Raw genomic sequence first — 71,644 nt, forward strand, 5'->3', positions numbered from 1 at the left:
TGAAGCTTACTGCAGGTTTTAAGAGGAAGATGTGAGCAGAAACATTTTTCTTTGCTGGACTGATAGAGTACCAACCAGCTGCATCTGGGATGCTGTCAAATCAGAGCAGAAAAGAGGATTTAATAATACACTCCTTACATTGTCTGAGTAAAAATTGCAGGGTGGTCACTTTATTTTGTATGTAGTTGTAATAATAAGCTTGATAGTGTATCTGTTATGGTTTGTGTATTCTGTATGCATTGTTAACAACACAACTTTTTGTCCCACTACACTCATAAGGAAAACATAAAACACAGACAAATGAAAGCAGAAGTGGCTGTGGCTATCAGGAACAATTAAGCACTACACAGCTGCTCTGCAGGAGGCCCCTCTGGAGTGGTGTAATGGAGCAGATCTCATGTTATGACAAACATTTTGATAATGCTGTCTTGCATATTCAAGTATAGCTATCTGCTTTTCTGCAGGAGCTTTTGTTACATAGCAAGAGGCTGTAGCTACTAAGACGGTGCTGCCTGTATAATATTTGCTCATTTAATTTCATTTAATTTCATTTCAAAATGGAGTTGGAGATTCATTTGTTAGAAATACAGTACTTCACAGGGAGATTAGCTGTCTACTTCGTGTGGCTAGAGGAGGAAATGGTACTGATGTAACTTTTTAGCTTGAAATCAACTTGAGATGTCCACGTAGCTCTGTTATACAATGTGCAATTCTGTTATTTCAAGCTCAACTACACTTTTCTTGTTTATGAAGATTAACCACAAACAATGAAGTCCCTAATGGCTTCCACACCCTTTAAGTGAGATGGTCTTCTAAAAGGTGATGTAGTTATTCATGCCAAGGTTTGGATTTTCCAAAGCTTATTTTCTCTTCTACACAGTCTCTGAAAGAATCTGTACTTTTATGCATAGGTTTGTAGCTCTGGTAAAAATCATTCTTGTACCCAAAGTTTTCATTGAGCTTTCCTTGAATAAGAGCCTGGAGGCAGCGTTTATGCCAAACAGCTCTTTGAGGAGTTGGTCAGCTCAGAGCCTGGGTAGTCCAGGAGGAATGAGGGCTACAGGCTGTGGTAGGAGGGAAATGAAACTAAGGAACTTAAAACTGCCACCAGTCATGCTTGACCATGTTTCTGTTGTGTGACATCTCTTCTAGGTCCTCCACACAACTTGTAAATTAGGTATGTTATTGCCTGGTATATGTTCAAGGAATAGTGGCTGAAACAGGGACCTGTGAACATCTGTCCCTTTGCTGGAATCATTCTTTTGAAAACAATGAGATCCATTAAAGAGGTAAGAATAATAATAGCACACTACATTAATATACGTGCTGTAAAACATCATTGTTTTGCTGCAACTTTTTACATTGACTTTAAAAAAACCAGCACCCTTAAAGCATAAACCCCACTGCCTGATGGTTTTGTTTTTCACCAGAAGAGAATATTGAATACACTCTGAGCCAAGTTCCTGAGGAAGGCCCTCAGGTCTGGGGAGCTTCAGTGATGTTAGGAGAACTGCAGTGCCACAGGTATCAGCTCAAGGGAAAGAGGAGCACTGCGCGGTGCAGACCCACGGCAGGGCTGGCTGAGCTGGGGCGGGAGCCATCTGAGCACAATTTTAGGGCAAAGCAGAAGCAAAGATTGGCACTTCAAAGCATTTTAATCTTCATTTCCTTGGCACTGCGCTGCACTGCTGGGAGGTGGTACAGCTGCCTCCTGGCTGCCATAGCAACGTGTTGCTCAGCCCTGCATCGCAGGGGTGAGGGTGATGGTCCTCCAAGCCAGCGGTTTGGCAGCTGCTGAGAGATAAACGGAACAACTCCTTTTTAAAGCACCATTGTATGTCACCAGTGAAAGAAAGGAGGGCAGGAAAAGGAAAGAAAAGTGCAGTTTTAATTATCACTGTGAAAAAAAATAGGTAAGCATACCCATGAGGATAAAACCACCAACATGCACTGTACCGTGACTGCGTGGTAGCACAAGTGGTGCAAGGTGTTAGCTTTGATCTGTGACTTCACTATCTACCCAGAGTGGGGGCAGAGGGCACATGTACAAGTATGTGCTTTAAATCTGCTGCTACAAAAAGGAACACAAGAAAACACGTTCAGAGCCACTTGATACCCTGCTCATGTTTTGACCTGTCTGAGGTAGGAGAAATATGCTATTTCAGGGTCTGTGCAAGAGTTGAGGAGAAGATTTGTCTTCAGTGACCTTTGCCCAAGTGCTGGTAAAGATACTTTTAATTATTTAGTCTGGTATCATGATGGTGTTTATTGTGTTGAACAGCATGTTTGCAGCCACTGTATGCATCCATCGAAGGTGTGAGCGCCTGAGGTCTTGCACAACCTCCAGCTGCTCTGCACTGGCAGCCCATGCTGCAGCATGCAGGTTGCAGCCATGTCCAGGAGATGAGATCCCTGCGCCTGGGAGGCTGCAGAAGCATGAGTCCTTCTGTGTCATCATCACAGAGCCCTTGGTCCCTCACCAAGCTCAGCCACTGGACAGCAGACTGCTCCTGAGGAGCTGTTGTCCCTGGATGGCAATGGAGCCTGTGCAGCCACCCTTTCCAAAAAAACCTCTTCTGGGAGAGCTGTTCTGGAGAGAGTGACAAACTGTTCCTCAGCCAGTGCATGAGCTGCAGCAGTGGAAAGACACCCTCACTATGCCCACGAGAGCCAGACGCGCACACAGCCAACACGATGACACTAGCTGCTGAGTCCCTCCCAGCATCCATTGCCTGCGGCACGATGCCTGTGTCAGCCGGGCATCTCAGGCCTTCACAGGGTTTTGTGTTTCTCTGGCTGCCCACCATTTCCTTTTATGTGAGTTGATTCTTTTCTCCCATAAGAAAAGAAAAAAAAAGATGTTTAACTACAGCCTTGGAAAAAACAAAGTGTCTGGCAAGTTGGCTAGGGAGTTAGGCTTTGGTACTCTGTCTGTGTCTCTGTGTGTGTGAATAAGGGCAGTAAGTAAAGTCGCCTGTTAAAATATGAACTTGGAGAGCAAATATAAAATTGTGGAACTTGTTCACTGAAACCAGCAAATATTCACTTAAGTGTCAGTGCTCTTGTTTTTATTATTATTCCCCAGTTTTACGTATTATGCCTTTAAGTATTGAATGTTACTGATTTGACCAAAAAGTAAGTTTTCTGGACTGTGAGGCTTGCAGGAGCAGAATCAGGATCAAGGAGACTAATGTATCAGGAAGTGAGGTGATTAAAAAACATTACTTGTTTAAAGCACAATTTTGTTTTGAATAAAATATAGCTATTCCAAGTTCCCAGTGTCACAAGCAAGTGCATCTTGAATGGCAACAGGTTTGTCCTTTAGAGTACAGAAGCTAATTTAACTCTAGTATTTTTCAATTTCATGTTTAATGTTTCGACTCATCGAAGTGACAGGAAACTGAAGGATTTTGCTCTGGCCTAAAGCAAGAGCTCTGTCTGAACTCCGACCGTCTGTGATTGCTCAGGGTAATGGTGACACTGAAGATGAAGTCTTATTTCTGAAGCCTTTGTACTTTGCTTCATTAGACATTGCCTTGCGAAAAATCATCCTCACCCCACTTAGCAGAGATGAGCCGCTGAAGAATACCACAGGGAAAACCACTTTTAAACTATAATCCTAGAAATGCTTATGTCCTAGCAAAAACCATGTCTGACTCACAAAGTTATACAAGAGCATTTCCTTCTGTAAAAGACCTGGAGATTTTCCTGAACATCCACTGCAGGTCTCAACAGGCGCTCAAGAGAATTGCAAATGTCCAGGTAACAGAGTGAATAATAAAGGCTCTGTGTATGCTTACGTTTAAATGCAATGGTCATTTCATTAAATGAGAAATAATATTTTTATTAGACAAAAACGCAATCTTACCTACAGGATGAGTGCTCTGCTTGCCTTGCCTTGGAGCCTGTCTCTTTCTTTGTCGTGAGAGATGGCAAGGAACCTGCCTGCAGAGCTTCCCACCTACTTCACCAGAGCTTCTGCTATTCACTTACAAATGTTCAATTTTGAATTTTTTAGAGCTTCATCGTAGGGTCTGTCTTAGCTGGACAGATCATTTATCTCCTGCTGCCAGGAGATACATAATCATTAATTATGTGGGGCCAAATTTCCAGAAAAGGTAATGCAGTTGCTGCCCTGGTTAACTTCAGCAAGCTCTTCAGGTACGCCCTGCTTTTAAAGTTAATGCCGGTCAGTGTTCTTACAGCCCAGAAAACCAGAAGTGTATGCTACCGCCTTATTCTACAGTAAAATAACAGAACCCAGAAGAGTTGTCTGTAGAAGTAAAAATAAGTTTCAGTTTCAAATTGGTATGACTTTATCAACTACCACAAACAAACAGTCTGTTGTCCAGAAATAATTTATTCATCAACAGTAAAACACTGAATAGAAAAAGCCTTGTAAATAAAACTATATATATAATGCTTTATTTTTTATTCAATACTCCACAAAAAACACTACAGACAGTAACAAAATAATCCAATTAATCTTAAAAATTTCAAATTATAATTGTCACTCTTCATTTATCATGTTTTATTAACAATGCAAAGGTTGGTTGTTTACATATTATAGTTTTACTTGATTTCATTAAATTGTTTCTTAAAACACTTGAAGCAAGTTGTTGTTTGCCCCATAATTTATAACATATATATCAATAAACAATATAACAGCTCTGAGAAAGTTATGCAGACTGTTCAATGGTAAGAAGTCTACCATAGGTTGTTTAGTGGGAGAGCAGGAATAAATCACAACTGAATTGGGACAGAAGTCAAGACATTGAGGAGAAATAATATTTGGGGAACAATTACATATTTTCCATTGCCCGTTTAGTAATGTGGTCTCTTTCAAGCTCTGATTTCTCCTGTTTTAGATACTCTAGCACCTTTGCTAGCATATCTTCATCCAGATACTGCCTGTTCTGCGTGTCATCGGTTTCCTCAGCCATGGAAAGCCTCTTGCTGAGTGAAGCCAACTTCGCAGCCTCCTGCGGTGCCAGCTGACTTAGGTGCTCTCTGATGGCCTGCCCCAGCTGGCCATCTTCCTGCAGGTCGCTTTCAGAAGCTGGAACTGGGATTCCTTTCATCTGGTTCATATTGATAACTTCAGGATATTTTGCCAACACCTTTGCCAAGTAATTGGCCAGCTCTTCATCCTTCTCGTTCAGTTTCTCATACTCCATTTGTCGTCTTTCCAAATCATTCATCCAGGCAGCTTTAGGAAATGGGTGTCCTTTCAATCTTCTAGGAATGTAAGACAGTCTTGGCAAATCATTTTCTTGATTAAGACGATTTAGTAAGTAAGAGGGATTCTGATTAGCTAAATTGTCAGTTCCCAGAAGACTGACAATATCTTCAATATTGAGGTCTTCAGGTAGATTTTCTGGAATAACATTAAGAGGCTGCTTCATGTATCCATTTTTAGAATTTACATTATTTTTAAATATATCGCTTCGTCCTAGATTTGTTTCAGTGATCTCATCGAGGTCTTCTGGGAATTCTACTTCCTGCTCAGCTTCCAACCTTTCGCTCTGAAGCTGCTTTTTTTCTCCAGCTTTCAACATATCTATTAAATCCTCAGGAGGAATTTGTAAATTCCTTGAGATTTCTATCAGCTGAGCTACAGACTGAGGATCGAGTTGCTTATCCAAAAAAGTGGGTGTTCTTTTTTCCTCAAGTTCTCCTCCAGTCCTTAATTTCCTATTCCCAGCACCACCCATCAGCCTCTTCAGGTAATAATTCATTAGCTTTGAAACATCCTCTGACATTTGATCTTTATTGTCTCTTCTTATTTCATCCTCAAGAAAGCTGAGTTTCCCTGACCTTTTCATTTCGTCATCGATCTCCTCTTCGTGTTTATCAATTTCCTCTTTGCTATCTTTTATCTCTTCCTGGGTTTGACTTTCCACTTTTTCCTCTATAGGATTCCAATCTTCTCCTCCAACCACATCTTCATAGGCAATGTTATTCACTTTATATACATCATCTTCATCATCTGTATATAATTTCTGGTCCTCATCCAGCCTTTCTTTCTTGTGATTACTGGATCCTGCCATCTTCCCCAACTCCTGAAACATGGACTCTAGTGTAGCAAGGCTTTGGGGCGTGTATTGCTCTTCCACTATTTCATTAGTACGCTTGAAAGGACTGTCTCTTGAACTGTCTTCATAGTGCCCAAGTGGCATTTTGAGATATTTTTGCCACCTCTCAGGCCACTTGTAAGCCTCGTAATCATCAGTTACTCCAGCTGGAAAGCTGTTATCTGAACTCAGACCATAAGGTTTATTCTCCTTTGGGCCAGCTTTTGACTCTTTCTCAGCTTGCCGCAAGGCTTCCAACATTACCTTAACCCACTGGGACTCATCTTCAGTCAAAGAATCCCTTACATTATCTGGTAGGCGAACCTGATCTTTGCTTTCTTTCTGTTGCAGGAGATATGGGACACTTTGATAAGAATTGTAATCAGGGCTGCTTTCTCCCTTGTTAGTTTGCTTGCGAAGATCTTCTATGTATTCCAAAGCTTTGATCATATCAGGATTTGGGAACCTTTGTAAGGTTTTCATTACATAGTCTGGATCTTTCTGAAGCAGCTGGTGCTGCTGGAAGGAAGCTGCATCAACCCAACAGATTAGGACAAAGAAAAAGGTAAGAGCGCAGGCTGATCCAAGCTGGAACGTTTTAATTTCTGCCATGTTTAAAATATTTCCTTGAAATAAAGAAGAAAAAGAAAAAAGGAGCAGTTAACATATGGAGACAGATGTAGAAAACTGAGAAGCAAAATAGAGATTGTTTTTTTAAACTGGAATTCATCATTCAGAATACTACCAGCACTACACAAGTTTTTATTAATTATGGAAACCTAATATAACTCATACATGGAAGCCATATGTTTTGGTGGAAATCTGAGGTTTTCTGAATCTTTCCTATGATTCCTCAGTTTACTGAAAACTATTGGTTTCCTATGCTAGAAATTTCTTATCTCTATGCTCAGTGTACTTTATGAACATCGGTTTTCCAATGGCAGCACCAAAGTATAGAATACAAATGCTACATAGCTCGTGAAATGCCCATACAGGAATCTAGATGTCATTTTGGTTATGAAAATGAAGGCTTCAAATAGTAAAATCAGTATATCCATATATTTAAGTGACACTCAAAATATTAATATTAAAACTGAATTACTTTGTGAGATTGTTCCATAGGGTACCTAATTTCATGTCAGGGCAATACCACTGAACGGTGTTAGACTGCAATAAAATTAATGTAATGAGGTGGAGAACATGGCATACAAAATGACTTGCAAGTTTATTTCTGTCATTACTGTTAGTGTTATTACTTCCTTTTTTTGCTATTTCATTTTAAAAAAATATTGTTTGTATTACAGGTGAGTTTTAGTTAAGAGGCTCTATGAGTGAACCATTTTCCTATGGGCAAAGATCCCCTATATGAAGGAAAAACTGTAATTTATCCTAAAGGTACGATATAATTTTACTGAATCCTTTAAAGCCCATTTCAGAAATGAGCTCAAGTAGGGAGGGTCTGAGTGGTGATTTCATTCATTCATTCACTTCAGCAGAAATTGAATCAGGTCCCAGGACAGGCAGAAATGTGATCATTGGCAAAAGTGAGCTAAATTCAGTTTGAACAGATCAGTAGCAGCCCATGTCTAGTCAGTCTGCCCAGTTTATGCCAGCCAACAATAAACTCTGAAACAGAAGTGGGAAAAATATGCCTTTGACCGAATTAAGATGATTACAGCACTGCCACCTCTGAGGATACAGCTGCACAAGCCCATTCTTGTGGGGAGCTGAGCACCCTCCACCCAGTGAAGGGAAAAATTGCCGTCACTCATTTCCTAGGAGATGCTCAGGCACTGAGACGCTGGGGCTGTGAGACAGATTAGACTCTTTCCTGATCCAGTTACATTAACAAATGCAGTACAATAATGAGAAAGAAACGATAAAGATATAAACTGCTTTGATTACTTGACCTATTTTGGTTCCTTTGGTTTTTGGCTTGGTAAAAATATCCTGTTGAGACGCTGGTGACTCATAACAGACTGAAGGAGCTATGTATACCCCTATTTACCCACTGCTGTATGTAGAAAGCGAGCGTGAATATGCTTAATTCAGCTCACTTGTAGATTTTTTTCTTTCTGTTTTTGTTCCTAACATAATGTGACTTAACTAAATAATTAAAGCAGTATCAGCTGAGAGAGCAGCTTTTTTCCCCTCAGTATGCCTGGGCAAGCTAACAGCCATAATAGCAATTTCCCCAAATGTTTCTGACTGCTCAAGCCCGGATACGTTTGAAAATTGATTTCACAAAGGATTAGTTCAGAACAGCTGATTAGAACGTCCCACCCTCCAGATCTGAGTTTGCCCTGAAACAAAGCCAAGACATCGCTTCATTCTCTGTCACAGAAAAGGCACTAGTCCTATATCTAAGTAAGTGTATATCCCCAGGAGGAAAAAAAAAAAAAAAAAAAAAAAGGCACATAAATGAAATTAATGAAATTAAGACTTTCTTTTCCAGCAGAGAGACTGGTGATTAACAGAGAGAGTTTGACTAGTGCAGGAGAAACTGTCCTTTCCAAGGAGTAGGGGAAGGGACAGTTGTTCCGTAATTATCTGCCAGGCACCTCCCTCTCACAGAGACCAGGACTCGACCTCCTTCCTTGCACACAATTACAGATTTTTACAGCCTTTGTAAGAGTCATCAGCATCCCATTAAAATCAAAATGTGCGCAGCCAAGCAAAGTTTAGTTTAGTGTTCTGCAAGAATGTTGCTCAACTGGATATTTCCTTTGCAGGAATAACAGGTTGTTGGCTCCTCTCTATGTATTTTAGGTGCATTTATCTCTAGATCAATTTTCAGTTCTAATTTATCGGTAAAGGACACTCAAAAGCCTCGTCAAATGGATTTGGGAATGGTTTATTTTAAAAGCTTTGAGTTTGGGTCATAGAATCTTGTCATTAAATACACTGCGTTATCTAGGGTAAGAGGGCTCCTCCCCAGTCTTTCAGACTTCAACGCCGTATTTTTGGTAAAACAGAGGACGGTTAGGCTATCTTTAGGATCTATCGTAAAACATCCTCTTCCGTGCCTCTTAAAGGACAATATGCTAAAATGGCTGGTTTGTCTACAGACAGCTAGTTGCAAAGCCAGCTGAGATGGGAAGCGCCTTTTCTCCTCTACTAGCACCTAACGAGCAGGAAAGTCATCTTTCGGCCAACAAACATAGAAGTTCCTGTTTACAAAATGAGCCAATCGAGTTCACAATTTAATACGTACAAAAGCAATGCAGACTGACAGAAGTTCCCTCAGAACCGGACACACATCAGAAAAAAAAAAAAAGTCTCCTTTCTGGGATGTTTCCATGGTAGCAGCAATTTTCTCTCTCAGTCTCTCTCAGCAGTTGTCTCTATGTGAGTGTAACGCTTCCGGTGAAAACCTGCGCTGGAAGCTCCCGGGCTTTCCCGCCCCGAGAGCCCGCGGGGGGTCTGACAGCGGGTTGCCGTGAGGCGGATGAAGACGTCTGCCACACGCTCTTCTTCCCCGTCACTTCGCAGCGAACAACACGCCCACAGTAAGGCTGCTTTTTCCCAGAGCGTGCCTAAGCCGTTACCCCGCGCGAGGGGCCCAAAACCAGAGCAGCGTCACGGCGGGGTGAGGAGGAGGGGAGCGACCCGGCGGCTGGGCGCACGCCGGCAGCACACGCTTGGGTCACGGGGCACGGCCGGGGCTGCGCTCTCCAGCCCCGCGCTCCGCGGCAGCCCCCGGCTCCAGCCCCCTCCGCCTTCCGCCCTACCTCGGCGTTTGCCTTCGCCCCTTCCAGCCCCACGGACCCTCCGGTGGCGGCCGAGCCCCGGAGCGGTCCTCCCCGGCTTCCCGGACACCGCCTGCCCGCCCGGATCCCATCGCCCGGCGCGGCCCCTACCTGTCCGCGCGCTCCCGCCGCCGCCGCCGCCTTCAGCACCCGGACAGCGCCCGCTTATACCGCCCTGCCCGCGCCTGACGTCACCGCGCTGCTCCGCCCCGCCCCGCCCCGCCCCGCCCCGCCCCGCCCCGCCCGCTCCGCGGCGGAAAGCGGGCCCTGGCCAGCTGGAGCGTCCCCCACGGGCAGGGAGGGAAACCCCCCCGCTGCCCCCGCAGAGCGGTGGGCAACAAACCGGGGGGGGTGGGGTGTGGGGGGGTGTGGGGTAAAAAGGGAAAAAAATTTAAAAAGAGAAAAGGCAAAGAGAAAAGGTAAAAAAAAAGGAAAAAGGGAGCGAAAAGGGGAAAAAAAAGGGAAAAGGGGGACAATAGGAAAAAAAGGGGACAACAGGAATAAAGGGGAGAAAAGGAAAAATGAGAAAAGGTAAAAAAAAAAAGAAAAAAGGGTGAGAAAAAGGGGAAAAAAGGAAAAAGGGGGACAATAGGAATAAAGGGGAGAAAAGGAAAAAAGAGAAAATTTTTTTAAAAAAGGGGAAAAAGGACAAAAAGAAAAGGAAAAAAAGAAAAAACATAAAGACAGAAAGAAGAGGAGAGGAGAGGAGAGGAGAGGAGAGGAGAGGAGAGGAGAGGAGAGGAGAGGAGAGGAGAGGAGAGGAGAGGAGAGGAGAGGAGAGGAGAGGAGAGGAGAGGAGAGGAGAGGAGAGGAGAGGAGAGGAGAGGAGAGGAGAGGAGAGGAGGAGAGGAGAGGAGAGGAGAGGAGAGGAGAGGAGAGGAGAGGAGAGGAAGAGGAGAGGAGAGGAGAGGAGAGAGAAGAGAGAAGAGAGAAGAGAGAAGAGAGAAGAGAGAAGAGAGAGAAGAGAGAAGAGAGAGAAGAGAGAGGAGAGAAGAGAGAGGAGAGAAGAGAGAGGAGAGAAGAGAGAGGAGAGAGGAGAGAGGAGAGAAGAGAGAGAGAGAAGAGAGAAGAGAGAAGAGAGAAGAGAGAAGAGAGAAGAGAGAAGAGAGAAGAGAGAAAAGAGAGAAGAGAGAAGAGAGAAGAGAGAAGAGAGAAGAGAGAAGAGAGAAGAGAGAAGAGAGAGAAGAGAGAAGAGAGAGAAGAGAGAAGAGAGAGAAGAGAGAAGAACAAAAGGGGGAGGGAAGGAAAAAAGGGGTAAAAAGAAAAGAAGACAGGCAGGCAGGGTACAGCCAATGCCTTCTCCTCCCCAGCTCCCACAGAGCGGGTGTGGTGAGGAGCAGGTTGGAGGAACTGTTCAGCTGCCCACCATCTGGGGCCTGCAGGTGATGGCCCAGCCGGGGCAGGGGCACACACCCGGGTCTGCTATGGGCAGGGGCTGGAGGTGGGTGTAAGCTAGACGGCAAGGGCGACCATGTGCCGAGGCAGCACGGCGTGAAGGGCGGGGGGTGTGTGTACGTACCTCCATGCCTTTTGCAGGACCCGACCTTTCAACAGCTACAGTCTGCCTGGACATTTATATTTTTTTTGCATCCATTGAATGAACCACAGTAGCACAGTTCTGGCTTTGTGACAGGGTAAGGACAATTCACGGCACCCATGGACTCTTCATCGGCAGTGGGAGGCCCAGGAGCTCTAGACCCACTTGAGTGTCCTGCTGAGGGCTGGGTGCACCTGGGTGGGGAAGGGCTGATGCGGGGAATGACTCCACTCCATTGTATGCCTGAGATATAGATGGAAAAACTGAAGCACATCAGGGAAAGGTACAGCAGAATGATCCCCCTCACGGTAGCTCCCAGGCCTATAGGCAGTGGCACAAGCCGGGGCAAGCTACCTGCTACTGCAGGGCTCTGCTGGTGGCTGCGGCATGGGACCGGGGCCAGGCTGCCATGCTCCCAGCTTCACCCCTCTCCCCCAGGTGTGGATGCAGCCAGAAGGACTCCCCACCTACGGCACCACTGCCAGGCACTGCCAGCGATGCCCTGCAGTTTTAACTCCATTCTCAGCACTCCGTGCTTGCCTGCCTAACTCACTAGGGCAAGCAAATACCACTGTGCCGTAAATCAGAAAGCATGAAATGTAATACATTGCTTCAGCTGCTGCTCTGGGTTTTAGCTCATTCCTGCTGCTCCCTTTCTATTCCAGAAAGGTCGTTTTACTTTGGTTTTTAAATAAGGACTCCTTTTCCCCCAAAATAAATCTTTCCTGACAATTTTGACCTTTTACAGCACAAAATGCAAAAAACTAGGATGAATGTACCTTCAAAACCAATAAATGTTACAAAATTGAATTGTCGTAAGAAGAGCAAGGTAGAAATAATTGCAGCCATGAACACAGACAAAACGACTATCCTTGCTGCACTTGTTGTAGTCAAAATGGAGATCCAGCGGCCTCTCGTTTCATCTCACACAGAGTTAGGATTAAAATATAGGACCAGTTTTTCTGCTGAAACTCTTCACCAGCAGCTTTATTCAGGCCCCAGATACCATCCAAAACGCTCACTCTCACCACTGGACCCAGGAAGAAAAGAGCCAAAAGAGAAGTTACATTAGGACCCATGATATCTTCCCTGAAGAAGGGAAACAGAAAAGCACCTGCTGCAGTAAGCACAAAGCAAGGTCCAAGTTCCCCCTGAGCACTGGGAACTGTATTGCTGAACACCACAGCTCCCTTCACCAAGGCCCTGAATGCCCACAAAACATACAATTGCAGACATTGTTATCACTAATACACCTTAGTCTGTGGAGAAAATTGGCATAATGATCAGAACAAACAAACAAACAAAAAACCCAAAACAAAAAAACAACCAAATAAACAAACAAAAGGAGGAAAAAAAATAAAAAAGAAAAATGCTCAGTTCAGATTTTCAGGAATTTTCTTGTGCCTCTGCAGGTGTTTCCAACAGACTCTTGTTTTGTGCATTCTGCCATCAAATACCTAACATTTATCTAGCAAATTCTTTCCCACGAAATCATCCTGCTGCCCCCCATCCATATATCCCTACTCTTCAGCATCAGTGCGTATTTCAGACAACCCAGATTAAGTGGCACATCAGCATGATTCCTTCCTCTGCTCCTTAGCCACTCACTTGAGATTTACAGCATGTGAAGTCAGGCAGACACTTGGCTTAGGTCTCTGCCATGGCTATTTTGGGTGCAGTGGATAAAATTCACCAAAGGGTATCCACAATTCAGCTGTCAATTTTACTCTACATCAAAAAGTGTTGCCTGGACTTTGTGCTTGTGATTGATTGCATCTGCAGAGTCCTACAAGGAAGGCCTTAGTGAATGTACTTTTTTTTGGTCATACCAAGTGTATGACATTCTTTTCCTCAGAATGAGTCATGTAACACAAAATTTGATCTGTTCTGTCATTAGAAGTTCCATGGCATTTTATACAAGAGTAAGATCAGTCACAGCATCTCTGAAATTAGGAAATTGCATTAGAACTAGCTCAATATCAATTGTTTAACCAGAGTAGCTTGGTAATCTTGTTTTTCTGAGCACATTTTGATCATGCTGTATCCTTTTGTGGGTCCTGGGAACCACAAACGCAATGGTTTCTCTGAATGGCTTGCCCTATCACATGCTCTACCTTACATAGTTATGCGTCATGAGAAGCTCAAAGTTAATCAATCAGCCCTGCATCTTGCATGCTAACTTAAGAGTAAGCAGAGCTTCAAAGAGATTTTGTTTCATTTCATATAAGAAAGAGGGCATGGGGTGTGTGGGGGAACTTCACTGCAGCAACCAGAGGCAGCCTACTGTGTTGTGTCATACCCAGCTACAGGATCATCATCCCTAAAGTTAATGGAGAAGGAAAAGTCAGACAACTTGACTTCAGGAGGTAGCAAAGTCTGACATGGGGCTTGGTGTTGTCACCCTTGTGCCCAGTCCCTGGGACAGCACCAGTGCTGGTGAAGTGATGGTGGCAAGAACCACCACCATTCATGGACCACAGCCTGCCAGTGGGACCTGCCTCCCACCACATGTGCCCAGCTCGCACGAGAGAGTGAAACAATCGTGATGGTACGACCATCCCAGCAGTAATGCACAGCAGCAGGCAGCACATTTGCCTGGCTGTTGTGGCTCTTCTCTAAACACCAAAACAGGTTGCAGTTTGTGCAGTTCACTTCAGCTCTAGCTCTCTCCTCCTCTAATTGGTGTCACCAAAGATCAGTACTGCTTAAAAATAAAGTGGGGTTGTGTCAACATTGATTATTCCTTCCCACCCTTCCTCTGTTTCCAGTGGCAACTAAAAATAATTTACAACTCATTACAGACATGGTATTTCTTGCAGAATAAGTGCCATTTTCACATTTAAAATTCAGTCCATACCTGACTTGAATATCTGCATTTATTCTATATGTAATGAGAAGAGGGAGGTTTTCTTTCCTCAGAAAAAAGTTCATCTGCCATCACATATATAGATTCTTTTAAATAATTTTAATTTTAAAATACTTGAACTCTGCTTGTGTCCAACATTAGACTTGATATTTTGTGCCCATTTTGCATGCTTGAAAGATCAAACACATTTGTATGCAAATATTTTTGCCCTCCCTAATCTTAGTACATAATAGATGGCTCAAATTTCATTACCAAAGCTGTAAGGGGAGGGAAAAATACAACATCGTAGGGAAAAGTAAAGGCTTTGCAGTTGTAACCACAGTATTTTAAAAGCATGGATGTCAAGGCAAGTGTCTGGTGGCTGTAGATCACCAGGCTTTATTCCACGCTGCAATGAGATTAAGTAGGTTCAATGCCAGCCTGACCAACATGCCTGCCTGAAGGTTTGCTGCTCACTCCATAGGGACATGTCAAGAACAGATTTTGCTGAGAACCAATAAATAAATAAATCCTGACTTTTACCCAACATTTACATTCTCAGGATTTCAGGCTGCCTGCATGTAAAAAAAAAATCAACTAGGAAGAGGCGCCTTAGGGCAAGCCTTGACTGTGACCTCTGAGACAGGGGTGTATGCCCACCTGTGCCACGTGGGCATACCAACAACCTTGTGAGTGTCACTGTTCGAGTGCAAGCCTCTCGCGCCACGGGTGGGGTTTCCCTCACCCACCCTGCACCCTCCGAGACCTGGGCACACCGTACGTGGGAGGCTCCCGTGGCGCTGGGGGCGAGCGGCCCCTCTGAGGAGCCTGTGCGGGGGCCCAGCCCGAGCAGGGGGCTGAGATGGCGCAGCAGCCTCGCTGAGGGCACCTCGCAGGCTCTCCTCCACGCACACCCACCACCTGCCCGCAGGAGCCACCCTGGCCCGGCTGCTCAGCCTGCAGCACGGCCGCCTACAGCAGACTAAACCTGGTGGCGGCCCGCAATGGCAAACGCTGCTCTGTGCCTGCCACGGCTCAGCAGCTCAGCCTTCCTGCGCCGGCAATGGGGTCACCTAAGGCTCAGCTGTGTCACGCCTGCTTGTGAGTCCTACCCCACAGCTTTGTCACCCCCAGAGGTGCCCCTCGTTTTCTCCAATGACTGCTGGAGGAGCCCAGACCTGCTGCCTCGCTGTTCCTACCTCCCTGCCTGATGACCTACACTTACTATAGGATGCCTCAAGCTTGGGATAATTGGGGTCCACCACATAGCACAGACCCTCTGCTCATGGCAGGTGGATGGGATCTGTCAGCCCAGCTAGGGCTAGAGGAGGAGAGAAGCCTCTGCTGGAAGAAGGGTGTAAAAGCAGCAGATGAATCAACAGGGAAAGAGTTTATGGTTATACTTGTTCTAGTGCAGCCTCCAGAGTTTGAGTACCATGAACAGGAATAGCAAAACACCAGCAGATTAAGGAATATATGTCTTCACGTATAACCACCAAATTATTTTTATCTCTAGGCCTCCCCCACATACGTACTCACATATTTTCTTCCGTGGAGTTTCAAGGCTCTTCAGAAGCCTGTGACATCTGCTTACCAACATTTGGTGTAAAAATATCAATATCTGCTCTGCATAGCTGTTCTGAGTGCTACATTTACCAGCCAGTAAAGATCAAGAGCCTCCTGGGAGCTGGCTGGATCAAACTGTCATGATTTCAGCACTGCTTTGCGTCAGACGGCAGAATTTAAAGTCAAAACACAGATAGTTTAGGGAGGAAGACAATGCAAAGCCCTGAGTCATACCCTGCTGAGGGTGAGGAGAACAGATTAATAGACAGCAAACATGAATGAAACTGAACGGCTCATTTTAGTCATGCAGCTGCTTCTGAAACCCAAAATAGGATTTATATTTAGTCATTGAGCATGAAAAGAGGATTTCTTTGCACCTTGCCAAGGTGCAAGGAGAAGTTGAGAAAAGAGTTTTAATTAGCGTTGGGCAGGCTCCCCTTTCCTTGACACCCAGAGGAGATCAGCAGTGGGGCTCGCTGAGCTCAGGGAAGTTTTGCTGCTCACAAGCTTCTTTAACAATATGTCAATCATGAGACTTTGCACAACCCAGCATCCTTCAGCGTCATTCAGATACAGAAGATGCAGCCCATACTCCAGCCCCAGCCAACTTTCCTTTGCCAAAGTTGAGTCAAAAAAAAAAAAAAAAAGATCATTGCTTTTAACCAGGCCATATCTTTTTGAGGGGCTGTGCTGCTCTCAACTGCTGGCTCATGGGGGAAGGAGGCAAAGCAACCATGGCTTGGCAGTTGGAGAAACTGCATGGGTTCACTCCAAATCATTGGAGATTACTTAACCGAAACCTCTGAGCCCTTCAGAGCAACTGTGGCAACAACCAGCAACAGCAGATGGCAAAACCAGTTTGCCTCTGTTTCCTTGGGTGAGTACTGCCTGCCTGTGTCGAGCTCCTTGGCTAGCGTGAGGGTCTGACCTGGGCTATTGGCCACCTTGGAGTATTTGGGTCAGTCAAGACTGACCTTTAGTGATTTTTTTTCATGAGAGAAGACAAAAGCTTTACACAGGAGTGAAAAAGAGCTGGTACAACAGTGATCTGTACACACTTTTACGTGATTTTTCTTTTCAAATAAACAGATAGAAGTGATTTCGAGCTGTGCATAAGGTTGATGATAACATTCTTTAGTCCTTTGCTAAACCATTTCAGCAATTCTGCTCTGCAGAAATTTCATGATCTTGGGGCTAAGCCATATCTATCCCTTACTTACATTAAAGCTTCATTAATTTTAACTGGAATCACTCATAAATATGAAAAAGCTCAGTGATTTTGGATCTCCTTGTCTCTGGCAGAAAAACTCCATTTTGTTATCTGCTGACTTGTCTGATAACACAGGATAGGACTTAGAGTAGTGAAATCGCCACTCCAGAATTAACACTCCTGTTCTTACTCTTTTTTTTTTTTTTTTTTTTTTTTTTTTTTTTTTTTTTTTAGAAAACAATCATTCTCAAAGCAGGAACTAGTATGCTTCCATTACTTCATACCCAGTGAGAAAGTAGCTCACGCACTACCTTGTCTGAATATTAGTCCGAACAGCTTATGGCTACAGGCATCTTGCCGAGCAGTCCCAACTTAAGAACAAGATAGGACTGTGTGATGTAAGATAATTTTTTTCTGTCTCAGAATGAAAGAATTGAGCAAAACATTGGATACATGTTGATGAGTAGATGGAGAGCATAGATTCTGTACCAGCAAAGATAAAACACACAGCCTCTTTTATAAAATATTAAATATAAGCTATTTTTCCAATCGAATGAAATGTACTCAAAACAAACCATTTGTATGCTGGGATCCCTGCAGGCGACAGAAGGCTTGTCTTGAAAATAGCTGCTTGAGCGCTGGGCTAATAATTCAGATTCAGTAGGATCTGAATCTGAAAGTAAACAGACACATTATTGTATCTCACCCCAAATCTGCAGCACAATTACTCTGGAACTTTTCTCCCAAATACATTTAAAAATCAAGTGTGAACTCTATAGACACTGCTTACTCCTATCTTGTCAGCCAGAATCTGCAGGCAGGGCTGTGGCTGCGGGAAGTGCACTTTTCCGGCAAGATGGGACTGTGCTATTGGCTTCCACTTGCAAGTGCTCACAGTGAAAAAGCCCTCTTACTTTCATGCAGGCCTTTTCAACTGAGTGGGGAAAACCAACTTTTGTTGCCACACGCATCATGTGAGCATCGAGACAACAGAGATAACATTATTTTTCCTTCGCCTGATGGTAGCAACATGGGTTTATATAATGTTTGCAGTAGCTTCCCCAGTGCAATCTTCATTCCACAGACTAAGCAGACTTTCCAGGAGCAGGAACACTGTGTAGGGCCAAAGCCAGGGCTGCTTGTGAGACTCAGGTCTGTCCATTTTTATTGTTAACAGTGTAATTTTTCTACCTCTTCTATTTCACCACCTGAGCAAATGTTCACCTGTCCCTAAAACCAACACAATTTTCTGCTATCTCCCCTGTACAAGGCAATGTGGTGGCGAAAGGCCTGGATCAGCATGATGCATTTTCCACCAGACTTGTAGCTCTTAACTTTATTTTGAAGCTGTCCTGCTTCTGCACTGCCACTGTGCTGCAAACCATCCTCCCCCGGGTCCATCCCACCATGAGCAGCTCTGCACACACAGAAAAGCACGGCCCAGGAGCTGTTCACAAGTGCAAGCTGTGCCCCCCAAGGACTCAGTGGCCATGTTCCAAAAGATGACACGTATCCCGTCATCTGCTTCTACTGCAATCGGCACGATGCTGGATCTCATAGAAGTGTTCTGGTTCACCCAAAATAAATTGTTTGAAATTCAAGGCAAAAAGCAATTCATTGCAGCTGTTTAAAACCAGGTTGCAAAGCACCGCAATGAATTACTGTCAGCCTTACCTAGAGCATGGCTTGCATATGCTCCTGCGTAGATGTGGGGTCAACAGGGAGTTGTTTGGCTGTCTGTGGTTTTCCACTAGTGCATCTCAAAGTGGAATCAAAGGCAGGGTACTACATCTGGTACTGGAGATCTTGCCTGAAGAACTAAATGGATAACTTGTCCATGCAGGGAGTCTTCCACCATCTGTTGCAGATGTAATATTGATGAGGCTCTCAATTTTACGTAACTGTTTCACGATATTATTATATGAAAAACAAACAAACAAACCCAAACACAACTGTTCTGGGTTTGTGTTGCTTGCCTTTAATCATGACCATATATGTTTGTTGAAGCGTTATCTTCTCAGCTTCTCCTGATGTGCTGTTGCCTGTTGCAGTGGATGCATATCGTGCTCCACACAGCACCATGCTGCTGCTTGGCATCTCTCTCAGACTATGGCTGCAGAAACTGTCCCAGCTCAGTGGCTGTTTGTGCAAGCCTCCGCTGGCTGTTTTTCACCCTGGCACACAAGGGTCCTTTTCTCGTTCCTCATCCTCTCTTCTGCAAGGACCTGGCAGTGGCTCGTAGGTAGAGACTTCATCCTGTGTAGAAGCAGTCCTCCCTGAGCTCCTGTGGAAGGATTTCCTTTCTCATTGCTAGGCATTGTGAAGGACATCAATTCCCATCTTATTACATTTTCTGTAGAATGGACGTATTCTGTACAGAACAGGAAGAAATGGGAAGGAAGAACCGTTACATGTGAGGAGACACAGCAGGAATTGGGAAGTGAAAGAAACAGTTCAGTCGTCAGTGATGCAGCTGCAACACGAGAGCCAGCACAGCTGAGAAGACGAATGCTCCTCCGGAGACCACAGCTCTGAACTGGAAAGACCAGATGGTGCAAGAGCTGAGGCAGGAATATTGAGTCTCTCTTTCAGGGTCTGTGCCAAAGAGGTGGGACCAGAGGGTAATTAGGCTGATGAACAGTGATATTATATGTATGAAATAAGGCTTACAAGAGAAAAGAAATCTTAGAAAAAAATAAGTTGAAGTAAGAAGCTTAACAGAGCAAATCCCAGCACAATTAACCTACAGAGAAGCAGAAATACAGAACCTGCTCCCAAAAGTAAATCCATACATACAACTGCAGTTATGTCCCTGATTTTTACCCACCAAGTACATAGATGAATTACAGCCATTTATTTGCTTTTTAAAAGCAGTAAAACAATATAATTGAAAGTACATGCTTCAGTTGTAATAAGACCAAATATATTTGGAATATGCATAAAATTAGAAACATGCCTGAGTGCTCTGAACAGCAGTCAGTGTTTGCTGAACAAGAGCCCTTAACCATGATTTTTAATTACTATTGACAATTCTCAATTCTAAGTTTGTGTTGTTACTTCTCACAGCTGCTTAGACAGCCGGGGCTCAGAGACTATCTATTGACAGGCAGCAGCACCCAGACAGTGTTAACCTGGAAACCAAAAAGAGCTGCAGAGGCTTTTCTGTGCCAGTGACATCAGACAAAAGCAAACCAAACCTCCCTTTCATAACCATTACAACAAAGTCCAACCACTCCTTTCACCAAACAATGACACTTTAAGAAAAAAGATTCCAAGACACAGACAAACAAACAAGTAATGATTTTCAGGCAAACAGATCATAAAACAAGCCTGCAAATTTGATCGCTACATGATCATCGAAAGCAACAACTACAAAGGTGCCCACAATCCACTGATAAATGTTGTATCTTCCCATGGCTATATTGCCTTTTATCTGCAGACTACTCTGACCTATGGAGTAGCTGTTGAATTCATACTTTACATTGTGCTGATCTAAGTCCTAAATTCATAAAGCAACATGAATTTTAATAACACTGAGCAAGTCTTGCCTGACATATCAGCTGCATTAGCTTAAAAAAAGATGGATCATCCATACCATAGTATACACCCACACATGCAGAAAATTATACACACCCCAAAGGGGTTGTTTTATTAGGATTTTTAGACAGAAAAGCAAAGCAATTCAGCTATGGAGTTTCCCAATTCCCTGAATTCTTGGATAGTGCAGACAAAAGTTGTGAGAGGACCCTATCTCTCAATGAGGTCTCAAATACTTCTAGTGTTGTAAATCATTCCTCTCCAAAACTTATTTTCAAGTGTCTTGTGAATGTAGAGCTGTCTTGCAAAGTAATTACCATTCCTACACATTCCTTTCTGCTTTATTTAGAGGCTACCAACAGCCCTTAAAAAATCTGGAACAGCTGTGATATAAAACCAAATCCAACTCTAAAATAGCATCCTAGAAAGAATGAGGAGTCCTGGTTTTGCTTGGTTATAGCAAGTATATGCACTCCATTGTACAGATAGAGCAGGTAGACATGACTGCAATTAAGAACAAGTGCAGCACGTGCACGGGGGGTGTGCGTGTGTGTTAAATTAACATTTCACAGACCACCTCAATGCCAGTACTTCCTAACATATGTTTCCTCTGCAATCTTAACTCCTTCATCATGTTTTTGTAGTATTCTCTACTGTGTCTGACAGAATGAAACCCTGGCTAGGACCAGCAGCCAGAATTTATATTCCAGTATTGCTGTTTGCACAAGGATTAAGCTATTATACCAGTATGTGGGAATATACATCATTTTTTAGTCTGATTTTCTTCTGGTCTGACTTAGTTAAAAGAATAGAACTTATATATGTAAATAGGAATCTGTCCCACTGTTTCTTTCATCCTGATTTGCAGCACTTAACAGCATCCTACTACAATATGGCACAAGTCTTCCTACGGAATATCTTGCAGAGAAGAAAGAAAAGCGGCTTCCATTGCACTTTTCTTACCAACATTTCCATGACCTTCCTGTAGACTTTCTCATGAGCAGTCCAGGGCGTAAGTCAAAATCTTGGTGGCCTGGCTACTGATTAACAGTAACTCTGGGACCATCCTATTAAAATTACAAGAACAAAAGTTCTGTAGGATATTTTTCAATATATTTTACCCTGAGACATTTTGAATAACTGCCTTCACAAAAAAGACGTATCACAGGTGCAAGAACATTTCCTTGACAGATTATCTGCTAGTATCTAGTGCAATCCTGAAATATTTTAAGGAGGTTTGCTTATGACTCGAGAAAGGGAAAAATAAGTAAATAAGAAAAAAGGAAAGTTCAGCATCAAAAATTTTGCAATGGATGCAGTTGTCTGACATTCATGACCTCTTGCATTACTTTAAAACCTAGATTAAAGGTGGACAAGACAAAGGCAGAAAGATAGATAACTTGCAAGACTGAGGAGTGAAACAGAAGTTTCTGAAACTTATGTGTTCACTTTTGTACTGACGTATTGCCAGCAGAGCATTAGTCAGACAGCCAGAGAGTTTTCATCTAATATAGGTATATTAGCGTGCAGTGCCTGACTATATTTTGATTTGAAGCTAAGCAAGGCAGGCTCATTCTCTCCAGCAAGTCAGACCGATGCATTCTTCCAAGGATCATGCCTTACAGAAAAATAATCATGATATATTAATCATTTCCTATTTAGAGGTACAACTGTCACAAATGATGTAGCGCTTTCATGTACAACCTCTTGCTGAAAAAGTGCGTAAGGAATGCAGAAAAAGTTGACAGCTTCCCGGGCAGAGACAAAGGCTGGGCTGGATGAGCGTGGCAGCTGCCCTCAGGAGCAGGACAGTGCCCAAGGCCTGCCAGCACGGGTCGCCTTAACCCGCCTGCAGTGGCACCAGCAACCCACACCAGATCATCCATTAGCCACTACCATACTGCTGGTACGTTCAACCCTGTTCTCCTGCACCAATGAGTCCCCTGCTTACAATCAAGAAAATGCTGCCAAAAAGTACTCACAAAGCTTTGTCTGAAGACAAGCAGCTGATTTCCTGACAGACCAGGCAACAGTCCCGTTCCTCGATGGCAATGAATGAACATCGACAAGAATGCAGTACAGAAGAGGAAAGCAGAGCAAATCTGTTTGCATGAGGGTTTATGCTCAGAGCATGCATACAGCCCTATTGGAAGATCATCTTGAAAGCTCAATGTGAGTTTGGAAGCTATTCATCCAGGGATCAGACTCACCGCCCCGTGAATTGCAAGGCCTGTCATTCAGCCGAAATAGCAAATAATGAGATATAATTTCTCTGAATAGCTGATAGGCAATCCAGAGCATGAAACATATTTGCATAAAACAGTCATTGTCATTTCACACACGCAGATCTTCGGCAGTCAAAACCTCACAGTAAATCATTCAGGGACTGAACGAAAGACATTAAACCAGTTGTTTGCTACAAATAACTCATCCAGTTGTATCTGACATGACACTGCCTCATTACTGGATATCGTCAAAGCTCCCAGCTGTGACCTGTAGCCAGGATCCCAGGACATAAAACCCTATGTGACATCTTAAGATACACATTTTGCTATTACATGCTGCTGCAAATGGGCCATGAAAATCAAATTGTTCACATGGGAAAGAGGGGAAAAAAGCACTCCCAAACTAGGCATATCAAGGATAAGAGGAGCAGTCAACATGGTTTTACCAAGGGCAAGTCATGTTTGACCAACCTAGTAGCCTTTTATGAAGGTATAACCAGGTAGATAGATGATGGTGATGCAGTGAATGTGGTTTATCTTGATTTCAGTAAAGCATTTGACACCATCTCTTACAGCATCCTTGCAGCTGAACTGAGAAAGTGTGGTCTGGATGATCGGGTAGTGAGATGGATTGTGAGGTGGTTGAAGGAAAGAAGTCAGAGAGTTGTGGTCAATGGGACAGAGTCTAGTTGGAGTCCCTCAGGGGTCAGTACTGGGACCAGTACTATTCAATGTTTTCATCAATGACCTGGATGAGAGAACAGAGTGCACCCTCAGCAAGTTTGCTGATGACACAAACTGGGAGGAGCGGCTGACAGCCCAGAAGGCTGTGCTGCCGTTCAGAAAGACCTGGACAGGCTGGAGAGCTGGGCAGGGAGAAATTTAATGAAATACAACAAGGGCAAGTGCAGAGTCTTGCATCTGGGAAAGAACAACCCCATGTACCAGTACAGGTTGGGGACGGAGCTGTTAGGCAGTAGCGTAGGGGAAAGGGACCTGGGGGTCCCGGTGGACAGCAGGATGACCACGAACCAGCAAGGTGCCCTCGTGGCCAAGAAGGCCAATGGCATCCTGGGGTGGCTTAGAAGGGGTGTGGTCAGTAGGTCGAGAGAGGTTCTCCTCCCCCTCTACTCTGCCCTGCTGAGACCACATCTGGAATGGTGTGTCCAGTTCTGGGCTCCTCAGTTCAAGAAGGACAGGGAACTGCTTGTCAGAGTCCAGCGCAGAGCCACCAAGGTGATGAAGGGGGTAGAACATCTCCCTTATGGTGAAAGGCTGAGGGAGCTGGGTCTCTTTAGCTTGGAGGAGACTGAGGGGTGACCTCATCAATGTTTATAAATACGTAAAGGGCGAGTGTCAGGAAGATGGAGCTGGGCTCTTCTCAGTGATGGCCAATGACAGGACAAGAGGCAATGGGTGCAAGCTGGAGCACAGGAGGTTCCACGTTAACGTAAGGAAAAACTTTTTCACTGTGAGGGTGACAGAGCACTGGAACAGGCTGCCCAGAGAGGGCGTGGAGTCTCCTTCTCTGGAGACATTCAAAACCCGCCTGGATGTGTTCCTGGGTGACCTACTCTAGGTGGTCCTGCTCTGGCAGGGGGTTGGACTAGATGATCTTTCAAGGTCCCTTCCAACTCCTAACATACTGTGGTTCTGTGATTCTGCAATGGAATTAGGTGACCCAGATCACCAGAAGTGCACTGAAGTCTGTAACCAGCAGACTTTTGGTTTTGGTGACCATCTCTGCCTACTCTCAAATACACTTTCAGTCATAAGTTTATTGGGCTGCTTCTGATCTTTCTCAATAACAATTATTGAGAAATTCTGTTCTGCAAACAGACCCCTCTTCTCCCAATTTAGCATTTGTTACATATGTACTTTCCTGGAACTATGTGATTCTGTCATATTTTCTCCCTCTTGATACTACAGAAATCAGTTTCTAACACAGAATCAAAACATTCAGCTATTACATCTATTACCATCACCAAGAACTTCTTGGAGCCAGAGGGAGAAGCCTTTTTAATGGAGACGGCTTCAGCATCTGTACAAAAGTACCTAACTTTCAGCTTGAGTAATGGTTGCAAAACACTACCTTCAGCTATTGCATTGCAGTATCATCCAAGTTCATTGGGCTGGAAAACCTTGAAATACTTGCCAGGACAACTGGCAGTCCCTCTCTAATGTTTTAAGGCAAAGCAGAGTTGTTCTCCATCAACACCCACCCATGTCCCAACCAAGGGATTCAGACTGGATGGAGCCTTTGAAGAAGCTAAGTCGTGATTATAGCCTTTCTGCCTGTACTTAGTGTCTCTGAGTGCAGGGTCCAACAGACAATCCTGAATACCCACAACCATCCTTCCACAGTTATCTACAGCCCAGTGGAAAGAAACACTTCTATGAGTTGCTTTTACAAGGTCTCTGCTAACACTTGGCAGCCTAGGAGAGGAAGAGCCTAGATGGAAAGCAGATTCTCCTTTGTAATACAAGCTACAGCAACACCTTTACCCAGTCACTGAAAATAAATCAGATGATGAACATTTCCAGACACAATGACTGCTTGCTATTTCCAAAGTGAGATTATGACAGGGCTCTAGGTTCTGCTCCTTTTTTTGCTGGCTAGGAGAGTGCAGGAGCGGTCTGTCATGTTACCACGCTGGCTGTAGAGATTTCTCTGGGTGGAAAAGAGGGTATTCTGTCACTATTGCACTATATCTGAAGGCACATCTACCCAAAGCTGTGGGGTTTCTCTTTCCAGAATTTGCTGCATTTTGTTTAGGCATGTGTCTTGTTCCTAGTAGCAAAGGGCCTTCCTTTCAGCGTAAGGGATGCTTAACACAGAAGTCCAAATAGCAAGTTTGAGAGCAAGGCTGGCCATGGGGTCTGGCAGGGCAACCAAGAGCTTGTCTTCCCTGATCTGCCATGGATTTCCTGCAGGGACTTCAGCAGATCACTTTCCTGGTTTCTTTCTCTGCAGAACAGGTAAGTTTCCCTGCCCATCACAGCACTAAGCATTCAAGCCTGGGAGGCCCCTTTGGTATAAAAAATGTCATAAAACATTCAGTAGGTTTTCAGGAGGGTAGGAAGAGAAACAACTCACAGGATAGAAAACTGCTCAAAATAAACCACAAAAAATGAGAAATGTGACAGAATAGGCCCCTGTACTGTGCCTGAAAAGTTTTCTATGGTTTTGTACAGAAGTTACCTGCAAAAATTTCTGTGTTCTATAGCATTGTGTCATTAAGTTTCGCTCTAGCTCTGAAGTGTGATAAATTTAAGGCAATTTAAAATATGGCAGTTTACAGTCTAACTAAAGAACTTCTGATAATCTCATACCACAGGCTTTACATTTTAAAGCTATACTATACAATTACACTAAAATGGTGGGAACAAAAAGGCCAGGTTCAGCTATTCAGAGCAGTGAATCTTTTCCTCCTCATGTGCCACAGAGTTAAAGGCACCAACACGATAACGAATATTAGGAAATCTGTCACTAGCTGTCATCTGGTTTGAAAGAACAAACTCCCCAGGGCTCACTGTTGAGCACCAAAAGAAACAGCCTCACCTGGAATCACATATTAATTCACCCCGGTGAACGCTTCAGTGTGCAGCCTTTCCACTTCAGATATGGTTGACAGGCTACTTTCTGCACTAATTAAACAACGTTAAAATGAGATCGACCACTCCTTATTGCCTGTCTCACATTTTGTGTTTGCAGCTGTGTTCAAGCACAGCTAAGAGTGGCTAAATACTAACAAAAAACAAGTTAAAAAAAAAAAGGCTTAGTTGCCTCTTATTTCCCCATTTAGTGACTAGAATTTCATGTGCCATTTTTTTATTCACAATCCACATGGCTGAAGCACCCCTGGACCTAATGAATATATGCACATGCAGATTTTTCCCCTAAATTACAGAATTTGATTCCTCTGGGCAGGTACAGTTGCGTATTTGCTGAGCAGCAGATCCAGCATGGTGCTGACACAGCTCTGTGGATGCTGGACCGGAGCTGACACAGGTCCAGCCAACCTGGAGTGCACGGAGAGGCATAGGGGCTGGTGCCAGCATGCCATCAGGTGTTAATATCCCCCTCGCTCAACACCAGTGTAGCTGAGCTTCCTCCCCTCTGCAGTACTCCTTCCCTGGTGCCACAGGGAAGGGAGGGAGGGGAGAGGACAGTACTTTACAAATAGCCATGGCTTTACAGAGAGCCTAAGCCCCAGATACCCGATGTGCTCACACAGGATGTCCGTGGGGGACTCACAGACCCTAGTCTGCCCTAGCCCACAGAAGCACGTTAGCCCTTGGACCACCCTTCACCCTGAAACCCACACACTCCCCAGGATGCACCATTTACTGTGACATTTCAGTATTAAAATAAGTTGCAGCCCGTCCGAAGCACAGACTTTCCTATAGAGAGAATACCACACAGCTCCTCAAAATCACAAGGCCTTCAGCTGCATGCAAAATCTGAATCAGAAAGGTACAAAAAATCCCAAGCATTTCCCCGGTGGCAACCAGATTCATCCACACGTATTACTTTGCTATGGCCCTACTGCCCACAAAAATCCTGTCTTAAGTTTGTTTCTCTTAAAAGTATATTATTAAGTTCCAGCACCTCAACTCTGTGAAAACTCTCCCTAGAAACACACTTAAGAAAACACAGAAATTTAGTGTCTAGCCAAGGAAGAGCACACAGTGTGAATATTTGCTGCCTTCCGTTGTGCCCATCAGTCCTGAGCAATGCCAGTGATCTGATTTCCAACCTCAGTGAGCAGGCAAGAAGAAAGGAGTGGAGAGGCAGAGGTTGCCCTCTCACCATGGCTCAGCAGACAGTTTGGGACACTGGTGCTTCAGCCCTCTCACTGCTCAGCCCCAGGAGCAGACTGTACTTCTTGTTTCTCCTCTGGATTTTTTTGTACATGAGCACTTATGTTATGGTTTCCCAGGCTGGTCTCTGTCCAGAAATGAAACTGGAAGCACAAGCGCAGGATTACTTCCTCATAACCAAACCACGACAACTCGCACGAGTAACGCATGGCAGGAGAGCTACAAAGCTGGGCTAACAATATGTGCTGTCCCCACTGTGTGACACATCAGCCAGCACAGTGCAAGATAAATGAGTGTTTCCTCTAATAGGCACCAACAGAAATCATATTTCAGACAAGACAAATCCATCCGTTCTAGTGAAATACCAAAACATCCCAGTTTGCAAGCTCCATCTCTTTACTGACAGCAGTGAAAGAAAATAGCTCAGATATCAGTGGCACTAGTTTCTTTTTGTTGCTGGTGAGCTAAGAAAGCATGTTCAAAACAGCAGTAAATAATCTGCCTAACAATTCAGAAGTATCTGCATTGGTTTGTGCCTCTGTTACAGTATTAATCTCCTTTGAGATCTTTCAGTGGCATGGAGACCCACATGAAAAGCAGTAGTGCAAAACACCACATGGCAGCTTGTTTATCACACAGGCTGCTCTCTGGAGCCAAAAGTCTTAAATGCATCAGAAGATATTTGGGAAACAAGACCTCCAGCCATTTCTGTATGTGCCTGATAGGAGCACACATATTACTGAATAAGGACAGATTAAGAAATGCAGGGACCACATTCGAGTATGTCATAGGAAGGGTTGTAGTCACGGCAAGCTTTCATCTGGATTGGTTCTAACACACAGTCTCCACACTACCAATTACAAGATATTTCTAGCTTAGATAGTTTTCTCTGTTGATGACAGCAGAGACACAAAGATGCTTGGGGTGATGCTGCACACGGATTCATGTGTATGCAGCAGCTGTTCTCAGCAGTCAACAGCCCCAACCTACTCTCAAGCTACCAGAATTGAGGGCCAATAGTTACAGATACTAATTGCTGCTGCTGGAACACTGTGAGGGAGAGAGGTGAACCCAGAGTATTTCTTGCTCTAGGGGAATTCTTGCCTTTATTACCAGCTAATTTCACAAACAGATGCCATTGCAATTTAAAATTCTCTGTCTGTGCCTTAACCTCTGTTCCCTGTGAGGATTTTTCCACCTCTGCAACTGAAAACCAGGTTGCTCTGTCACTGTTATTACATACCATGCTGTAGATTAGAAAGCCATCCTTGTGGAAATACCGCTACACAAGACACCACTAAAACCAGAGGGCTGGGCTCATCTCAGCCAGCACTCACTGTAGACTGCAATGGTCTTTCCAGGCTGCTTTTGAAAGATGGCAAACCAGGGCAGTTCAGCCCACCCAAGGGTATGTTTAAAAGAGATGTAATGAATGGCCCATCAGAATTGCTTCTCTTGCTCTGACTGTAAGTCAGACTGTCTCCACACCCAATGTTAAGACAGCTCAAGCTGGATGAGGTGAACATCATCCAAAGTCATCACATTTGAAAAATGTATCAACCCAAGTGCTAGAATGTATTAGTAACACCATATGGAATGTTCCTGCACCACAGTATCGGCAAAAGGGCGACACCAGGTAAAACCAAACACACCCACCACACCCCCACATTCCCGCTTATTAACCTTTGATGAATTTCAGGCACCTTTCAAAGAAGAAAATAGAAATTTTGCAGCCTGTCAACCTCAGAGATTAATTCCATTTTTAATTAAAAGGAGTGTTTTCAGGCTGAAATGGCCTTTATAATTTCCCTGTTGCACTGGAAGGAGATGAGAGATGAGGAACTTCCCTAACTACTGTTGCTACCAAACTCTGCTTTAAAGCATCCTGGGCAAGAGCAGTGTCAATACATGGACTCAGTCTTTAAACCTAGCAGAAGTTTTAGAAATACTTGAGTTCATATGAAGAAATATCAGCAGTAGCATTAAGCACCATCACCCCCAAATTATTTTTAATCAGTTCTTACTCCATCTTTACTGTAACTATACGATCCTTCCTTTGCAACAATTGTATGTCATACTATGGAAGAATGACTTTCGATTAAGCGTCTCCTTCAGTAACTAATAGTAAGATTAAAATGGTCCTTCATTTAACATTAATGATGAATAAATCAATATATCTCACAGCTAAAGATATGAAGTAGTTTCTTCATATTCAATGACTGCCCACAAAGATGCCTCAGGAGGGGCTCCTATACAAATATTGGGCATTGCTGGGAAGGGGTTAACCATCTTTCACAAGTTGCTAAGCAACGAGATTCTGCTCTTACGGCATGTTTTGCCAGCCAGAGCTGTGGCAATGATGCAACCTTTCTGCATCTTACCCAGAGAGTTTTCTGAAAAGTTGTCACAAGAATAGCAAGCCCCTAAGCTGCTCGCAGACTTAAATTTCGCACCTGATAGCTATTAGTTTTCAGATTGCTTTGGTACATTAAATTTTCTGTTCCAAAACATACATTGTATTTTAATATTACTTAAATGATGGAAAAGAGGATTAACTAAAATGCAGCTATAGAACTAAAACCAAACGAAGAAGCCCCAATATTCAGTGATATTCAATGCCCCACTACTAGGTCTCTTCATAAGGTATCTCAAATATAACCAATAAAAGCAAATTTAAAAGAGTACAAAAATTCAGAAACCCGCTTCAGACTTCAGGGACAGTCCTTTCTTCCCCCCAGAGGGGAAGGAAAGCCGCAAGGAAGGTACAGACAACTCCAGGCAGCTGCAGTGGAGGTACAAACCAAACCACACCAAGACTGCATCAATCATCAGGGGTTACTGAGGGCCCATAACTCATAAGTCAATCTCATTTATTTGTGCTTATCTGACTGTACATTAACTCATAAATATCTTAATCAGGAGAGAAGGACACATCCTATAATGAGCAAAGCCAAACAACAGGGATTTAAATATCCATGAGCTCTGGGGAAATACATTTCCAGCCTTTGAAAGTTAATTTTCAGGGACTTGCTTCTGCAAAGACTTTGGGAACATTTAAACTTGCACATGAACATCAAGATAGTTTTGGACAGAGTACATATAAATAAAGCATATACATCAATCCTTGCTCAGCTTCAGTCACTTAGGTCTCACCCAGTCCCTAAAACAACACAAATAAAATCTGTGTTGACAGCATTTTCTAGCAAAAAACTACTAATCCGATTTTATGGAGTCAGGTTTTGCTTTGTTTCCCCCTAATATTTTAGCCGTATCACATAATGGGCCTACTTATGGTAATATTCTGGTCTGCGTGTTTATTACAGAGAAGAATGTACCTACTTACTGGGTAAAGGAAGGTCTCAGCCCAGGCTCCTGGTTGCTGCCACTATAGCTGTGCAGCAGGTTAGACACAAGCACCAGGAGTACAGGGCTAGGAAGGCAGCCGGCAGCTCTACAGGGCTCTGACCCTCTTTTGGTCACTTTGAATGTTCACTAGATCTTAATGAAGTAAAAAAACCCCCACTATTCTGGACTAACAGTTGGGTTGATGAATGCTGCCAAGCATACAGAGGGGGGTCAACAACTCTCAGGACTAGGATCGCTTTTACTTGGGAGCAGAAAGGGCATCTACATAAAGCAAGTCTCTGAATAATGAGTTTGCCTCCTGGCAGGTTGCTCCAAGCAGGTTCGGAGGTCTCCTTTGGAACTACTGGAACCAAATACAAGGTCTGTGTGAAGGAATGTTACATCATATTACATCACTACGTAATTATTACCTTAGATAGCCAAATCCCATGAAAAAAGGTGAAAACATGAATTTGGGGGATTGGCTAGCCTAAATTTATTGAAAAATAAAAGATGCATCTAGCTTCACTTCAGTCTGTTAATGCTTATGTTGGTATTTATTCCCTGGGATTCGTAAAGAGGTTAAAGAAGTAATAAATTTTTATCAGAGTACTGGGATTTACTGTGTTAAATTAGTTTCCATCTCAAATGAAAAAAAAAAAAATCTAAATTTCTTGAAACAAAATTACTTTAATATCGACAAAGATCAGAAAAGACTCTGAGTGAAGAAAGAAAAAAATTCTTAAAATAAACACAAGTGTTTGTTTCAGAAAACTCTCTATTTTGTAGTGAACCAGGTTTGCTTTCAAAACACCTTGAATCTCTTGCCACATTGGATTGATTTACATGAGGAGAGGTGAATAGGCTCAGTCCTAAGGCCACATCAGCTTCTGAACTTAGAGCTGGACCAGGGAGACTTGTGATGTGTAGTCAACATGAGCCCTAGGAAATCTGGCAGAAAAGACAAACTTGTGGGGAGCTGGCAGCACTCCTGGAAGCAGAACCAGCTGTTAACAACAAGAACACAAAGATGCTGTCAGAAGGAAACCCAGGCAGAGGAAAGCCGAGGGGCTGCCAAACAGGCAGGGTGGAGGTGTTCCAGGTGGCTGTGCCCCTCCTGCGCAGACGCTGTAGCACAAAAGAATGTAAACTATGGCTAGGCGCAGCAGAGATACCTCGGTCAAGGTCCTCGCTTGACTGTGCACTTGAACATGGTACTTGACTTACAAGACTGATGGTATTTAAAATCCAGGTCTGAGTTCTGGTCTGCTCTGGAAACAAGCCCAAGCTATGAAACAGAGTTTCAACTCTAGCTCATACGTCTTTGAAGTCCTTGTGTTTGTGATTCAGTCCTTTTCTAGCGATGACCTACCAGCCAAAGAAGCATACAACTTTAAGCCAGGCCTTCAAACACACTTGCTAAATCTCTATTTCAACATAGTTCATGGTGTTTCGGAGGGGGCGACAATCTCCCATGTCTTTAAGTGCCTCCTTCCACACCTAAAGTTAGATAAAATACCCAGTGCCCAGGAATCCATTCAGACCCTATCAGGTAGTTTTTAGCAATAAGAATGAACAGGGACTAAGTGACCGAGGAGAGGAAATGAGTCAGGAAGCAGCATCTCTCATTAGTGTGCTGGAGTGTCCTACACTGAGCCAGGGCCTCTGAATCCCAAAGTGATTGGATTATATTTCTGCTGTGTTTTCTGAAAAGAGCTAATGAGATAAAGCTGGAGGGGAGAGCACTGAATGCCACCCTTGGAAAGGCAGGGCTTTCCACATGCTGCCAGGGCCACTCTTTCACACAGGAGCAAAGAGCCTGTATAAGTGACACTCACTGCTGGCGCCACATCCTTTCTTAAAACTATAGAAAATAGAGCTAGAATGGGCCTCTGGAGGTCATATGGTCCTCCTCCTCCCTCCTGCACAATACTATTTGAAATAAATACTTGATTTCATCTAAGTTATTTCTTTGGGACCAGGAAAAGCATGCAGACATCCTGAAAAACAGGAAATCTCAAATAAAGCTCTCTTGCATAAGGCATGTAGCTCACCCCCCTATGCCCCCACCAAACATGTTTTAATACAGGCAGAAAAGAATTTGGGGCACAATCATTCCCTATATTCTGGAAAAAACAAACAAAAAAAAACCAAAAAAAAAAAACCCAAAGCAAAACTGACAACAGCGTGCATTTACTTGGGAACGGTAAGTCAGTCTTTCTGTGTCAAATTAATACACCTGTACTCTTTCTAACCTCATTACCCATGCTTCACTGTCAGTCTCGTGGTTTAGTATCCAGATCAGATCTGGCTTAGTTCACATTTCCACAGAACCCAACAAAAGCTCGCTTCACTGGGGGAGATGGCTCAGAAAATATCAAGCTCTTCTTGTGCAGTTGCTTCCAGTCATCTTCCACTGAAAACCTTCCCCAGGAGGGACTGGGAGAACATGTCACCTGCCAGCTTAGCTTAATTTAAAGGATGACTACTGAACATAAAGAAAACTAGTAACTTAAAGTGCTGACTGATTTTTTGGAAAAAAAAAAAGTCATTTTTTCAGCAGCTCCAAATTCTCCTAAACCTGTAATTTGCTGCTGTACTTATAAATCCACATACACCTGCATTTGATATTTATGTACAGTCAGGCTCCATTTAGGGAGGGAAATGCCCCTACATGGAAGGAAGCCATCTGTTCCAAAACCATTGGGTTGACCTTGTTTTCCAGTAAGCTGTGATCTAAAAGAAAGGCACGTCTTTGTCTCTCTGAGAAGACAAAGTGCCATGCTCTCGAAATGCAGCTTCACAGGAACACTGCCATGTTCAGAATCCCTGCACTCACAACAGGCAAGATCAGGCTGCCAGAGAAGGGGCTGAAACAGCTATTTCCATCTTTATGAGCACTGACTTGAGCCATGACTGATTCTGAGGATGCCTGCTAACCACTTCTGAGAAGTAGGGAGTAGTTAATAACTGCACCAAAGTCAGAACTACTCTCGTGCCTTCAGTACTGTACCTGGGAGAACAGCTTGTAGCTGATGTGTTTGGAGTCATCTGATGTGTTGTCTTACACAGGACATAGACCCTGTTGTAAATCACGCGGTGTCAGATCAAGGATGAAAGCTGGAAAAGAAACTTATTCCTGACCTCAGAAGAAAAGAAACTTATTCCTCAGGCATGGGAGAACAATCATCTCTTTAAAGTTTTGAACTTTTTTAATTTAGCTTTAGAAACTATTCTTTTTCGTGTAAGGAAACAAAGAACAGAAATATCCCAATCCAGCCTTTGAGTGCTCTGTCAATAGTTAATAATGACACATCTAACATAATAGACTGTGGCATTACAAGAACTTCCTCGTGCTTTGCCGTGTCAGTAAGACACTGACTGCAGCCCTGGAGAGCTGGCAGATTTGAGGCGTCCAGATGAGCTCTCCCCAGCACAAATCGAGAGGCCAGAAGGGAGAGAAGAAATCCAGCTATTTCACCAGCAACCAGTTGTGCTTTTTCCTACCCCACAACACCATGATCGCTAACAAGCACCAAGGCAGGCAAGCAGACAGACTTGTGCTCTGATGAGAGAGCCTGAGGGAAGGAATACCCACATGTTAATGTCACAGGGCAGATACTTACCCCTGGACAATGGCCTGAGACTACATTTTGTGTCAAAACCCACTGGACATTTTCTGGTTGCTGTTGACCTAGACTGGTGAAAGGTTCCAAAGCCTATCGTTTAATCGCAGATGGTTTTGGTCCCTGGTGTTAATCTTTCTCCAATTATTATTTTTCTAGACAAACTCATGCTTTTTTTGCTGGGTACAGAGAGCAAGAGATTAAATGGCTGGCTGAATCAGTTATTTTTAAAAATAACTATACTTGCTTTGCAATTAGGAGAAAAAAAATGTGGCTGGAGAATAGGGAAAATTTTCAAACTTGTTTGTAAATCTGCCAGCCCTTCCCACAGAGAATGCCTCCAGCCACAGAAATGTCAGAGCAAAGGCCATCAGCTGTCTCCATCCACCTGGCAAGGCCTCCAGGAGAGAGAGATCAGAGGCTCTGAGGTGCTCGGGATTATGTGCAGACTTAGGCTTTGGTGTCCCAGAAGATTTCTTGTTGCTGATTGCTTCTCAGTTTTGTAATACACCTCTCATGGCGAATTTCTCTGGGTTGCTTTTAATAACCTCTTCAGGCTTTATTGCTTTCTTACATCCACATCTTTCCAGAAATCCTTTTCTTTTTTAATATGATATTTGACTACACAATGCATCTGATTTCCTAGGGAACAATAACTCTTCAGTAGGACCCTTTTTAATGAGAAACTGAAAAAAAGCATCTTTTGTAGAAACAACATTTGACATAAGGCCTCAGAAAGTGTTCTTTTCAGATGTAACTGCTTTCCTCTTTATTTTGTTTTATTCTCATACTTCTAAGCTCCTGTTTGATTTCCTCTATTTTCAATAATCCTCAACTTTCCAACAACAACTTTGCTCTGAAAGATGACCTTCATTACTATTGTGTGCTATACAAAATATGTTCCATCTGCAAGCAACGCGATTTGCTTTGCTGATACCGTTTCCCCTGCTAGTATAAATAATCACCCTAAGCTGTGATATTTGAACTCGTCTGTATCCCACATCCCAGACTCAGTGGCACGTGACATTGAAGAATTCAAATCTCACACTATCTGGAGTTATTAGTAAACCTAGGTATACTTCTAATGGCATTAATTTATTCGAATTACAGCTTTCAATATTTAAGTTACTCCAGGCCTTAAAATTAATAGGGACTTGAACATAGCAATCTCAAAGGCTCAGAAGGCAGAAGTCAAAAAAGAAGAGCTCCAGGAAGGATGTACCACAGGACCAAAGTTACAAACCAGCCATCCTGGGGCATCCTTTTTCTCAGGCTGTGATTCTATGGGGAAAAAAGACACTTGGTTCATGACCTCCAATTGCTTGGGACAGTGTGTACACAGAACCTCTCACTGCCAACATCTGTAAACTGAGCTCTACCACTGTCAAAACCAATGGAAACCTCATTTCCTTCTGATCACACCTTCCATGAGTTTACATGGACAACACTATCCACTACAGTATGGCAATGAACTCCTCAGCAGGGACCTCCTGCTTTGTCCAACAATGCCGATTCCTACAGGTCTGCAGAGAAGCTTTTCCAACTCTTCTCTGGCCTTCATTTATCTCTGCTTCTGCTCTTTGGAAGAGCTGCAGCTCAGCTGCTTATTCAGCCCGCCACTCTCCCCACCCTTTTGGCTCTGGTTTCCCAGCTCAGGACAGTCAGCCTGTTGCTGGCATCCCAAATTTCAACATCTTCCAATGAAACCCTCTGCTCTCCCCATAAGATTTCACATCTCATCTCTGCTGGTCCTTCACTGTCCCCCCCAAGTATCTAAACAGTCACCCCACTCTCCTGCCATACCGGGATGCATGTACCTGCTCAGGGAGTGAGGCCGACTCTTCTGAAAGGGTCCAGACTGGCCATCGTATCTGCGGACTAAGAAGCAGGCTCTGGAGAACGTCTCATTATAGAAATGGTAAATCATCAGCTATTGCATTTCTAGGACAACTCTTACTTCCACAGTGATATCATCTTGTTTTATCTACCAACAATTTTTTTCCACCTATCAAGAGTAGTGCAGCCACTGAATAAGTGCATTTTACTGTGGAAAGAAGCTTTAGAATCTGGGGCTAACACACATGCAGAGAAGTTGATATGATCAGTTAAACTTTTCTACTAACCAATTCAAGAAGGTAAATCCACAGTAAATTGGCCATAGTGCTGAAAGAAGAAAAATGTATTTAATTTTCAACAAATTACTTAAAAGTTCACTCTTTCAATGGCTGAAGATAATTAGGTGCTGCCTATACATTGGTGGGATATTCTAAATCCAGGAAAACAATGCCCAAAGACAGAAAGGTTCTTCAGACTCAAAAGATTTCATAGTGTGGGTTTTTTTCTCATTATTCTTCTGTCAGCCTGAATAATAACTTTCTACTCACAGCATATAGGTAATTAAATGTTTCTGAACAATCCCACTCCCCTAATGGTCCCAGCATTCCAACTGTGTAGGTGAAGATAAATCTAACATTTTGTCAAAGCCAAGTGGCATGCTTCTGTTCTAAGGCAGCTTCAACTGACCACTTAGGGGATGGAATTGCTTTGAGAGTAAAACTGCCCATCTTATTCTACCTCTGGGTAAAAGGCAGCAGATGTTGTCAAAGACCTAACAACCTAGAAGAGGAAGAGTTGAGCGGCGAATAATTCACCATGTAGGAATTTATCCAGTTTGGACCTTGGCTGAAATAACAGTTCTATTTATCCAAAGCAGAATCTAATCAACTCTTTGATCTTTGCATGTTGGCAACTGAAGTTTAAGGCTCATCACAAGGATGAGAGCAACATATCTTGACAAGATACTGATTCAGCATTAAGTCAAAATGATGGAGTCATCCCCAGAAGGCATTTACCAGTAGCAGAACCATCAGTGAACAAACCTGAATGATTCTGCTTTCCTTGAGAATACATGACGTTAGGCTATGAGATATGCCAGATCTTCAGCCTTCCAGTAAAATCCACGTCTTGCCCTATCAAGGGCATTTGCTTTCTCAAGAGCTCTCTTCTATAAGACATGGGTATGGCTGAAGTGGTTGCAGCAAGTGGGATGTAGCTGACGGTCAAAGCTATATTACATAAGCTTTGCGTGAAACTGTTAAATCATGTATATGCTTGACTGACACCGATGACTATCCAAAAGCTATTTACAGTGGTATCAATAAATCAATGAGATCATCATCCTCCTCCCTCACTTCCCAGTACCTGGATTCTAGCAGATCCAGGTAAATCAGCTGCATCTTCATAATGAAAACAGAAATTTAATTATTCACAAGCATTCCCCTTGAGCTTTCTCTGGGCTTTTTGTGAATGATTAACAGAGCAGCTGCTCCAGACAGCACTCTCAGTCCCTGCTTGCTGGCCTGTTAAAAGCAGTGACTCATCAGCACATGACGTCAAACCTCCTCTCCTCTGAAATGGCAGGAAGGAGGTTTCATTAAAAAGATAAAAAAAGGTATCAACATAACAGCCTGAACTTCCTCCCAAGCACACAGGGCTTGGCCAGGGGTCATCTCTGCTGCTGCCTGAAGAGTTACACTATGCATACACACCGACAGCTCCTTCAAAGGGTAAACTTTTCTGTCGAATACTAAAAACATAAAACATACTTCCTTAGGCAAGCTGTATTAGACACAGACTCAAAAACCAAAACAAAATCCCAGCACTAGGCCCTTTTGATAAACCCTGCTTGTGCGCCTTGCAGGAATGGCTCCCCCCTCAGCAGAGCTCGGCAGGGCGGTGAGCACCCTGTCTTAGCTCTCCCCATGCTCACAGCGAGGTGGGAGTACTTTCACAAGATGTTTACACAACGCAAAGCAGTTGCTAAGCAGTCCTTGAAACTGCCCAAATAATACATCTCAGTAAAACCCAATAAGGGTGCCCAAACAGACATGCAGAGAAACATTAAGTCCAGTGCTGCCAAACTCAAGACCCCCCTTGCCTCCATGCCTTGCTAAGGTTCAGCTGAAATGTGCAGACACGAGAAAAATCATACATGAACACAGCCATGATTCTCTATCTTTGTGAAGAAACTTGGGCCCAGTGCCATGAAAGTTAGAAGCAGAAGTAGTAATCTAGAAAGGGGCTGTTTCTCTGTAGTTAAATTCAGATTTTCACTCCAGACGGCAAGTCCTTCTGTCACATGGACAACGGCATTTTACCCAGAAAATCTGCGAAGAAACAGCGAGGGGAACAAGCCAGGTAATTTGAGATTTAGCTCTGACATGGGATTAATTACTAACATCTGTGATGGTTTATTTTCTCTGCTAGCTTTAGGCTGCAACACCAAGCCTCAGCCTCCTCCGAGCCCAGCTTCCATGGCAGCACATACCCGACAGCAGCTGCAAACGGCGGTGGCAGGGGACAGGAGATACATGTAGCTCCGTTCCTGGCTGCCTGAAGGGCAGCATCACTTACAGCCCACGACTCCCGAGTTTCCCAGCGTGGTGTTGGAAGCAGAAATATTGCTGTTAGCACAAGCTCTTCATCAAGGGCAGTCAATCAGGGAGCAAAACAGAGGTTTGGAAAGAGAGGGTGGCAATGTGGGGGCCATCCGCACACACGGGGTTTGTGCCAGAGCCGGAAAATGCTGCTTGAGTACTGCTGGACTCCCATCTGCCCTCCTTCCCCAGATACTTGGTCAGGCCACAGATACAACATGAAAGCCCAAGGATGATTGAAATGGCTGACCAAACACAGATCACATAGAAGGTGCAGAAAAAAAGTGTTACACACCGGCCGAGAGTTGCCATGACACAAGCCTCTGCCCAACATACATTTCTATTTAAAAAATAAAAAAATTTAAAAAAATTCAACATTATCTTTATGTAATTTTGCAGAAATGGGTTTAGCATCTGACCTTTTGGCTCTGTTAGTATTCTTGGCCTTGACTCAGTTCAACTGTTTATTTTTCTATGGGGTCTCTGTCTATCTGCAGCCCGAATCAGAAGTTGTTTTCTCACATCGATATGCAGCAGACATGGAAAGTTCACAGCAAAAAAGACCCCTGGGTGTCTGAGTTAACTCTGGACAACAGAGCACTCTAAAACGGGAATGAAAATACTCTTATCTTTCTAGAGTCGATTAGCAATGAAGTGCTAATGGACTTGAATTTTGTACATGACTCAGAATCTCGAGTTTAGGCCCTAAATAACATTTCAATTTGAAAAAGCACCTAGCTGCCATCTTACTAGTGGCAGTAACAGCCTATGCAAACCATCACTGTATTGCAAAATTCATCCAAGCGAGACTGAGCACTGTAATTACTTAAGAAGGAGAAATGAGGAATACAATACCAGAAATGTGGTCATTCCTCAAACAAAGCTTTCCAAAAGACTGCATTCTTGGCAGAAACAAACACAGAAAGAAGAGAGGAAGAGGTCACAGAAGTGCCAGCAGCAGGAGCTGAGGGCTGAGCAGAACTCAGCTCCTGGGCTCCACTGCTCTGCTTTCCTTGGTGAGACAGGCTTTCATTCCCTCTGTTGAAAGTCAGTTAAAAGTGAGTAGAGAAAGGAAGAGACGAGAGATGAAGGGGAGTTTATGCAAGAGCAGGCAGCAGGAAAAGGAAAGGACGAAAAACAAGGTTGGCAAAAACAGGAAAGGGTTGTAAAAACGTGGTAGTGAAAGCATAGGGCAAGCAGCCCATGCAGAAAGAGAGCAGAAAGAGTTGAAAGCTTGGATAACACTGTTGAAACTATTCCTCTCCAAATGGTGTGAAGACTGCATCTGGAAAGACCTCTTTCTTATTCCTCCCTCTTGCAAAGAATCTCTCCCTCCCACAGGGTGGCTCATCCTCTCTTTGCCCTGCTCCCTGCTCCCACAGGGATGCTGGAAGCAGGAGAGGCTGCTGTTACTCCCACGACAGCTGGCACCGAGGACTTCTCTAATGCTCTTGGCAGCCACCCCTGACTAAGAGATCTCCTGCTTCCCCGAGCTGTCCAAAGTGAAAGCGGCGTGCCAGAGGCCTGGAGGACCTCCCTCCTCCTCCTCCTGGCAGGATCACCTTGGAGCAGAAAGGTAGCAGTAAGCACTTTCACTCCTATTTACTTGTGCTGCACTATCACTGCTTGGCCTCATACAGATCCTTCTGCCACTGTAGAAAGTCATCATTTAATAAAATGACAAAAAACCCACAACCCAACAACCATGTATTTGCATCAGTACCTTCTTATAAGCAAATAGGGTGCTTGTATTTTCATTAAGGAACAGAAAGAAAATGAAGGCTCGCCTCTCCCTCTAAGCATCCCTTTGTTTTTCTGTTAGTTTCTCCTTTTAGCAGAGTAATCTGCACATATTTAGGGTCTCAGATTTTTCCCATTCATTAGGATGCTCCAACATGGCTGTAGTATTTGGGGCAGCTGTATTAGCACAGGCTGCTCTGCTTGCTAGCGTGTGGTAGGACAAGTCAACCAACAGCAAACCCCGGTGTCTCCCAGCATACTCCTCCACTCCTCCTGGTGTCCCAAAGGATTTCATCTCCCATTTTTCCTGGAAGCCAGTGCAGCAGCTTGGGGCACTGTTCAGGTGCTTATATGCTGAACAGGACTAAGCTGACCACCACGCTCTCAGAGATCAGCTGTCTGCGTGTGCTCTTAGCCCTTCCCACATAGTGAAACACTAACAATGCAGAGTGAAAGTGTTTTAAGTTGATACAATTTTTAAAGGCTGAGTCCTACATGGAGCATAGCCACATCTTATATTAAACCACATGCCCGAGCTCTAGCCCAGCCCTCACTGGCATTGCAAAAGCCACAGAAGTTAGACCTTCCCTCCGCAGATGCCAGGCTGAGCCCCGGCCCCTGCCCGCAGGGACGGCTGTGCCCAGCTGTGCCCGCTTCAGCTGTGCTGAAGCACATTCCTGACTGCCCAGCCCTGCTGACCCCAGCAGGGAAGCCAGGCAAGGCAGAAATCATCCCTTTTGAAATGTCTCACTTCACTGTTTGCCTTGGCTTCAAAACAAACCCAGTTTTGTATTTGAAGTTCCCGCTGCTCCAGAAGAGCCCTGCCTGTCAGAGGTGAGCTCTTCTGCTGCTTTCCAGCTGGAAAATGATATGCAGGAACTTCCCACCCACAGCCATCACTTGTTAGAATTAAAACTTCTCATTAATTTTACCTTAAAGCATGACTCCAGAGTTGTAATAGTGAAGAGAACTCCCCTTTTCTACAGCTGAAAAGAAATAGCTCATTCCCCAGTGCTAAGCCAGCAAGGCAGGGGGATTAATTTAAACCTCAAAAATGCAGGTAGCCCTGTTAAAGCAGTCTGAACTTTCTTACACACCTCTAACAGAGGACACCCCAAAGTACCTGCTGAATCCAGGCCTCATGCACAGTTGTTGCAAGTAGTTACAGAGTGTAAGAAAATAGGAGAACAAGAAAGGAATCGTGCTTCTGGTTTTCATCAATTTAGTTGCTATTTAAATTTTCTGTCCACTTACCGATGAGCCACAACTGAATATGGTTCATGAAACAGAATCAAGGTTAAAACCACCCAACACCCCCATACTGAAGGCACAGCTGTCCTTGTACTGCATCGCTCCCTAAGCATTACCTGGGAGATAGACAGCAAAACAGAGAACCCCTTAAAAGGCTGCTGCAAAAAGAAATGTAACAAAGGTGTTTGTATATCTGTGCTTGATATCACAAGCAGTACTGGGCTTCTATCACTGTCATAGAGCTGATATTAAGAGCATTTCAACTGAGAGGGGGAGTTTCGTTTCAGGACAGACTGTCCAAGAATGTTTTGGGATCTCCACTACATGGTGATTTCAAGAAGTTAGAAAAACATCACTCAGGTACGATTTAAGTGCAGCTGATCCTGCCTGGGACTGAAGGATGAACAAGATTTCTTAAGGTCCTGTATTTCCACTCTTATGCCAAGCTTAAACATAAATGCTAGAGTATACATTACAATGTAATGTTTTTGACATACTAATTATTTTCATCATCATTCAGACAGAACTGTCATGCTAAATGTTGCGGTTTCCTCATATTAGCACAACCAGAATGAATCAATGTTTTATTATCATATTTAAAAATAATTTATAATATTTCATGGCCCTCTGCAGTACCTTTTTTGCCAGCAGAACATTCTTGTCATTGCCAGCATAAAACTCTGTGTCAGTGCTTGCCAAACAAGAGCTAATTACCCACACCAGTTTTTCCTCTGAGAACAAGGACCACCTTGTCACTGACAACAGACACCAGAAAAAATCCTCCTTTGCCCCAAATGCAGCTGTCAGCTTACAACCCAGCCAGTTCTTTGTTCTTTTTCCCAGAGTACTCCTTTCTTGCCACATTGTCAGATTGTTCTTTCAGAGCTGTTACCCAGCATAATACTCACCTAGGACATGTCCCAAGCCCTCTCAAGAAATAAAAAAGAACGTATTATTTCACCTGAAACTTCTGTGAAGGTGTTCCTCTGTGATTTGTCATTGTCAGCTCCACTCAGCTAAGCTGACTCCTCACAGTTAGCTTCCAGCAGGACCCTGAATCATGATCTCCACAAGGCAGGGAGACTTACACAGCTGCCAGCAATTTATTCATGCAACATCCCGGTCCAGAGAGCAGCTGAAACCCACAGCAAGCTGTAATGAATTTGTCACCCTGATTCTACATTCAGCATTGTTTTTTTACAAGACACACAAAATTCACCCCTGCAGGAAAAAATCGTCAGCACTCCATTCTCCTTTGCAGAATCTGGTGTGTAATGACACGCATTGGGTTTGGAGCAGGAAGCTCCAGAAGACAGGAGAATTCTTAGCAGGAATGTTAAAAGGAGATGACAGAAGGGTGAAGTAAACTTCAAGATACCTTCTGTATGTTCCCCCCACAAAGTTTCCTTTCAGCATTAGAGAGCAGCAATCTTACCACACTGATACACAGGGGTAACCAGATTTTTCCGTATGGATACACAGAAATATTCCCCACCTCATATACCTGGGCTGTCTTTAAAACATACAAGTACAACCAAAGGCAAAAAACTTCAGCTAAACTGCTAGCCAATCCCTGGCTTACTGGGGCATTCCAGACCAGCCACAAATTTGTTTTCAGTGTTTCCTTTCCACAAAAGTTGGACAAATTTTGTAGTGTACTGGGAAAGAGGAATGCAAATAAGATGCCATTTATTTCTAGATGGCCAAAAGATTAGCTTTGAACTATTTTATAGCATTCTTTGTACAAAAACTTGGTTACAAGAGCTGTTAAATATGTAAACAAAAAGACAAGGTGAAGTGGACTAACTGAACTTGAAATAACTGTAGTTCATAATGTATATTGCTGGTCTTCGTTAGGGTTTACTGAAAAATAATTTCAAGAATAGCTTCTTCCTTTCCCTTAGCCTGGGTCTCATTAGTCATGTTCCAAGGCAACAGGTTTCCATGACAGCAAACATTAAGTCTCTTGCAGCACAGCCTGTTATTTCTGCTATAAATGCTAAGCTTTCACTACTATACTTCAACCTAGACCAGCAATCTTAGTAAAAAAATTCCCTAAAAAATCCTAATAGACATTTAAATCAACAGCTATATTTTATTTGTACTATGATCTTGCTAAGGAGCACACACGCTATTGAATTCAATAGGAATGTCGTCAAATTCCCCAGAAGGATGCTTTTACCTGGTCTGAGCTCACAAGTTCTTGGCAGCCGTCTAAAACAAAAATATGATGTAAGATGGCGATGCAGACTCCATGCTCATAAAGGCATCAGATAAAGTTAATAAACATCCCACTATAGGGATTAACTGCAGAATTGAGACCTTTGGGTTTAGTCATTTTACGCAGGGCGAGATCAACATGCCCCTTGCACAAGAACTGTGCTAACAAAAACACGTTCAAACGCATTTTCAGTGGAGTAGAACGTCATGGACAGGCATGGATAGGAGATCTCTCTGTGAACTGCATTGAGCCTTGTTATTTTGAGAGGACTGTTGATTGAACGTTTCTGGGTATCTTTGAAAGCTTCACTCACACTGTCAAACTCTTCTAATCTTTCCTTATAAACCAATCCCTCCTGACCCCTAATGTACCGTTACTGCATGCTGTATTACTCCAATGCAGCACAGTGCCAAGCAGAGGATAAAAAATGTGTTATCTATTGAAAGGACCGTAAAATAAATGAAAAAAAATATAGTAATTCATCCTTTTATAAGTAGAGCACTACTCTGTCCAACAAATTCAGACACAGAACCATACCTAAACTTTACAGTACGTTTCCCACCTGGGTTTCTGAAAGCACAGGGGTTTCTTGTAGGAGCAGCTAGGGGGAAGGTGTTGAAGATTCACTCTCAGTGGCTTTTTGTTTAACAAAGGCTGATAGGAGGTAACCTAAATGTCAATTTTCCTACAGTTATTTGTAAGAGTTGACACCTTTTAATGAGCCACAACACCCAGAAATGAATGATGAAAAAAGAATCAGAAATTCTAAGGAGTTCATGAATCCTGTGAGATCCTGCCACTCTTGCCTCTCACTCATGATTTGTCATATTTTTAATATTCCTTTTGACACTATTACACTTATTTTTATCCCAGTCTAATGTCTGTCTCACTCTTTTTAATTGCCATGATATGTTCAAAGTTGTCACAACTCATAAGTTGCAAGCAGTTGCATGACAGAGAACCAGCCCTGTCACAACTGGTAAGCAGCAAGATCACAGTAAGAATCCTCCAGGCAGAGATGCTAATAAGAAAATCAGGAAGCTTTTCGTTAGATGCAGCTGGTGAAAGCAAAGAAGGGAATCTAGGCTAGCAACATGACCATGATTAATGGTTATTTTAGTAAATGCCATTTTGCAACTAGGACATATGTGCGTGAAGCTTATTAGCAAGGTGAGAGTTTAGATAACCACAAAAGATGTTAATGAGATTGGGAGAACTGTTAAGGAACCTGTTTTCTAATACTTTTTTTAAATAAAAAATTCATAAAGTAATCTTAGAAAACTTTACATTGAGCATTTCCTAGAACAGGCAGGCAGGCTGGAAAGAGAAACATCAACAGCAAACACAAATGAAACGGGCAATGCTTCAGAGAGATTTGTGAATACATACAAAGATATACATATCTCCTGCTGTAAGAACAACAAAGAACTAAGATATCAAGAGACATAATCTTCTGATGAGCTATACTCCACAGTGCACTAACCTCTGTAGAGTCCTGTTGATGGCAATAGAGGTCCACAAAGATGGAGGCACAGGCATTTTGACACAGTGACCTAAAGGTAACAACCTGACCATAACTGGGTTTCATTTGGGCTTTGGACAAAGACTTGGGTTGAGCTGAATGCCATTATAACACCACTTGGGTGAGTGACCCCTTTCTCACTGAAGGTTGTAAAAAGTATAAATATGAGCTCTTTGTTTCAAACCAATCTGTTCTTAAGTATGCTATACGTAGAGTGACACTTGCAAAAGTCACATTAAGTAATGCTCACCTGCCTACTTTGTGTAGCCCATCTACAGGTAAAAGCAACAGGAATCTGTAGATGTTTATTAGAGCATGAATATAATTTAGCAGTTCTTTAGAGTGCTTAACACATACTTTCCATCCAACTTTGCAGCACAAAGGCATTTGGCGCAACAGGCACACCGTATCCCAGTGACCTTTTGCACTAGGGCAAGGAAACTATACTAATTCCTTCACATCTCTCAAGCTGACACTGGATGCAACAGTTTGGCAATGCTTTATATTTCAGATGCTACGTTGATTCAGCTGGCATAAGTAACCCTAGCTAATGTATTATTTTTTTCCATAAGGAATTCTTCATTTGAAATGAGAGAGAAAGAAGTCCTACAGCTCCTCTTTGACTGACTGAAAAAACAGGCTTATGATATCCTTATTCATACCAAGAAAACAGGAACTCCTGTTTTGATAATACTCCAGAATTCAAGCAACATGACAGAGTCAGAGTCACAGCATGGCTCCAAAAAAAGAGTAAAAGCTAATGAAACTACTGATTATTTCACTGAATAGAAGTCACTTATAAAAGTAAAGAGTGGAAAGAGCCTCTTTGCACATTCTGAAGTGGCTTCTTAATCAATTAAACACTTTAAAAAAACTTCATTTCAAACCATGAAGAAAATAATATACAACTCATACAATTTTACTAATTTACTATTAAATTGAATGTCTTCAGAGCTATTAAAAGCCCTTCAGCAATTTCACTATTTTTTCCATGCTGAAATTATGCCTTTGACATCAATACAGAGAAAACAGATGGATAAAGTAATTATAAAAAGAGCAGCATGATGCTATGAACCAGCTTGTCACAGTTTTACTGACAGACAGATAACACAGGCAGAAAAGTGGGTTGCCAATTAGCAAAGTTGTCATGTTGTGTCGAAGTGCTCCCACCCTCCCAAAAAAAAACCCCAAAACCCCTCCCCAGGAAGATACAAACGACTAGGAAGGAGCAATGAAAAAAATAGAATAAGCATGCAGGACATGTAAAGATTAGAAAAATCCCTGAAGGAAAATACTGACTGCATATCCCAGAAATCAAAGAAAAAATATGTTGAAGGGAAACGCGAACCAATGCTTGGATCATTCTAGCATATTTGTCCGATAACTTACCTAATTTTTGTATAGGATAATTTAATGATTTGACAGAGACTAGCTATGACATCTAGCTATGGGTTATGGGCTAAGATAAAGAGAATCTCTCTGATCTTTGAATTCTGTTAAAGGAGGAAATAATCTCTCTAAGGAAGCCAGTTCAACTATAGAGTCCCAAATTGCACTGAGAGAAAGACAGGCAAGTTAACACACCTGGCTCCCCCCACAAAGCTACAATGTTTTATAACACACAGTAAGATGCACAGCACAGCTGATCCTTCTCCTCTCTATTTCACTCTTTTTCCCTTTGTGCAGCTTGCAAAGTTGTAAAAGGTTGATTAAATTGTCTAACCTTCACAAAAATGGGCCATGTTCAACTACTACAAAGCTGAACATCCCCACAGATGTTTGAATTTCGGACTGGAAAACTCTCCTGGGAAAGGTGGTTATTGGTGGATACCGAAAGATATATGGGATGATCTTCGCCTAAAATCCCAAAGACTAATTTCTTCTCTTCGGGATATCTCCTGCTGGCAAGCTGCACACTTACAAAGGTTGTAGCTTTTGTCCAGGTCCATGGGATGTAGGAAGGGGATAGGAAAATGAGAAGAAAGACAGAAACAGGCCATCCGCATGCAGCAGCAAAAAGGATTCATTAAACCTGTGAGAAGCCTACCTCGAGTCAGAACAGCCTTCCAGACTAAACAGAGGTGTGGAGTGTGCTCTAGGAGCAGTTGGAGCAGTCTTACTAGCAGACTAGAGCAGAAAATAAAAGATAGTGAAAGAAAGAGGCTGGTCCAAAAAGAAGCATATTTCTTCTTATGCTAGATGAGTTAAACTTTTCAAAACAAGCTTGTGAAATCAGGGCCCACAACAATTTGGCTTTTAGAAAAAAATTCTTATTAGAGCAGAATAATCATTACATCAAAATAACAGACATTTGTACAAAAGTAGAGTCATACGGTCAGCAGTAGACCAAAACTAGTAAAAATACTCTTCAAAGTACTGTCGAGTAACATTTTATGATGACAAAACCTGTAGCTAAAAGACATGGTACAAAACAAGTGTTTAGTCCAGCAAGGAGAAGAGAAACCAGATCAAGGGTAATAACAACTCTGAGAAACTCATATGCAGAGTAATGCAAGTACAGAACTGTTAAACCCTGTGCTACATTAGCTGACCTTCATCTTCACCATTATACAAACCAACCCCTTTAGTTATTGGTTTTTAGTATTTCTCTGAGATCTGGCACATTGGGAAGCAGGAAGTGCATTTACAGGTGCATACAGCAGTTCTCCCTCCAGGTAGTTTTAACATTAAAATGCAGGCTTGTTCATGTACTCTTCCACTGTCTGCAAAAAAAAAAAAAAAAAAATAAAGAAACAACCGATGCACTATGGAGTGGTATAGTAATATTCAAACCCTCTTGTCTCTTTGAAGACAGTTGTAGTTTTGCATGGAATTAGATCAGATGAATTAAAATGCAGAAATAATGCTGCTTTCAAAACCTTTAACAGAGTTTTGGAATCAGATACTCAAATCATGACACACCATGGTTGTGGCTAAACTAATCATGTCTAGCTGGCCTTTGCACATAGCTGGCTTAGTTTCACGTGCAAATGCCAGACCACTATGAAAAGCTGTTCAACTTGCACAGCATGTCCCTAGCTAGTTCTACCAGCCTTCTGTTTCCCTCAGTATTACAACGGATCCTTCACTGCCTAGGAAAAAATGAAGCAAATCCATCGCATTCAACTGCTTTTGCCATTCCTGGCTCAACAGCCCAAGTTACAGAAGAGAATTCCTGTGGGATTCTGAATAAAGGTTACATACCTGTGCCTTACAGAAAAACTACACAGGTGTTTATGAATGAAAGTGGAGTTTGCCAGCACATACTCCTTCCAGTTTTAGATGTTAATAGTAGGTAATCTGTTTTCAGCGTTAGTGAAACAAGACATTTTTCTGCATTTACATATACAGATGCATACATAAAATATAATCTTAGATTATGTTCTTATATAAGTATCTTAGATATGTCTTAAACTATTTCTTAATATAATACCTGAGAAACTCTAGCAGTTTAACTGCAAAAGAGGCACAGCAGTATATAAACAGCCTCCAGATGATTCTGCAAGATGCAAGAGGGTTGAATTGAAAGCTTATTTAACTGCATTGTTGTACCTATTGAAACTGAACATAAGACACATTTGGATAATTCAGTACCAAAGCACTTAGCTGTATTTTAAGCTCCTTTCAAACAAGGAAGATGTAGGAAGATGAGGTGTTTGCCTTTCGTCTTCCTCTGCCTTACCTCCTGCAACATGTCAGAGTCTTCCATGGCTTTCACTGCAGACCTCTTAGAAGTTTCTTGTACTTCTCCACCAATTATAAACTCATCAAGAATAAAATAAGCTTTTTCAAAATTAAAGATAATATCCAGCTCGCACACCTGCCAGAACAAAAGGACACCCCACATTTAAATCACTTTTACAGCATTATAAGCACTACTGGGCCAATAGTTAAGATTATCAAATGTATTCAACATCTGCACTCTTGTGGCACACAGCAGGACGAAGAAAGATACTGCACATTACATAATTACAGCTTCTGCACATATTCTCTTGACATACGCAGCCTAGACTTATAGCAAATATATTCCACTTACTATTTTTCATAAAATACACTACATTCATACTAGTTTTCAGAGACCAAAGCTGACTTCCTAGCTGACTAACCTTATAGTAGGTCTTATATAGCAGTTAAAATGTGGGTTACACACATTCACGCACAGTATCACAGAGCAAGACACTAGACCCTGTTCTAGTGGCCTTACAGTCACCAGTCACATTTTTGTTTTGAGGTGGTACAAACGTGAGTCATGGCACAGTGATTTAAATAAGAGATGAATTAAGGTAGTGGGAACAATTCAAAAAATATTCATAGAAAAGATGACTCTCTTACAGTCTTTATAGACTTACTGAAAGACTTATCTGGATCTTCTGCAGGTCTTTTCTTTAAAAAAACACCCACTTTATCTTTTTCCTCTTTATATGCCCTTAAATGTTACACAATATTATGAAACAAACAAAACTGGTATATCTGAAGATGTGAGAGAATTAACATACTGTGACCTGGGGTTTTTTGAAGTAATTTTCCTCAATCCTTCCCCTCAAATTCTATTCCAAGCCAGACATAAAAAGCATCAAGATTAATGGGGTAGGGTGGGGGGGGGGGGTAGAAAGGATGGAAAAACAATCTTATCATAGTTTCAGCACTATTTTATAAAATATTCTAATAATAACTTTCACTCTGGATTGAGAAAGTCTATGAGGCAAGTAGTGCAGATGGAAACATGAAGCGAAATAGCTTCAGATAACTGTTTGTTTATCAGACAGCCAGGAAGGCTGCTCATGGGAGAAAGTGAAACGTACATTTCCAAAGTATCTGTCCAGAAGCTCTACATATCGATGAACGACCTCTAGTGTCAGGAGCTCATTATCCTGGTCTTCTATTGCACAACAGAAATACAAACTAGCATACCTGGGGAAACAAAGGCAAAAACGTGAGAGTGAACAGCTGGATCCTCAGTGCTCTGCTCATCTCTTAGAAGTCATGCAAATGACAGTTGATGTCTAACTGGTCTCTAAAATAATAATTTTCTTTCATTCTTACAGTGTCCCAGAGAACACTTAAAAAGATCAGATAATTTAAACAAATTATTAATTTTGTCAGAAAAACAAACTCCACCCTTGGCAAAATGGGATACCTCCAACACTCGTCTTAATAAACCAAACAGTGAATCAGTAGTACCTTAAGGTCTCCCTCACCTGCTGCAATAGCACAGGTAGTGGGGTTTTAGTTACTACAATAGTAAGTGGGGTTAATTAAACTGCAGAATGAGTTACTGCTTGTTATCAAAAAATTTAAATAGGGCAAAAATAAAGGTGGAAGGAGTTACATCTAGGCAAGCCTGCTGGCTATCAAATGACTGACAGTGTTTTACATAGGGTCAGAAAACATCAACAATCTTCATAACTAACTTGCAGCAAAACTTTACGTTTAAATCAACCCAAGACAGGAGTAACTATCTACCTCAACTCTCTGGTGCTGTGGCTGGAGGCTCAACTTGTCACAGCATCTGGTCAGTTGTTCATATCCATCACTTCACAGGACGGAACTCAATTTTTGCTAAATGGGAGACGCCTGTACAGCGTGCTATACCTTAAGGCTACTTCTGTTTGCTGCAACTTCACAAGCATTAACAGGCAGTTAATGCTAAGCATCACGTAACTGAGGACCAGTGATTTGTTTGGAAAAGGAAATGGGAATTAACACTTTGCAGAGCAACAAATATTTCAAAGACAAAATTTGACAAAATGTTGAAAGTGCCTCAGAATGGTTCCTGCAACCTCCAGAAGTGTCTGATAAAGGCCAGCGCATGTCTCAGCAGGCTACCTTGGGGAATTAGAAGGAGCAGTGAAGCCTAAAGCCTTCTGACACAATTTCAACCACTAATACTTATTAGGTTACTCCCCTTTTTCTCATTTGACAGACTGTACAAGTATTTTTCACCCCACAATCCACCCTGCTGATTTATCCAGGGACACTGTGCAGTTATACAGAGTTTGATTGCCAATGGCAACCTCCTACTAGCTTAGTCTAGCACTTAGGGCTTTGTTCACTGTTTTTCTTGAAGTAAGACTTTATTTTTCCTCTTATTACCTGTTATTTACATAAATAGTAATTATATGTTCTCATAAAATTACTCACACCTTTTGTAAACAAGCTTGAGGTCTTTCCAGTCAATAAAACTACTTGTTTTTTGATTGCGAGACAAAATAATCTGAACAATTTCTCGAATGATCTTTTTCTTCTCTTTATCAGGTAGCGTTGTATACCATTTCTGAAGCCTTAACTTCCCCTGCCGACTGAACAGCAGCATAAAGTGTATCTAGAGTAAACAAAGCAACATGGTTAGTGCTGGAGCCAGGGCCAGAGAGGAGCATTCCTCAGCCTGACACCGGAAATCTGCGAGGTCTTAGTGAAGGCATCTCCAGTCCATGTTTGACATTTGGATGTGGCATCAGTGAGATCTGGGGGAGGCTGAGCAGGACAGCAGAGATCCCTCCCCTCTCCCATTTCTTCCCCCCAGTAGCTCTCCCTTCCCCGTGGGATCTCTCCCCTAGGCACCCCCTTTAAATCCTCTCCCACCCATCCTCCCTTACCTTGTGCAAACAGCAGCTTTGCTTCCTATTCTGCCACTTCCCTGGGGAACAGGAAGAGCATCACCACTTTGCAGTGGTAAGAAGAGGGCCCCAACCCCTCCTCCAGCAAAGTTAGACACCTTAGTGAAGGGAATAAAGCCTTATATACAACAGGCTAGGGAGATCAAGGATGCAGTGTGGCACAAGACTAGAAATACGAATACCTAGATAGTAATCTCAATCACTAACAACTCTGGTATTGCACTATCACAGGTCACAAACAAAGCAGGTTGCTTCTAGAAGAGGCTACAAGGAGAAGAAGAAACCAACTACTTTGGAGAGGGAGCTTGACTAGTTTTACTAAGGAAATCACCAGATTATGAAATACAGATGACTGTGACTATAATGACAAAGGCCAGACCTCAGTGACTGAGGGTACTATGTTAAATAAAGCACAATAAGTACACTGTTCTAAAATTTCAATTTTAAAAGTTGGTTCTAATTTTACATGGTTTGAGCCATGATTTTTTCATTGTATTAGCATAGTATTACTGAAATACAGAAGTACTAGCTTTTAAATGCCGGTAGACCTTTGGGAGAAAAGTATCAACTCACATTTAAACAAATACTTTTATTAGTGGATTAAAATAACTGACCATATTAAGTCTTTAAGCAGTACATTAAGTCATCTACCCACAGCATGGAAATGACTTTCAGAATGCAGGAAATCTATTGAGGATGACATCTATCTCAACGGGACGTCCTCTGCTAAATGGAAGAAAACAAACCCACCTAGCAGGGATAGAGATGCTTCCAATGGCTGAAGACACTGTGTGCCACCCTATTTTTCACAGGCACCCCCATCGCTTTTCTCATGACTACCAATGCTTGGAGGCCAGGGACTTGCAGGAAGGATGTTTAACTGTAGTCACAGCCATGTGCACAAGGACAGGCACATTGCCACTTGCCTGTGCAGAGACAAGGCTTCCCCTAACACTGGGAGGACCACAGAGAAGCATAGGAGCCTCATTTTCCTAACTTGCTCCCAATCCTTATGAACTCCCAACAGAAGAGCTGGCAGATCCCTTGCCACATCCCCAGTCCCATTAGCCCAGCCTTAACTTCTCTATAGCTTCTCAATCTACACTCCAATCCCTTTTCCCTCTTGTTTTCTATTTCAGCTTATTGCTGTACCTATACTTCCCCATCACACCATCTCCCCAGTGAGGATTAAAGTTACTGCTCACAATTACTATCAAGATTACAATGCAGATTTCTGTAAAGACAAAATCATTTTACGCTTTGGTGAAGTCCAAGCAGAGAAGTGCACCAGAAAAGCTTCTACAAAAAAGAAAAAGGGAAAAAAAAAAAGCACTACTGGATTTTAAACAAAGCATTCATTCATAATTCAGAACCATTCTCTAGCTATTAAGTCACATAGTTGTTGAATAATCCAGAAATAAGAGTTCTGACTATATTGAGAAAGTCTTCAAATTTGGGATCATTTTAGGGAAAGGTGGACTGTTTTATTCATATGTGGCTATGGCAGCATCTGCTGCTGGAAATATGGCTCTTGCCATCATTAGTCTAATGTGCTTGATAAAATTACAAGGATTTTGTAGCTGCCTTGCATTGAGTCCTGTAAGACTTTCCAGATGAGCTTGCTAAATAAAAACAATTCTGCTGCTGGCAGTACACATGGCCTGATTACCGTGAAGATCAAAGCACCGTGTTCTTGCTTTTCTCTGTTCATATTACCAACTGGGTTTTGACACGGTAATATTCCAGCTGTCAGCATTACCCCCTTCCCAGTAGACGAAGGGACAGGACTTACTGTCCATACACTCGTGCACTGAGAGGAGCTGGATGAATTAAAGACTATTTTGCTTGCTGCACAGCACATTAACTCCAAAGCCTTTGTAAAGATGACTGCATTTCAAAATGCAGAGCATAGGTTCTGCAGATAGGAGCAGCAGGTCAGCAGGTGTCCATTTAAAAGCAATCAGACACAGGTAGCAGCTATTTGATAAACAAATTTCTAAAAATATGGTGAATCAGATAGGAGAGGATGATCAGATTCGATTGAAAACACAGGGAATTAGTCAATGAATCCCTATCAAAAGCTGACAGCATGTTAGCGTAACAGGATTGTGCTGCTTAAGACATCCTCAGGAAGAAATACATTTGCCTGAAGTGCTTCAACAGGAAAAGATAATGAAAGGGTATCACAGAATCACAGAGCGTTAGGGGTTGGAAGGGACCTCGAAAGATCATCTAGTCCAACCCCTCTGCCAGAGCAGGACCACCTAGAGCAGGTCACACAGGAACACGTCCAGGGAAGTGAGCTGCTCTTCATTTAAAATTGCTTTGAAAACTCCACTGTTTCTTATAAAGATGCAGTTGATGTTTCACCGCCACTTTTATGAGCAGGGGCAACATTTTTTGCAATCAGAAAATATCCATTAATGTTCTTAAATGCATCAAAATTCATACACAAGCTTCAAAAATCCTATCTTTTGGGTCTCCCATCCCACACTCTTTCATATGCAGAATAACTGCATACCTCATACAGCAATTTTACTATTACAGAAATATATACATCTAGAAAATAGATAAGAGCCTCTACTGCAGTCCATTTCTAATTTTAGAGTCTGCAGCAAAACAGCACACCCTCAAGCTGACGTATGTATCACTGGCCAGCTGAGAGCTCCTGTAACAAAACAACACATTAGGAAGCTGCAGATACTTAGAAGAGAAAATATTGCAGGTTTTTTTTTCCTCTTTTGACTCTTCTTCCTTCTTCTAATTTCTAAAGTCCATTCAAACTGGTCAGCTGTCTAGGAGGTAAATAATATTACACTCTCAAGAGGTTAAATGGCTTAATTCCTTTAAGCATAAGCATTCAATTGTTATAGACAGTGTTCCATCCAGTTCAGCTTTGCTCTGCCCAGCCACACCGACATGATACAACACATTCCTCACTCTCATACCTATGTTCATTAGACCTCACTGGAAAGATTTTGATGCATCAATAAACCTGGAAATGTTGAAGTACTGCACAAACACAAATCGAACAGCTCATCTGTTCCTTGCTCCTTGACTGTGAAAATATATTTGCTTTCCTTCCTATAGTGCTAATGATAAGATGGATGTTAATGAATTTTTGGTTTGTTTTCAGCAGCCAAATTGCAAATAGACGTAGATTATCCTGCAATGTTTTACTGTCTTTAAAAGTCCTAATTTCAGAGGAAAACAAAGGCAGATAACTTGCTTCAAGCAAAAAATGAAGCAGGGTGCTTGGTTTTCTTTCCTACCATTCTAGGGCGTCCTGGCTGTGACTAGCAACCACTGGACCCAGGGGCAACACCAGAGCAAATTTTTAGGTCCAAGCCTGAGTGGGTTGAGCTGAGGAGTGCATGACAGAATCAGCTGCCTTCACATGCGGAGTCTGGTGTAGACAAGCTTTGGTCTGGGAGCAGAGGGTAATTTTATTAGCTTGTTTTACTGAATCAGACCAAACAACCTACAGCCCTGTGCAAAATGACGTCTATAAACATCAGCAAGTAGCCTAAATGACTGCATTTTATATTTGTAGGCCATTATCTTCTAGTTGGAAAAACATGGGGTTTTTAAATTAGGCATTTAAACCAGATTTCCAAACCTGAACTCTATCCCCTTCTCACGCTTCTCTGAATTAGTTGCAGCTGTAAGTTATATAACAGGTCAGAAAGTTATGGGGCCTTCTGTTTTATTGAGATCTACAAAACTGTACCAGGATAATAAACACCACCCTTAGTTTCAGGGCTATAAAAATTCAAATGGTAGGCTCTGACATAAAATAATTTAACAGTAAACAGAACAGATACCGAAAAATGCAAAATATAGAAGGTTTACACGTTCACAAACAGCAACCGTAAGAGAAATATGTAAAACTAGCGCACACTGTGATATTTTTTTTTTCCCACCCTCCTTGGGAGACCTTTCCCTCCTTCTGCTAACGGGCTGTCACAATCTGATAAGCAGCTCACCCAAGCCCATCTCCTGAACTGTTCCCTGAAAAGACTGGAGGTCCCCTTCAATGCAGCCTTCCCTAGTATTTGGCCATTTCACACTCCAGACTGATTGAACACTTTACAGTTATCTCACTGGTTTCAAACTCAAATCATTTGTTGCTTTTAAAACTTAACCTAATCTGTACTGCAACATTTAGTACAACTGTCTAAAGGACTCCGGACTATACACAGAACTACATACAGAACAAACCACCTGTAGGGATATCAAATAAAAGTGACTACACAGGAAGACAAAGTGGTTTTCCCGACTCCCAGAGTCCTTTCTAGTTTACTGTTCAATGACATAAACACATAAAAGATGCCACATTTCTTCTTGTGGGGTGAACTCCAGGGATCAATGCAGTAAGGCTCTAATTCACCCCACTGTGAGAACGTGCACTAGAAATGCTTCTCCTCCTCCCGTAATTCAACCTGCGTTACATTTGCCAACTGGTTTCAAACCTATTCTGTGGCATCTGGCTTCTCCAGGTCCCTGGGTGGGAGAGGAGGACAGGGAAACAGGAGGACTCCAAGCATATGGTGGCTGGAAGACTCCAAAAACCAAGCATCCTTCTCTTTCCTGGGTGCCTGTTTTGGGCAAGGATTTGCTCGGCTAGGCAGCTCTGTCACTCCAACAGCACTGGGTTTAGACCTTGCTTCAGGTGTAATCTTTCCAAATTCAGTTAAGAACCCTCCCAAATTAAAATCACATTTATAAAACAGGAAGATTCCCAAAATTCACTAACTTTGCAGATGATGAATTACTATCCTAAAACAGACAGCTTGGCAGGACTTGGAAACTCTGCTTTTCCCTAAAAAACTTTCTGTTTAAGCTTGCTGCTGCCAGTAGGGCAACAGGCAATATATGACATGCCAATGAAGAAAAACTCACAGACCATGTAAAAAGGGAACTGGGATGAAAAAAGCCCTATCTTCATCAGCTGACATAACAACGGCTTCTGACAGAAGCCTGGGGAAACCAGACTGACTGGTTGTACCTGGTGGAGAGGAAGCAACTTTTTATCATTAAGTTCTCTTTTAACTTATTCTGTCTCCCTTGAAGTCTGCTTGATCTTCTGGCACTGTTTTAGTCTAGTTGAGTTCCTATTCTGCTTATCGTTTACTATTTTTTACTCCTTCCTCTGATACGAAGAAGTGTATTTCCCAACATAGACAACTGCCCAGATTTATTTTAGTATTTATTTTTACATCACATCTGAAAATGAAAAAAAAAAACCACCCTACTTTCATTAAATTGTTTCTTTTAAAAAGTATGAGCATCCAAATCATTCCAGCCATTATCTGACTTTTTTCTCTCCAAAACACTTGATGAATAAAAAATTCCTTTTAGTTTTTCTTTTGTTTAGTGTTTTTTTTTTTGGAAGGAGGGAAGTAAATACAGAATTTTCTCCAAAAAAAAATTAATAGCTATACTGTGAGCACACAGATGGTTTGGAATGCCAGGCACTTAGGGTGAAATGAGAAGGACATACGGAATGGAAAACTATTGACCTAATGTATAAGAATCTAGACACATCAGGAAGAGACAAAATAACAACACAGTGAAGTACAGGTATTTAGGTACTCTGCTGCTGCACAAAGTCCCCATCTGGCTACTAACCTTTAATACATATGCTCTGGGGTTTTAGGGACTTTTAAAGCAATTATGTACAATCCAAAACAGGCTACTTTATTAAAAATATTTATTTCCTTACTTGTTCACTCTGTTACTAAAACTGTTATTCACAGCAGCACAAAAGCTGTCAGATGTTTGTTAAATACTGTAGAATCTCAGCTTTAAAATTTAGAACACATATTTAGTCTGCATGATGTAAGCAAACAAGAAAAAAGAAAGTGAGTGAAAAAACAGTGACACAAAAATACTGAAGTAGTGTATTGCTGCCTAACTGGCACAGAATTGTTTCTCGCTTAATCTCCATTAGGAACATTTCTGAACAATTTCCCCTAAACAATATATCCAAAGTCCATGCAATAAAAGCTGTGCCAGATCATTACAGGCACATGTGACTATAGTTACACATTGATTTTATGCTTTTCATGATGCAGAAGTCACCCTTATCTTATTACTGAAGATTTTAAATTGACCAGTATACTAGCATTTAAAGGATATTTACACCATACAGTATTGATCCAGCCAACAACCTTCTTGATAGCCTCACTTGAATTAAAAAAAACTATAATCAAAACAGTTATAGCTGAGCTGAAGTTCTGAACCAAAAACATCTTGAAGCTCCACACTTCTGACCCCTACCTAAGGATCAGAAAACAAAGCTCAAGGAAGCTGTAAGTACCCCACAAGCTCCCTCCGGCTTTGCTCCTGCTTATCGCTGCCTCCAGCAGGTCTAGTCCTCCTGACCTTGGTCACTGCTCATAAACCAGTAGCATCCCTTCAACAACGTCCTCCCAACAGAACAGGCATGCTTGTGCCTCCTCCTCGCAGGCTGCCGGGCGTCCTGCCAACAGCAAAGCTGGGTTTCCAGCACCTCTCCAGAGAGGAGAGACAGCACAGCTTTCCAAGACAGCTCCTAAGATGTAGATGCAGGCAATGACACCCAGTTTTTACAGAGGATAATTATTCTTAGTTTTCTTAAATCAGTGCTTTTTTTATTTCTGCAACTGGAATTACTCGAGTTTCTAGGCAATAAGCAAAAAAACAGATCCAGGCAAGGAGTTTGCCTAAAACCTGCCTCAAAATCTGCAATTTGAGAGCAGGCCAGTGACTGCACTACAGCCACGTGAACCAGAGAGATGGCACTCATCTTCAGTCTCGACTCTGGGGACAGACAGTTGCAGAGATGCTAGCTGGCTGACCTTACAGAAAATAGCACAGTTTGAAGACGTTTAGAACAATTATTAACTAGGTAATCACATCCCTTCTGCCTCCTGGGCTGAGCTCTCCGAGGTGTTTTTATTTGTTTATACATTTTTGTGAGGCAGTGGAAATCTTCATCAGGTTACTATAAGGAGGAGACCAGGGGAGAGGCTGAACAAGCTGCCAAGAGCTACCCCTAATTCACTATAGCCCCAGTGGACTTCACAGTCACAAGAAGCCATTTTCCCAGGCTGTTCCTTGAACACCTGGTGAAGAAACAGAGCTAAAAACTAGCCCAATGGACTCTGGCAAAAGGTGCAGCCTCTTTTATTCTCATTTGCAGTTTGTCTTAGCAGATACTTGCAAAGCCCTGCTATGCGAAAGCACTGCAGTGCCCTTCCCTTGCCTCTGACCTTTCAAGTTAAAAAGCTTTGCTCTGGGACAGGGCAGGCACAGCAGAAGGTGACAAGTTTCCCCGGCTCCTCAGCCAGCTGACAGATACAGCTTTGGCCTGGAGACACCGGTGCCTGGTGCAGCAGGAACACTGCAGGTCTGCAGCAGCCTCACACCCCTTCCTCTAGCTCCCTACAGACGCTCACAGAAAACCCGAGCTCTGGAAGGACCAAAGATACATGTGAGTTAGGATCACATTTGTGAATACTCCTGTGCTCCTCCAGAGTCAATTTTTTGGAAACACTGAAGTATTTCATTTAGGCATTTTCAATAGGGAAATTCTCAATTTTCCCTTTTAAAATGGCATTTTTTTCATTAAAGTAAAAAACTGACATGGGTTTAATAACCTAAACATAAAAGAATCAATCGTTGTTTATGGAAGGAACGGCCAGAGCACAGGATCACACCAAATGCTTTATGTCGGCCCAAAGTTTAGCCTCCAGAATGAAAAAGTGGACAAAAAATTAATTCTGCTATTCATCCAGGTCTTGTCATGAGACTTGAAGGAAAGGAGTTGCCTGAGGTACTACTGCCCCATCCCCACCTCCTGAGCCCGACGGCTGTTGTATTGTGAGAGTTTCATGTAGCCATGCCCATGTCTGCTCAGAGCAGACAGGCAGACACTCACCTAGCACTTCACGCGTTCTCCTTCCAGCATGCAGTGTTGCAAGACAAAGGCACAACACGGCAAATTTCTGCATTTTCTTTGAACAAAAATTATTCTATTTCACATTCCTTTGCAGTTTGCATCTACTGCCTGCCTCATAGGGCAATGACCATACAACAGTTCCTGTGCTGGTTAACAAGACATTGAGAACCACAAGTGTCTGAGCAAAACTACTTTCAAGCTCCAACAGCAAGCAGCAAGGCAACAACAGCCATTTACTGTCTGGTGAAGAAGGATTTTAATGCCCTCTCACCTCTTCTCAGGTCTGAACAGAGGATAGCAGATGGACAGCCTACACAAATTGAGCAAGTTAGAGAAGAAAAAAAGACTGGTGCATAAAGTACCTGAGGTTACGTCTGTGATACTGAGAAACAAATCTAGGACATACTAGGCCAGAAAGACATGTCTGGCCAGAAAGGCTCATCAAGCTTGCCTTCCCTTCAAACACACAAATGTAAATTTTGTTTTCCCATCCTACCCCAGTGACTCTGCATGCTATATGCCTACTCACAAATGAAATACCACCTGTGCATGACTGGATCTTGCGCATCTCTAAACCGCAACATCCGCAAAAATGCAAAGGCTCAGGGTTGGCCACTCAAGAAAGCATACACTTGAAGCAGCCAAGTAAATGCAGATGACAGCCTGTAGGAACAGGACCATAGGGAAATGAATGGGCAGGGATGGTAATTAGTGCATATGTGACACGGAAAGAATTCTTTTTACAGGAGCAGTATGGTTTTAATTTAGGCATCACTGGAAAGACTACAACTGGCTCACATAAACACCTGGTGTATATGCTGAAGCACAAATCTTGTAAGTAGTTTGGGGAGGAGCAGCTCTACTTGCTCTCCCTGACCCAACAGTTTCCTCAGTACTTTCATAATTTTGTCCCTTTGCTGCTCTTGCGCGTAACTAATGCCTTCGAAAGGCAGAAGGTCTGTGGGATGGTTTATAAAGCGTGGAATTTTGAAGTAATTACAGTAAAGATATGGAAAAACAGCAAACATTTTACATGATCTACATGCTTGGCAGCATTTTCTTGTCTTCTCATAGCCCTGGCTGCCCATTACCCCTCCAGCCCTCTTCCTGCATTTGCCTATCCCAGATGCCACGGCTTTCTCCAAAGCCCTCCAGGTCCTCCACATCGTAGTAACTCCTGGCTCTGAGAGATGCCTACAACTTCCTTATTTGTGAGTGAAAAAAGACTGCAAAGAATCAGCAGAAAAGAATCAGCAGATGATCTGTCATAACTTTTTTTTTGCTTTCTGGAAATGAGATTATTACCCAGAGACAGGAAAGTGTGCATCACAATCACTGCATAGCCTGCCAGTCCAGAGCAGTCTCTAGTGTAACAGTGACAATCTGCAATGATAGTGAGTACTTGAGAGACAACATCCAAAACTGGAATAGGATCACATCAACAGTCAGAGGTTACAGACTTCCTGAGAAGAACCCTAAAAACATTTTTTCTAGCAAATACCTCAAAATGGCACTCAGAAGTCCAACTGAATGACAGGGAGTAACTGAATACCAGATTACGGATCACCTCCTAAGCACTGCTGTTATCTGAGCAGCTTCTGGAAGGGGAAGAGTATAAGTACCAGGGCATGTATAAAATCATTCTGGTAGTCCTGTCTCACTGACTCACAAGGAGTCACACACTTAAGGATTCAAGGCCAGAAACCAGATCCAGACAACTCACCTATGGACCTATCCTCTATGAACTGACTAATTGCTATGACACACACAGCACCCTTGGTAGTAAATTAAAAACATTCATCTACACTGTGTGAAAAAGTATTCCCTTTTGTTTTCTTCACATTTAGTGCCTAAAATTTCACAGAATGTATCCTGGATCTTCTTGTAGCAACCATTCTTTACAGTGTTAGTGATTTCATGCATTTCTATCACATCCCCTGTAGTCACCTCTTTTCAAGCTGAAAAGTATAGCTACTCAGGATCTTCTAAAAAGGATGCCATTCTATTATCTACTCCCACACTAATAGTTCACTACAAGATAATCAAAGAAATACCACATGGACGACATTTTTTTTTTTTTGGTAGAAGGCTGCCTCAAACAACAAGAATCATTTATTTGTAATTTTCTCTCCTTCCCTTATCCACTCTAATCTGCTGCCCTTCTTGTCTTTCAGAGGTAAATGCCTAGAGGCAAAGTTCATCATCTTTGCTAGGCCAATACACAGACGTATCACAGAGCGGAAAAAACCAATTATTCTTCAAACTGTAAAGAGTAAATTCTGCGCAGCACTGAAAACATCTTTTGCAGATCTGTGCCTATCTTAACAATTAAGGGCACTGAAACTGTTAGTGAGGTCAATATTCAGAATAGCTGAGAGTTCATTTCCAAACACCATGTAGGTGTCAGCAGCTGCAGTCACTTCAACTAATATTTCCACCCAAGCTTCTAGATCAGTGACTGCTATCAAATGTCTTGCTAAGTGGAAACAGTGCTTGCCAACTCCTTTTCTATTCAGGCCAAGCACATTTTTAGAGACCTGTGCTCAACAGGATTCTTCTGATCTTTCTCCAGGGTTTCAGATCATGCCCACAAGTACTAATTTTTCTCACTGTACTGACGAGCGGCACAGGTAGGAGGGAAGCAGGCCCTTTACTATGCACGCACCAACTCTGCACTCAAAGCTACACAAGCAGAGCCACATACTGTCATGAAATTAATATTGGTTAACACTGAGGTGGCAGCAGGATCGAGGTGTTGCAACACTTACAGGCATGAAAGACTTCAGCAACATGTATGCTTGGGGAAACATTTTCTCCTCTCTGCTCTTTCCCTGCTCTTCGACTTTGTTGTGACAGCAATCCTTCAGGACGTGTTTCTCTGCTGCACCCATATATGTCAGGGAGCAGAATTTAGTCTCTTTTTAGAAAAGTGTTTGTTTGCTTTTTAAGATGTCACGAAGTAGCAACCAGGCAGAAAAGCTGTCTTTCTCAGCGGCATGTGAATTTAGCTTTGCTAAACAGAAACTTCCCTGGAAATCTGCAACAGAGCAAACAACTGAAACAACCCTCTTGCTAAGACATGGTACCATTTGCACAAGTACCCTTCATTCAGATCTCAAAACACAGAAAAAAGGTGGCAAGCACAACTATATCATTCCAAACCAGAGTAAAATCGATCTACAATAAGTTTAAATGACCTGTTGAAAGTTCTTCACTTGTGAGCCTGAATAAGGTTTATTCTTAGTTTGTAACACAGTAACCCTTATTTCTTGACACATAACCAGTGTGACAATCCCCTCACAGAAAGTAGATGACGGACTGAGGAATTTGAATTAAAAGAGTACCCCGAGAAAAACACCCTTGCATCAGCACTGGTTCTACAACAGGAGAATGGGGTAAGGGTAACAGCACTAGTTAATGTAATAAAGCCAGCAAGGGTTTGTACTATGACCTCAGAAAAGGAAAACAAATAATTATTAATTGTAAGAATGCACACTCACCTTATAAAATTATAACCATCAATACAGCAGACAGTCTCCGAATTGTCAATAAGCAGCATTATTATAAGCAGCCCTCCCCTGGGACCACTGTGAGTGCTTTGAAAACTGGCATTTGTGAAGTGTATGCATCAGGGAGAATTCTGATATCAGCTTCCCTGAAATCAGTTCCCGTATTTACTGACCTTCAAGGGCAAAATAGTAACGCCAGTAGTTTACATAAATTTTACCCAAGGGAAGCGGGTATGTAGGGCTGTGTCGGGGTGTAACCAGAAAGATTACATCTATATAGGGACTTAAGCTGTGGAGACTGCATTGCTATCTGTATATTCATTACTGTGCGTATTCTACTTGCAAATGAAATGACACGTACACCTTTCTAAAGACACTAGACTAACATATTCAACATTCTGGCTAAATCACTGAAATGAAACAACATAGCTCTGCCTTTGAGGACAGAGACAAATAACAAAACTTGGCCTCCGATGAAGGAGTTGAGAGACTTCTGTTCAGCTGCACTGACAGTAACTGATATTACAGATACACACAATAGGCAGACTGTGCAAGACAGCGGCTCGGGGCATGCTTGCAGAATCTGCCCCAAGTATGAGTTATCAAGCAGCGAGATGGTTTCTCAATTAAGAGGCATCACTGACCATCTTACTTCTTGAGAGCCTGCAGTCCTCCTTGGGGAAAACCAGCCATTATTCTGAGGATATTGGTCGTCACGCTTAACGAAAGACAATAACCACGGCAACCTTTTCTGACCCCAGCAAACCACCACCTCACGGGAAGGCCAAAGGGCCTCCCTCCCAGGATCCTGCCTGTCAGGCCGTTAACCTGAAGGGCTGCTGCCCCCGTCCAAGCTAAAACAAGCCGCTGCTGCCACCTCTACCCAGCCACGGAGCTGTGTCACGCACATGGACTGGTTACCAATAGGCAACACACAATGAACAGAACCAGACCCATACGCTCTCTCACAGACTCATTACTTGATGGAAAGGCAGAGCGAAGTTCCTACAACCCCCATGAGACCAGGCAGTTGAGCAGAGGCACCGGAGCTGGAGGCAAGGCTGCCGCCCAAGCTCTCCACTTACCCGGCACCAGGGAGTACACGTGGGGCAAAGCTCTTCCCAATGTCCCTGTCACAAGAAAACCCACCACCCAACACTGCCTCGCTTTGACCCAGAGCCAACCAAAAGACACAGATCCATACAAAACCACATTCGACCCTTCTCCAGGCACTGAAGCCAACTTGAACCTCAGCTCCTCAAGTTACAGGAAGACACTATAAAACCTCTCTAACAGCCTTGTTTTCCTGGTTGGCTACAAAAGGCTGTCCGTGTGACCCGAGCTCACCCCAAGGGTCGGAAGGCAGAAAGGAAAAGAATGTAACTTCAGTTCCTCAGAACAGGTGCAAACCTTGCCCAAACACGCTTGGAAAAGGCATTTCTGCTCCTCGGAGCAGCCGGCACAGCCCTAGAAGCCAGGCTGGCATGCACATTCTAAATAACACATTTTACCTCTGTTTAAAGTCAACCCGATTATGCCGGCAGAAGGATTTTTCAAAGAAACCCAAGTTTCTTTTTTTCCAAACCCGAGGGAGCGGCTGGGCGCACCGTTTCGGGACCTGCCCTCTCCCCGGGCACGCCAGGGCAGGGGTATCCAGACAGCAGAGCGGCTCCACGTTCGAGCCCACCTCCGCAGGGACTTTGCTTCTTCGGGCAGCGCGCAACTTCTGTTTGCTTTAGGCTCTTGGGAAAGCAACGTCCAGGCCGGCCCCGCGGAAGGTCTGCCCCCGGCCAAGCCCCGGGCTGAGGAGCCCACTCCCCGCGCGTCTGAGGGGCACGGGAGCAGCGCCGCTCCGCCCTGCCTCCAGCCACAACCGGCGGGGAAGCCCAGAGAACGCGCCCCGCGACGGGGGTCTCCACCGCCGGCCCGGCCGCGGCACCGCGGGGTTAGAGGGCGCTTGCGGCGGGGGCAGGGAGGCGGCTGCTCCCGCCCGGCCCCGGCGAAGTCCGGCGGCCCCGGCCCACTTACCATGGTGTGGCGGCGACGGCAGGCTGGGAGCCGGCCCGGCCCGGCTGGCTGCCGGCCCCCTCCCTCCCGCCCTGCCTCCCTCCCCGCCCCGCGCCAGGTGAGGCCCCGGCCGCATCGCGCCTTCCCACAATGCCCCGAAAGGAAACTCCCCGGGCGCCTCCGCCCCGCCGCCGGGCTGGGGCTCCCGCCGAGGGGCACGGGGAGGCCGCGCGGGCGGCGGGTGTCCGGCCCGAGCCGCCAGCATCGGGTATGGAGAGGGGCTGCAGGAGCCAGCGGGCTGCCCGCCCTCTTCCCGCCGGCACGGTGGGCAGAAGGCGTCCCCGGGTCCCCGCGGCGTCGGGCCTTCCCTGGCCTGGCGGTGAGAGACGGCCGAGGGGCGACGGCGGCTGTCCGCCGCCCCTTCCCCGGCTGCGCGCCTGGGAGGAGGGCAGCGGAGTGCGGGCAAAGGGGCAGGCTTTTGACGGGGAGATGGCACCTGTGCGCGTCCGCGGCGGCGCGGCCTCCCCACGGACCACTCGTTTCTGGGAAGCGAGTTTGCCGAGGACAGGCGGGGGCTGCGGAGACCTTGTCCACACAGGGGATGACCCGAGCTGTCACCCTGTACATGCGTTAGCCGCTCATAGGGTGCCTTTCTCGCCACAGCGAAACCCGAGTTTAATGAAAATGCAGTTTGCGTCCTCCACTGGTTCTAGCTACTCCCCTTGCAAGCATTCATACCCTAAAGACAGGCTGGTGGAGCTACAGGCATGATTGCTTTGTAGCCCATCTCCACCCAAATGAAACTCAGATAGTTTAAATACCTTAAATGGCTGGGCTTTGCTAACCTGTGCGTTTTGATGGAGCTGGATGAGAGAGCAAGACATGAGCAGCTCTGCCGGTACATCAGCAAATCCCTGTAACCTCTGGCAGGGATTTGCTGATAAGCAGCTGGTACCAAAAGAACGTGCAACATCCACAGAGTCAGCACTTGAATCAAATCTAAATCCAGGCCTAAGCCTTCTCAGGCTCTTACCAGGCAGGAGTTTGATCCAAATGCAAACTACCACATGAGCATAAAATGAGAAGACTTAAATATCCTAAGTCACATGTTCATAGTCTAAAGGAGAGATGTTCCCCAGCACACAGCATGCAGAGGTGTGTCTGGGTTTAGGATATGGTTCCCATCTGCTCCAGACAGAGCTGTGCCCTGCTCTTGCATGCGGTGCTAGATGCATTCAAGTTGTCAGTGAGAAAGGGAAATCCAAAGGAGCTCAGGGACTCCAGGGGACACAGTGGTGCCAATGGCTGACACCCTGGCTTCAGCACAGAGGGAGAGATCCCTCGATCAACAGCAATTGTGCATGTGGCTGAGAGGGCAACTGGGCTGAAATCCACTTCCAGTTGGAAATGCTTGTTTGCAAGAGCAGAGAGCATATGCAGGGGTGTGCTCCTTATGCTCATTTAACAGTGTGGAAGTAACTTCCACACTCCCCTAAGCATGCATGACCCTATTCCTCTCTGCCCTCCGTAAGCTTCGATTTGGTCAATACAGACACGCTGTTCATAGAGCCCTTCACTGCTGCTTGCTCACTTCTGGTGTCTGTATGTTCCAAAACCCATCCTGCCATGCAGCACAACGCATGCTGTGCTGTGACGCTGCCAGCTGCTGAGTGCTCTGGTTTCACTTCTGGAGTGGATAACTCAAGTACGAGTCCCAGCTGCCTACAGATCTCACCAATACTTCATCTGCTCGCTTGCCTCTGGCCTCTGTGGTTTCCCGAGTACACATCCCGGGCCCATAAAGCAGCACTATCTACAGACCACATGAACACGCTCACCCTTTACCGCACAGCTGTGGTGCAGCATATACCACACCACGCTGCCAGACAGCACTAGCCTCCTTTTATGGTTTTGCTGGGGCACCATCTTGCCTTCAGTGAGCCTGCCAAATAGGTGCTTACTGCTATCAGCATCTGTTAAAGTAGACCAAAACCTTTTACTAGATTCTCTGAAAGATAGCTGGCATGAGTAAACGGGCCCCACAAAGTGCCACAGTACCCAGGCTGGCTTCCCCACAATCATGGTCATGCTCCTGGCCCTTGCAGCCCCCAGCTCTACCTGCTGTGGCCTAAGCAGAACAACCGAGCGCTAGCTCTGCACTTAAACCCCAAATGTTCCTCACCATTTGTGAATGGGGAGTGTCCATAGATACCACTGGGAAAGCCACATCTCTCTGAACACTCAGAACTGCATTTGTCCAATGTGGACACCACAGTGCAGTTGTACTACAGATGTGGGGCATCAATACTTTCGTCTCCAAAATTAATCAGAAATTAAGGGATGGACATTCCCCTCGCCCCCATCCCCACAAAAAAAGTTTCATGACAACAACTCTGTTCAGTGGCCAAATTTTACCCAGCTACGTAATTTACGCCAGTGATGGACAACAGGTTTTTTTTCGCTTAACAACTGCTTCCCAGTAATCTTACTTTTCTATGCAAAGACCTTACCTAATTAGGACCATGAACTTACTTTTGTGTTTTCGCAAGTACCATCATAAAAAAGCAGCAGCAGCAAGCACATCATGCATACAGTGCAGATTAACAGCAGTGGCCAACATCAACCCATTATGGCCAATCTGGCAGCTTTAGCAGAGAGAAAAATTTTGCTGCCCTACAGAAACAAGGCTGCAGATAGAGGATCATGCCTAAATTAGATGCTTTCCTTAATGACTTGCTAACTAGAAGTGGTAAGGAGTTCGAATTCTCCCCTGCCTGCCTCTCCCCACCACTAGCACTGTGTGCCTGTGTATGGTTAACAATAAAGAAGATAGCTCAAACTTCCCAGGAAGGAACTACTGATGGTTATCAGTGTCACACAGCAATGGGAAGGGGGAGGCAGCTGTGGCACACAGTTGTGCCAGGTGGACAGGTGGGGTGATTTTATGCCAGAAAAATGCCATACTATGGACTTCCTCAGGTCCTTCCCTTAGGCTCAGTTAATTAATCTGAACACAAAAGCTTGCAAAGTAATGAAAATTTATTTCTCTAACTTAAAGCGGGCTGCAAAAGGCTTTGAGACCCTTCTCTTTTGGCTTCTCTCTCTGCCTGGAGGAAAATGCTCATATGCCTTTCTTGAGGGCCCTTTGAAAAGGCTTTTAAGTGAGGCAAGCAGCTTTTTACTGCTACTGGATATTGCATTCTCTCTGCTTATATTCCACTCTTGTAGCTGCCTATCACATTCAGAAGTAGCAAATGTTCACACCAAGAATTACAGTGGATTCAGTGAGCCTCGTGTGCCTACAGCTGCTGGCAAGAGCTTCTCTAGCTCTTCGGTATAAGTTTTGGTGAGTTTGGGCATTATTTATTTGAAAAGAAGTCATTGCTAAAATGTCAGATGCCATGGGCTGATGGAGTCCTAAACCTGCAATAAGCTTTGTCTTAGTCTCTCCTAATCTCTGCAAGCTTTATGGACTGCAGAAGCTAATCCTGGATCATATAAGTAAAGCTATACATTCACTAATGATTTACAATTGATTGGGAAGTTATATCCACTTACATTTCCAGGGAAACAAACAAATCCTGACAGCTCCAATTAAGAGACACAAACCACTGTCTAAAGAACAGCAGGGAGAAAACAAAATAATTTTAACACTCACTTCCTTCTAAAAAACTGCAAAAAAATCCTTTTGGAAAAAAAAAACCCACCTTTTTTTTACTGCAGAAAGGAGCCTTTTTACGGACATTGAGTACCACAACAAATGAAGCAGAACACTGACCAGCACACGCCTTGGTGTCGTTTTTCAGCACCTAAACTGAACTGCTGCCAGGCACGCAGAGCCACAGGCTACTTGAAGTAGCCCTGTAGGAACCAAGGAGTTCAGGCTGATGCACACTCCACTTGGTGATTTTACAGGAGACTTGCTGTGAAGGTTTTTTTCCACTTAATACTAGATCCGTAGGGGAAAGAAAACTTTAAAATCCCAATCTAAATTCAGCTGCAGGAGGTAGCTTTTAATTGCACTTTGGATCAATAGAGAAGCAATCTAACACTTGCTCTTGGTTACTAGGCAGGGGCTTGTACTTTTCCAGACAATTCTCCCCTGCTTTTCATGTTCCCTTTTCCATATTTGCTGTATACTCCTCAATTTAAGTGCAGGACAAAGCACTCATATCATGAGAGAACATATCTGTGCCACAGATTTTGATGCCTTATCAGCAGCAATAGCATGTTCAGTAGGTAGTCTCAACATTTAAGCAGTTTAAAGTACTAGGAAAGCGTTAAAAATAACAGTCAAAATCCTTATAGCCTGTACTGAAGCGATAGGTGTACACGAGTTCTTAAAGGGTGTCAAGTAGCATTTTATTTAATTTCCCAGCTGTATAAAACTAAGAGCAGGCCACAAGGTAGACAGATATTATTAAAGCTCCATCCAGAATTCTCCTTCTATCAAGAGAAAATGTGTTATTGTAGCCCTCTTGTGTTCAGTTGGATTAACAGCTATTAGATCCATAGCATCCTTCCTCACGACCCCTTAGATCAAGGCTCTGCATGCTTTAACGACACTGACATTCAGTTCTTTGCTCTCTCCACCTTCCCTCAGTTTCTTCCGTATTTTACCTCTTTCCATCCTGGTTGTAAAACCTGAGCATATTCAGTCCATGCTTCTGAAACAGCAGAGTGCTCAGTTGGTATACTCACACCATAAAGCAAGAGAACTGCTGTTTTGGAGTAGGAGGACTAAAACATCCCTCATTGCCTGTAAGCATGCTTATATTACCAGCATTTCTTCTCCATAAAAGGACTCTAATAAACACAATTTACAGCCTTGTTTCTCTCTTTTAGATAATGCCTATGAGATCAAGTTTTGAGTGTCCCACAGACACCATTTAGCCACATGCAACGTTTCTCTACCCTTACAGAAATCGCCCTGACATTGTCCAAAACCTGTAAGTACTATTAACAGTCCTGTTGATCCCAGACCTTCCTTACCAATCACAGAGATTAATAACTCTGGTGTCCACCACTTAGCTGGGACAATGCACAGTCAGGGTTGTAAGAGGCAGTGGCTTTTACAGTGTTCTTTTCCAACCTGCAAAGGCAGTAGCAAACAAAAGAGCAAGATACGGCTGCATTGGTGCTTAATGGGATAAAGTCTCGTAACTGAGCATGAGGTAATGGGTTGTTTCCTAAAAGACACTCACCTTCCATGTCAGTCATCCTTAATTCAGCCACTGCAAGACCAGCTCACTCTTACAGATCAGGAGGCTCAGGCAAGCAGTTCAGTTGTGCTTCAAGAGCTATCACCTGTCTCAAGGAGCAGAACTCCAACATGGACATGCTGCTGTGGAGGAAACACGGAGGAGGAGCCACAAACTAAGAGAGAAAGGAGAAATGAATGAGAACAGAGAAAAGACAAAGGACAGTACTAGAACAGAAAAATGGCTGCGGCTTAGCAGCAACATCAAGGAATACTAGCAAGCAGTGCCCACTTTTGATCAGCAACACAGGGGTGTACTTCAGTTCATGAAAATTTAAAGAGTTCCGACAGAACAGGCACATAGATTTTGACACCAGCTGAAACCGTAAGGAAAACAGGCTTCAGAAAGAAAAATCAATATAGATAGTGAGAGTCATGGTACCTTCTTTATTTGAAAGACAGCTACAGTAACAAAGCTAAGAGCAAGTTAAACCCTATTCTGTGTCTTTCCCTATAAACAAGGTAAAGGGGAGAAAAGAATACACCTCCATAACATTTGTTATTGCAAGCCAGTTTCCTGAAGAACAGGGTAATATAAAGCATTTCAGAGGGGAAAAAAGGAAAGACCACTTATAAAAATACAGATGGGAAATGCTAG

General features: G+C 43.4%; 3 protein-coding genes across 9 annotated transcripts in view; all 3 read right to left on the minus strand.

The window, feature by feature from the left end:
• Nucleotides 1-4,802: 4,802 nt before the first annotated feature.
• On the minus strand, nucleotides 4,803-19,260 carry SCG2 (secretogranin II). The gene is made up of 2 exons (XM_086468269.1): nucleotides 19,155-19,260; nucleotides 4,803-6,700 (listed from the first exon to the last, which is right to left on the minus strand). Exons 1-2 carry the CDS (start codon nucleotides 19,234-19,236, stop codon nucleotides 4,803-4,805), a joined length of 1,980 nt encoding a protein of 659 aa, XP_086324395.1. The 5' UTR covers nucleotides 19,237-19,260.
• Nucleotides 19,261-47,968: 28,708 nt separating this feature from the next.
• On the minus strand, nucleotides 47,969-71,027 carry AP1S3 (adaptor related protein complex 1 subunit sigma 3). 3 transcript variants are annotated; one of them, XM_086468629.1, is made up of 5 exons: nucleotides 70,991-71,027; nucleotides 51,852-52,030; nucleotides 50,511-50,619; nucleotides 49,391-49,528; nucleotides 47,969-48,431 (listed from the first exon to the last, which is right to left on the minus strand). In XM_086468629.1, the coding sequence occupies exons 2-5, from the start codon at nucleotides 52,019-52,021 to the stop codon at nucleotides 48,396-48,398; spliced, it is 453 nt and encodes a 150-aa protein (XP_086324755.1). In that variant the 5' UTR covers nucleotides 52,022-52,030; nucleotides 70,991-71,027; the 3' UTR covers nucleotides 47,969-48,395. The 3 variants fall into 3 exon arrangements, with proteins under 3 accessions (XP_086324755.1, XP_086324757.1, XP_086324756.1); XM_086468631.1 differs by lacking the exon at nucleotides 70,991-71,027 and adding an exon at nucleotides 70,779-70,802; XM_086468630.1 differs by lacking the exon at nucleotides 70,991-71,027 and adding an exon at nucleotides 52,305-52,326.
• A 12-nt stretch (nucleotides 71,028-71,039) lies between these two features.
• The window catches only part of WDFY1 (WD repeat and FYVE domain containing 1), a 30,784-nt gene continuing 30,179 nt past the window's right edge, over nucleotides 71,040-71,644 (minus strand). For 2 of the 5 annotated variants that reach the window (XM_086468623.1, XM_086468628.1), the window contains one exon: nucleotides 71,040-71,162. In XM_086468623.1, coding sequence (XP_086324749.1) covers nucleotides 71,040-71,162 — 123 coding nt within the window. Of the gene's footprint in view, nucleotides 71,163-71,413 lie in introns of those variants that run through there. The other 3 variants (XR_015183570.1, XM_086468627.1, XM_086468626.1) reach the window with 3 other exon arrangements.

This window comes from Leptosomus discolor, chromosome 7 (assembly GCF_034619465.1).
Source record: "Leptosomus discolor isolate bLepDis1 chromosome 7, bLepDis1.hap2, whole genome shotgun sequence".
Classification (NCBI taxonomy): Eukaryota; Metazoa; Chordata; class Aves; order Leptosomiformes; family Leptosomidae; genus Leptosomus; species Leptosomus discolor.

What these genes read in the sequence shown, in the direction of transcription:
- SCG2 (XM_086468269.1), bottom strand. Translation starts at nt 19,236, where the DNA reads ATGAAGTCTCTACCTACGAGCCACTGCCAGGTCCTTGCAGAAGAGAGG. An exon ending in AAGGACCCTTGTGTGCCAGG is followed by an intron (nt 6,701 to 19,154) that starts GTGAAAAACAGC and finishes CTTTATTTCAAG; the next exon opens with GAAATATTTTAAACATGGCA.
- AP1S3 (XM_086468629.1), bottom strand. Translation starts at nt 52,021, where the DNA reads ATGCTGCTGTTCAGTCGGCAGGGGAAGTTAAGGCTTCAGAAATGGTAT. An exon ending in TGGACAGATACTTTGGAAAT is followed by an intron (nt 49,529 to 50,510) that starts GTACGTTTCACT and finishes TTGTTCTGGCAG; the next exon opens with GTGTGCGAGCTGGATATTAT. An exon ending in ACTCTGACATGTTGCAGGAG is followed by an intron (nt 48,432 to 49,390) that starts GTAAGGCAGAGG and finishes TTTTTTTTGCAG; the next exon opens with ACAGTGGAAGAGTACATGAA.